Raw genomic sequence first — 61,419 nt, 5'->3', positions numbered from 1 at the left:
TCAAGCCGGCCCATTTGGACCAGGACCTCCCTGTGTCGGTGGCCCAGCCGCCGTAGCCTATGGCCGCCCCCCTGGTGCCGCCAGCGGCGCCTTGTTTGCCACCCCTCAGCCCCCCGCCGCCTATGGTTGGGCCCGGGCCCCCGTTCCCGATCAAGCGCTCTCCGTCGCCTATGCCCTCCGCTTCCGGGGCCCCTCCGGCGGCGGCGACCTCCCCGCCTCCCGTCACATTGGCGGTGTCGGTTTCCCCCCTCCGTTCGCGTTCCGGGAGGGAGGTCCGGGCACCCGTGAGGTACGGTTTCGAGGGTTCTGGGGGGGGTCATGTAGGGACATACGGATTAGCGGGGGGGTCTTGAACCCTCGGTTGGGCTAACGAGTCACGAGATGCGGGAGCGCAGGGTATAGTTGTGTCTGGCGACCAGCTGGAGAGATGAGATTAGATTGTATTGGCTAGTTAAGTAGTGTGTGTCCAAAGTAAGCAGTTGCAGTTTTGTTACGGTTACCTACGAATAAAGACCTTTGAACAATAACGCTCGTTTTGGACTCACTACAACATCGTATAACTTCTCATCCATTTCTCCTGGAAACCAAATTAATGGAACAGGAAGGTAGTATCATATTGAGCTTACTGATAAAATATTTAAAACATGTTTAAAAGCAAGATTTTATTATTATTGACAATAATTCTGGTTGTCTTGGATGCCATGTATATAACTATGAAGGCATAAGTTGTGAAATGTTTTGTTAGTACAGATCTAATAGCTATGCATCCTTTATTATCCATGTATATTACAGATTTAGATGCAATTGATATGTGAAATGCCTCTAATTGATCAAATATTTTGACAAACAGACAGCAGTATTTTGCCTATAATTGATTTGGCAGCCTAAATTCAGAAGATTTTACAGTTAGCTGATTGATTAGATTACTTAAATGGATTATATTGAAGTATGTTTTAAATTATTTTTTGGTTTCTTGCTCTTAAAATTATAAATGTCTTTTGCAGCCAAAATGGTCATATATGAAATGCCATGGATTATGAACGGTAAGAATCTTAACACAAATTGAATGATTAACTTTGTACAGATGGACACTGATCATTGCATAAAGAAAATTATTTTTTCTGCAGCTGCTTGGAAAATTGTGAAAACGTGGTTAGGACCGGATGCCTTAAACCTACTGAAATTTGCCAACAAAACTGATGTGCAGGAATATATAAACGTTGAATATTTGCCGGCGCACATGGGAGGAATTGTAAGTTGTAACTACAAATATACATCAATGTTCGTGGTAATGAGACCATATTCTGGAATTTCAGTATTTCAAAGTGGATTGAAGATTTTTTTTTTTAAAGCTCATCTAAGAGGATTTGATGGAGCTGATAATCTTGTGTGAAGTAGATCTGAATTACAAGTGCACTGAATTCTTCGCAAGTTAAGGTGACCAGAGTTGAGTGCGTTCCAATAGTCAACCGAGGTTGGGGCTAGCAGTGTATTCAAAATCCATGTATCCAGTGTAGCAAAATCCATGTATCCTGTAAAATCCTCTCCATTAGCTTCCCAGCCACTGATGTGAGGCTCGCCAGCCTTTTATTTCACCGGATTCTTTCTGTAAGCAGTTGTTAGTCTGTTTACAGAATATTGCATTTTACAGGATACATGGATTTTTGTCAGGCAAGTGATTAAACGGTAGGATGATTCAGTAGATTAAAATGCATGGGAACATTGGTCGTTTGGATTCAGAACTGGCTTACTCATAGAACACATGGATGTCGTGGAGGGGTATTATTCTGGGTGGAGATATACAGAACACTACAGAACATGAATGGGCCCTTCGGCCCACTATCTGTGAACGTGATGCCGACCATTTCTTGTATGCCTTCACATTATCCTTATCCCTTCATACCCTGCATTTGCCTATCCAAAAGTCTTTTAAATGCTATATCATATCTGCCTCAACATTGCGTGCACTCACTAAACTCAGTGTATTAAAAAAAATCATTCCAAAAAAAAAGATCAGTCTGAAGAAGGGTCTCGACCCGAAACATCACCTATTCCTTCTCTCCAGAGATGCTGCCTGTTCCGCTGAGTTACTCCAGCATTTTGTGTCTACCTTCAAAACAAAACATGTCTCGCGCATCTCCTTGAAATTTTGCCCCTCTCGACTTAAAGATATGCCCTCGATTATTTGATTTTTTCCATCCTGGGAAAGAAGGTTCTGACTGTTTACCCTATCTATGTCTCTCGTAATATCACATACTTCTATCAAGTCTCCCCGTAACCTCTGGTAGTCCAAATAAAACATTCCAAGTCTGTCCAACCACTCTATGTAGCTAGTATTCCCTAATCCAGGCACATTGTGGTAAACTGCCTATGGACCCTTTCCAAAACCTCCACATCCTTCTCGTAATGAGGCCACCAGTACTGCACACAATACCCCAGATTTGGCCCAACTGAAGTCCAAAAAGCTGCATCATGACTTCCTGGCTCTTATACTCTGTGCCCTGACCAATGAAAGCAAGCATACCATTTGCTTCTTGATCACTCTATCGTCCTGTGTTGTTACTCTCATGCTCTTAAGGGTCATGCCATTAATTGTATATTTTCTCCATTAGTGCAACATCTCACACTTGCTTGGATTATACTCCATCTAACATTTCTCCACCCATTTCTGTAGCTGATCCATATCCCGCTGTGCTCTTTATCAGCCTTCCTCTCAGTCTGCGAACACAGCAATCTTAGTATCATCAGCAAACTTACTAACCAACCTGTCAATGTTTACATCCAAGTAACGGAGGTCCCACCACAGATCTGTGCAGAACTTCATTCCGACATGAATATTGTCCTTCCACCACAATCTTCTGTCCTCTCAGTAAACCAGTTCTGAATCCATATGAACAAGTCACTGTTAATCCCATGCATCTTAATCTGCTCGATAAACCTACCATGGAGAACTTTATCAAAAGCTTTACTAAAATCCATTTAGACAACAACCACATCCCTCGTCGATCATTCTTGTCGCCACCACAAAAAGCTCGATCAAATTAAAAATAGATGACCTGCCGCATACAAAGCCATTGTATGACTGTCCCTAAATAACCTATTCTCTTCAAAATGGGAGTAAATCCTATCCTGGAATCCTCGCCACTCCCCTACCTGATGTGAAGGTCGGTGGCCGAGAATTCTCTGGATTCTTTCTACTTAAACAAGGGAACAATATTAGCTACGCTCAACGACTTCGCTGGTGTCTGGAGAAAACGCAAAGATCTTTGTCAAGTCTCCGGCTATCTCCGGATCGCTTCTCTCAATAACCTGGGATAGATCCTATCAGCCCTGGGGATGAATCCACTTTAATGCTCTTCAAGAACCCAAAAACCACCACCTTCATAATTTCAAATTATCCTTGCACATTAGTATTCTCCCCACTGATCCTATTGTCCTCCTTGTCCTTCTCCAAGGTGAAAACTGATGCAAAATTCTAATTTAATAGCGCACCTAAATCCCTGACTCCAAGCACAAATTTCACTTTTGTACTTGAGCTGTTCTACCTTCTCCCTGGTTAGCCTCTTTCTTTTAATGTAGGTATAAAAAGCTTTAATCTGATCCCCAAAGCCATGTTGTGGCCCCTTTTGGCCCTTCAAATACTTGATTTATTTCCTCCTTGCTTTATATTCCTCAAAAACCCTGTCTGAGTTCATAAACCTTAAACCTTACATGGGCTTCTTTTTCCATTTTGACCAAATTTATTACCTCTGGTCATTCAGGGTTCCCTTAATTTGTCATCCTCTTCCCTCCTCCTTGCTGAAACATGCTGATCCTAAACTTTGATCAACTAGACTTTAAACGACTGCCACATGCCAAAGACCACTGTTCCTAATGTACTCTCCTAATCTCCTGCTGGACTCTACATTTATGATGGTTACATGATCTTGTGTTGCCTGCAAATGGGCAAGTCAAATTATTTCCCAATTTTGCACTTTAAAACTAAAATTAAATTGGGATATCTTAATTATTGATTTAGCAGATATTCTGGGTATCATTGGCCTATTTAGTAAAAATTCAATGTATTTTAATGGCAAGCTTATTCATGGAGTGTATTTCTTTTTCTCTACCAGTTATGAGCTGGATTTGTTTTTAGCTATCATCTAGTTCGAAGCGTGTACTTTCAAAATATGAGCACTAGCTGTTTTATCTGTTTCGTGTTTTAAAGTTTAAACTGCACTGATAATCGTTGAATTTTTAGAGATGGCTAACTCTATTACTCTGTTTATTCTTAGCAATTGAAGTCTGCAAATCTGATAAACATTTAACGACGTTATTACGATTAAATTTATTTTTAACAATAATAATTAACTATTTGGCACAGTAAATAGTGTTCTGCTTGTAATTGGAAGTCTGACGTACATGGTGTTATGACCTTACAAACACCAATTAAAAGAATAGTTTCAAGATCACATCACGCGTTAATAAGTTTAAAAAGATCGATGGAAAAATTGAGACATCAGTATCGTCTTGGCAGTTCGCAACAAATAGATTTTGAGGTGGTTAGAAGTCAGAAAATGTAGTCCAATTGGATTGGGAATTTATGAGATGGGAGGCCTGATGTAATGGGTTGGGGTAGGGACTTCAGTGAAGGCAGCAAAAAAGAGTTTGAAGTCATGTCGGTTTCGGAAGCCTTTAAGATTCAAATCCAGAGAGATAAAGCCTTTGAGAATAGATCGTTTGGAATCAAAGATGAAATGATCAGAACGGGTTGGGGCTGGGAGGAGAATGGACTTGGAGGAAAGTGATGAAAGAAAAGGTAGAGGGGTATTAGAATTTACGAACTGTGAAGTTTGCAATATTTGATGTGTCAAAAAAGGATTTTTTTTTTGTTGATGTATCAAAACAACAAAGAATGGTGGCACTGCAGACCTGGATAATTTTAAAGTAGAAAACTAGTGGTGTGGCGAGTAGAGCTCAAGAATGTGCACGTGTTGTCACTTTGCACTAAACCTCAGGATGTGACAAGTGACGCCAGAAACACTGGATATTTTGAACATGCCTACTTTCATGGGTGGTTTTGAACTATCCCATTTCACAATTTAACATGTAATACAGTCTTATCTCTGGTTAATTAATGTCATACAGCATGGAAACAGGCCCTTTCGTCCAACTTGCCCATGCCTTACAAGATTCCCCATCTACACTAGTCCCACCTATCGGCATTTGGCCCAGATACTTCTAAACCTTTCCAAACCATGTAGCTTTCCAAATGTCTTTTAAATTTGTTACAGTACCTGGCTCAACTACCCCTTCTGGCAACTCGTTCTATTTAACCGCCACACTCTGTGTGGAAAAAGTTGCCCCTCCTGTTCCTATCAAATCTTCCTCTTCTCACCATAGTCCTATGTCTGTTTCCTGATTCCCCTATTCTGAGTAAAAGACTGGGCATCTACTCTATCTATTCCCTTCATGATCTTGTACACTACGCACTCTACCACTACCACTACGCACTCTACCCTGACAAACTGCATCACTGAAATAAAATCTTGGCTTCAATTTAATTTTCTCAAACTCAATTGCGACAAATCTGAAATCATCATCTTTGGACCAAAAACCCTCACCAAATCCACCCACAACTTCACCCTCAATATTGATGGTTTCCCAGTATCCACCTCCCCTCACATCCGGAATCTTGGAATCATCCTTGATCAAACCCTCTCCTTCGACAAACACATCAAACACATCACCAAGACAGCCTTCTTCCACCTCAAAAACATCGCCCGTCTTCGTCCATCCCTCTCCTCCACAGCTGCTGAAACCCTCATCCATGCCTTCATCACCTTCCGTCTGGACTACTGCAAAAGCCTCCTCTATGGTTCACCCTCAAAAATCATCAACAAACTCCAACACATCCAGAACTCCGCTGCCCGTCTACTCACCCACTCCCCGATCCGTGACCATATCACCCCCGTCCTTTACAAGCTCCACTGGCTCCCCATCCCCCAGAGAATCCAGTACAAAATCCTCCTCATGACATACAAAGCCCTCCATAACCTGGCCCCATCCTACCTGACTGACCTCCTCCACAGACACAATCCCACCCGTACCCTCTGCTCTGCTGCTGCTAACCTCCTGTCCCCCCCCCCATCCGGACCAAACTCAGATCCTGGGGGGACAGAGCTTTCTCCATCGCTGCTCCCACCCTCTGGAACTCACTACCCCAAACCGTCAGAGACTCCTCCTCACTCAAAACATCACTGAAGTCTCATCTGTTCAACACTGCTTTCAATCACTGACCGTTACGTCACCTTCTTTTTCCTTTTCTCTTCGTTTACTCATTTATCTATTTATTTTCTTTTATGTTTTAGTAAACCTTGTAAAGCGTCTTTGAGTGTTAGAAAAGCGCTATATAAATGTAATGCATTATTATTATTATTATTACACCTCTACAAGATCATCCCTCATCCTCCTGCACTCAAGGAATAAAGTCCTAGCCTTCCCAACCTCTCCCAGTAGCTCAGGCCCTCAGTTCCTGGCAACATCCTCGTAAATCTTCTATGCACCCTTTCCAGCTGAACAACATCTTTCCTATGGCAGGGTTACCAAAACTGAATGCAATACTCCAAATGTGACTTCACCACCATCTTGTACAAATGTAACATAACATCAACTAAACTCAATACTCTGATGATGGACAATGTGCTGAAATCCTTCCTGACCACCCTACCTTCCTGTGATGTCACTTTGAAGTAACCATATACCTGCACTCCTAGATCCGTCTGCTCTAAGACACTCCACCTACTACAACACTAGTGACTTCCCAAACAGGCCCTTCGACCCACCAAATCCATGCCGACAAGCAATTCCCAGACACTAGCACTGTCCTCACACTAGGGACAATTTATAATTTTTGTTTACCAAAGCCAAATAACCTACAAGCCTGTACGTATTTGGAGATTGGGAAGAAACTGGAGCACCTTGGGCAAACTCATGCGGTCACAGGGAAAACAAACTTCGTATAGATAGCACCCGTGGTCAGGATTGAACCCGGGTCTCTGGTCTTGCAAGGCAGCATCTCAACTGCAGTGTCACTGTGCAGCCCATTTTTTACCAAATGATTTGAATACAATGTAGTTATTAACTGAGTGGTAATTACCACCTCTAACAACATTTATACATTGTCCAATTATATCAGTCCATGGCGAGATCACCACTGGAACATTATGTACAGGTTTGTTCTTCCTAAGTAAGACTTGTAATAGAGGAAGTTCTGCAAGTTCCTCCAGCACTTTGTGTTTTGCTGACAAATAAATTTGTTTTCTATCCAAATATTTTAACCTGTATTTCTCCAGGAGTTTGATTCTCCATTACAGGTAGTTCTGCTATAATGGGTGTTTCCTTACTGTGATTTGGATATAATGTGAATGATGAATTGGGGAACACAATATGTATTTGAGCGTAAAATGGGCGTATAATGTAATTTAGATTGGGAAATAGAGAACTACAAAGGTAACTAGAAATTGGCAAGTAGGGGGAAAAGCTGTCTTGCAATAAAAAACCTGTTTCCATGTAACCTTCCAGCAGTAATTATATGCCATTTTCTTTTAGGAGCACCTGTTAACCATTGAAATTGACCAGCGATTGCTTCTATTGACAGGTGCAATGATACTTGCAGTAACAAAAATTAATCTGTAGCTATTAAAAAGACCTTTATTTTTTAAAACCCTGCAGGGAAAAATGCTTTGTAATAACAAGTTTAGGTTTAGGTCAAGCTCGCTTGCTCCTTACCCCATTGACACAATTGATTTTATATATCACGGAGTTTCTTAGGAACGCAACTATCGCACTCTAGCAGAACTACCTGTACTGTGTGTATTACTAGTTCAAATTGGTTTATGGAAGAAAACTATTTCCTTTTGGGTGTTTAATTTGCAGGAAATTTGCTTTTCCAAAAAAAAAAATCTTTCCTTTGCCACATGCTGCACATTGATATAGTGGGTAGATCTACTGCCACACAGCTTTGGTGACCCCGGTTTGGTGCTGTCTGTGTGACACTTGAGCATTTCGATGCCAACCTCAGTTTCCACCCAGTGCTTGGGTTAAGATGTGCTGATTTTTTTTTTCTTTAGGTTAATTCACTACTGTAAATCAACCCCGGTTTGCAGTTGGAATAGACTCAATTGGCCTAATGGCCTCCAATGTCATCAGAAAATATGAGATGTATAAATATGGGAGCATGGTGCTTTTTGATTTTTTTTTCATCTAAATGGATCCTCATGTAGCCATTCCTCTTTTAGGATCCTTTTAAATATAGCTATCCGCCATTACCAGATGATGATTTTCAAACGCCCCTATGTGAAAATGGCCCAATCCTAGGTGAAGATGAATTGGATGATAAAGAAAAAGGAAACGGAAACTGCAAAGAAACTGTTGATGCCAACCACAGTGAAGAATCTTTGCAGAAACCTAAAAAGGTAGAACGTTACATTTTGCTTCAATTGTTGCTTGGCTAAACCAGATAATTTCAAATCAGTGATTATTGATATTACAGGACTGTGGTCCTTTTCCCACCAATCTGAGATTTGTTTATTGCATCATTTTGTACACTTTACGATGCTTATCTTTGGGTCGATATAGTAATAATAGGTTGCTGTTAGTTAGGAAGCCAAATTGAGAACAAGCATGTGAGAAGAAATGGATGGATGAAAGTCTTCAGCATTCAGCAGTATTGGATTGTGTGACATTGGCCTCCCCAATAATTGGAAAAACTAATCCATGAATTAAATAAAAAGTGTAATTCTCTAAGACTTCTGCTTTTCAATAGCCCAAATCAAAAGGTTATCCATTAACACTTATAAACAATATATTTTCTTGTATCAATAGTTTTTCCAGAGAGATTTGGAGATTCAGAAAGATTTGAGGTCTGGTGTATAACTAGCATGTGTTGCCCCTTTTTGTTTGAAAAGGTAAGATATGGTTGAGCAGCAGTGGCCAAAAAACAAGGTCAGAGCTGAAATATTAAAAAATTGCACATGCATGGACAAATTTACATAATGAGAAGTTATGAAAACAGCAAATGATTTCATAAAGATTTATGGAGATGAAATGGTCCATATGGTCAATATGGAGAACCTTTCAGTGACTCAGACTAAAACCAAATATTTTTATAAATGTACTAAGAAAATGAATGAATGAGGATTGTGGACCTGTTAAAAGCAGTAAGATCACAACAGGGGGTAGCGAAGTGCCTGACTTAGAAGCACACTGTTCCATTTCATCTTTTAAAAACTGGTATAAAGTTCCAGCTGCAGGGAACAATGAGACAAGTCAAAAGTGGAATGTGGTGAATTTAATACACCAGAAAATGATGTTTCTAACAGCCTATATTATTTCAAGTAGACAAATCTCCCATATCGCTTCTTAATTGCAATGCCCCCAAATACATTTTGGGTCTTCCAATTTGATTCTGAGCTGAAGAAAACAGAATATTTTCTGAGCATCTCGACCTCAAAAGAAAGAAAGATTTAAATTTTAACATTTATATATTATTAAAACTTGTGTGTAGATTTAATTTTTAAAAAACACAGTGGAATGGCAGCCTTTGTTAAAGCATCTGACCTGGTGGCTTTTATTCAGTATTCAAGGTATTCAAACAATAGATTTTTTTATGATGTGTTTAATTTAACCCCACTTGCTGTAAGTAAAAATCATTTGAGCACTAATGGTTTAAAAAGTGCAATGTTCATGCATATTTGCCCAAATGGAAGACTTCTATTTTAATGTTGTTGCATTGAAATGGGGGAGGGGAGGATGAAACCATAGTAGTAGGTCAGAAATTGGAAGGAGAGATGGGAATATGGAGGTCAAGACCAATAAGTCTCAAAGGAAGGACAGGTAGGGACAGGTGAAGGAATATGATGACATTGATGGGCTGAAGTGTGTTTATCTCATTGCAAAGCGTATTGAGGAGAAAGCAGATGAACTTGGAGCCTGGATTGATGCTTGGGGCTATGATGGTGTGACCATTGTGGAAAAGTAGTTGCAGGTGGGACATGACTGGCAGCTCAATGTTTCAGGGTATCGATGTTTTGCACATTATCGAGAGGGAAGGAAAAGAGGTGGAGGAGTTGTTCTACTGGTCAACGACACTCTCACATTGGCACTCGGAGAGGATCGTCCACTGAGGAGGTATGTGTGGAGCTTGGAACTAAGAAAGGTACAAGCACTCTAGTGGGATTGTACTATAGGTCCCCCAATAGCAGGCAAGAGATAGAGGAACAGATATGTAGACAGATTATCAAAGGATGCTGAATCAAGAACCAGAGGACATAGGCTTAAGTTGAGGGAGAAAAGATTTAATAGAAACCTGAAGGGTAACTTTTTCACAAAGAGAGTGGTGGATGTATGGAACAAGCTGCCGGAGGAGGTAATTGAGGCAGGTAGTAACACAATGTTTAAGAAACATTTGGACAGGTACATGGATAGGACAGGTTTAGAGAGAGATGGTCCAAATGCAGGCAGGTAGAACTAGACACCTGAGTATCTCCGTGACCATCTCAGTTTCCACCTGGTGCTTGGGTTAAGATATGCTGATTCCTGTTCTGACTTTTATTGCTGTAAAATCATCTGAGTACATATTCATCTTGTAATGCTGTATAATTTCACCTTTTCAAAATCATTTGAATGTTGCTTCAATTGTGATATTTTTTCACTACGGTTAATTTTCTCTTAATTTGTTTTAACATTTGTCTAGAATTTTTGCATATTTATTTGTTTATGTACAGAAATAGAGCACAATTGAATGAAATGAATGACTTTGTCTTCAATTAAGGTCTGTTTGTTTTATATGCAGGTTTCCGTGGATAGTGACTGGCCAGATTTGAAGATAAAATCGCTAAAGAAACCACAAACTGTCTTTAGAGGATCATTGTTGCATATAAGGTATTTTTGCTATATTTATAGAAACATAGAAAACATAGAAAATAGGTGCAGGAGTAGGCCATTCGGCCCTTCGAGCCTGCACCGCCATTCAATATGATAATGGCTGATCATCCAGCTTAGTAACCTGTACCTGCCTTCTCTCCATACCCTCTGATCCCTTTAGACAATAGACAATAGACAATAGGTGCAGGAGTAGGCCATTCAGCCCTTCGAGCCAGCACCACCATTCAATGCGATCATGGCTGATCACTCTCAATCAGTACCCCGTTCCTGCCTTCTCCCCATACCCGCTCACTCCGCTATCCTTAAGAGCTCTATCCAGCTCTCTCTTGAAAGCATCCAACGAACTGGCCTCCACTGCCTTCTGAGGCAGAGAATTCCACACCTTCACCACTCTCTGACTGAAAAAGTTCTTCCTCATCTCCGTTCTAAATGGCCTACCCCTTATTCTTAAACTGTGGCCCCTTGTTCTGGACTCCCCCAACATTGGGAACATGTTTCCTGCCTCTAATGTGTCCAATCCCCTAATTATCTTATATGTTTCAATAAGATCCCCCCTCATCCTTCTAAATTCCAGTGTATACAAGCCTAATTGCTCCAGCCTTTCAACATACGACAGTCCCGCCATTCCGGGAATTAACCTAGTGAACCTACGCTGCACGCCCTCAATAGCAAGAATATCCTTCCTCTGTCATAACTGTATAAAAATTAAAAAATTCTGGGTAAATATTTTTAGCATAATATCTAAAGTAACCAGCACACAATTGGACCCAGATCCAAAATTAATTATACTCGGAATATTAGAATTAAATCAAACATTTAGAACAACACAAAGAAACTTTATTGATTATAGTTTAATAACAGGAAAAAAATTAATTCTAAAATTTTGGAAAGGCACTACGGCCCCCACAATCAAAATGTGGATTATAGAAATGACGGAGACCTTAAACGTGGAAAGAATCAGATTTTCCCTGTTGGACAAACAGGAATTATTCATTGGAACATGGTCTCCTTTTATTGATTACTTAAAGGGTCAGAATAGTTCAGCACAGGAACCTGACTAGCACTCGGACTAAAGAATGGATGAAATGCTATACTTTGAAATGTATGAATATATCTCGAATGAAGTTTTTGTTATTTTAATAAATTTTTCCATTCTTCTTTAACTAACTTTTTCCTTATCTTTTTTTTTTTTTTTAAATTTGTTTTTGTTTTTATTTTTCTTCTCTCTCTTCTTTCTTTACTTCATCTATTTCTTTAGCTCTATCTAGTTTAAAAAATAAAAAAAAAGGGGCAAAAGGTATTGGAGACAATATAATAATAATTGACAATATTATCAATTTAAAAATGTATGACTGTAAAGATGTAAACAGGTTATGTACCAATAAAAATTTATCTTTCAAAAAAAAAAGAATATCCTTCCTCAAATTTGGAGACCAAAACTGCACACAGTACTCCAGGTGCGGTCTCACCAGGGCCCGGTACAACTGTAGAAGGACCTCTTTGCTCCTATACTCAACTCCTCTTGTTACGAAGGCCAACATTCCATTGGCTTTCTTCACTGCCTGCTGTACCTGCATGCTTCCTTTCAGTGACTGATGCACTAGGACACCCAGATCTCGTTGAACATCCCCTCTTCCTAACTTGACACCATTCAGATAATAATCTGCCTTTCTATTCTTACTTCCAAATAGATCCTTTGATAACAAAATTAATCGACATATTGTACCATGAAGCCAGTAATTTATAGTGATTAGATCATTTTGATTGCTTGAATTAATGTATTTGGATTTGGAATTGGGTTGTCATGCAGCATGAAAATAGGCCCTTCAGCCTAACCGGCCTGTGCCGACCAAGATGCCCATCTACACACAGTCTCACCTGCCTGTGTTTGGCCCTTATCCCTCTAAACCTTTTCTTTGGGTGGTACAGTGGCATAGTGTAGAGGTGCTGCCTCACAGAGCCGGGTACGATCCTGACCATGGGGGGGCTGTGTGTGTGGATTTTGTACATTCTGGATTCCTCCCACAACCCAAAGACGTGCAGGTATGAAGGTTAGTTGGCTGTTGTAAATTGCCCCTAGTGTGTAGGATGCGGAAGTGGGATAACATAAAACTGCTGATCAATCGTTGGCATGGACTCGATGGGCCGAAGACCTTGTTTCCACGGCCTATTTCTAAACTATAAAACTAAACTCTATCCATGTCAGTGGATTACTGGCAATTGAGCATCTGTATCCTTAACTAATTTTGTTTGCTTTTAAAGTAAATTTAGAACTTAATTAAAAGAAGTGAAGGAAAAAGGCAGAGAAAATTGTGCAGTTTATAATTATAGGCATCGATGAGCAGGAAGAAAGGGACTTATGTCAGGTCTACCCTTAACCTCTGGCATTCCAGAGAAAACAATCCAAGTTTGTACAACTTCTCCTTGTAGCTACGGCCACCTAATCCAGGTAGTATTCTGGTAAACCACTTCTGTTTTCTCTCCAAAGCCTCCGCATCCTTCCTGTAATGGAGTAACCAGAAATGCCTGCAGTACTCCAAATGCTGCCTAACCAAAGTCGTAGAGCTGCATCATGACTTCCTAACTGAAGTCCCAATGCCCCAACCATTGAAGGCAGGCATACCATACACCTTCTTCGCCACTCTTTGTTTGTTCCCACTTTCAAGGAATTTTGGATATAGACCTCAAGAGTCCTCTGCATATCAATGCTGTTAAAGGGTCTTGCCATCTACCATATATATATCTCCCTTACATTCGACCTCGCAGAGCAACAACTCACACATTTTTGGGTTAAGCTCCATCAGTCATTTCTCCACCATTTCTCTAGCTGATCTATATCCCTCTGAATTTTTTGACAGCCACCTTTGCTGTCCACAAACTCAGCAATCTTGGTGTCTTCTGCAATCTTACTAACCAGCCCATCTACCTCCTTATACCTACCCCTTGACCATGACTGCTCAGTTAATCACCAAGCCATCATCTCCCAAACAGTTTCCGATCTCAGCACCTTTGACCTACCACAGCCTCCAAACTTATTGCTCGACAGACCTGCTCTGCCCACTTCTATCTCCTTCCCAGAATCCATTAGCAGGACTGCTTTGGCAGACCCATTGTTTTTGCCTGCTTCTACCCCACAGAACTAATCTCCAAGTACCTTGATTCCAGCATATCCACCCTTGTCCAGTCCCTTTCTACATACATCTGAGACACCTCAAATGTCCTTAACTCTTCTGTAACTTTCAATTTCTAGTTCCCCATTGATTCGTCTTTACCTTAGACGTCCAGTCCCTTTACACCTCCTCTCCCACCTGGAAGATGTTGAGGCCCTCTCTCTGTACGAGTCTGAAGAAGGGTTCCAACCCAAAGCATCATTTATCCCGTGTTCTCCAGAGAAGCCTGAGCTACTCCAACACTTTGTCTTTTCTTGTAAACCCGCATCTGCAGTTTCTTGTGTCTATTTAGTTATTAGTATCTGCTTAACATTCATGCTAGCCGCAGGAATCTTCTAACTGTTTGGAATCTGGAGCTCAGCAAGTAGGTCAGATTGGAGAATAAATTCTGTTTGAGGTCAGGTCTTTGCAATGGTCACATATACCTTTGTTGTCATGGGCAACTGCATCTACAGCAGATAGATTGGTGAGGCTGAGGTCAAGCTGAATTTTCCTTTTGTTCTATCCTGGTCGTTTTGGTGGTGGTTTCATCTTTCAGGACTTGGTTTTTAAGTTTGTTATTATGTTGACTATCAGGCGTCCTCAACTGAGAATACATTCTTTGCTCTCGTCAAACCCTTTGATAAGGTTCCTAATGGTAGGCTGCTGTGGAAGGTTAGATTGCATGTCATCCAGGGAGAACTGCCTGGATACAGAATTGGTTTCAAGGAAGGAAGCAGACAGTGTTGGTGGAAGGTTGTTTCTCAGACTGGAGGCTTGAGGCTGGAATCGGTGCTGGAGCCATTGCTGGTTGTGGCACATATCAGCAATTAATAAGTTTTAAGATGATACTAAAATAGTGGTATCATAGAAGATGGTTATCAAAAAGTACAACAGAATCTTGATCATGTGGGCTAAAGAATGGTTCATTGAGTTCAATGCAGATAAATATGAAGTGTTGTATTTTGGGGTCAAACCAGGGCAGGATCTTAACAGTGAATGTTAGGGCAGAGGGATCTAGGAGTACATGTGCACAGTTCCCTGAAAGTGGGGTTATGGGGAGATGGGATGGTAAAGAAGGCTTTTAGTATATAGGCCTTCATCAGTCAGGGTTCTTGAGTATAGATGTAGGGGTGTTATGTTACAGTTACAAAATGTTGGTGAGGCTACATTTGGAGTATTGTGTTCTGTTCTGGTCACCCTGCTGTAGGAAGGATCTCATTAAGTTGGAAAGAGTGCAGAGAGGATTTCTGATGCTGCTAGGACTTTGGCGCCGGACCTATATGGTGAGATTGACAAACAGCCTCCGTTTCCTCCAAGGAATCAAGTCCAAGGGGTTAACTTATAAAGGAGTATAAAATCATGAAGGAAATTGAATGTAGTCTTTTAACCAGTGTAGGGGAATCAAGAGGGCACAGGTTTAAGGTGTGAGAAGAAAGACTTAGCAGGAACCCGAGGGGCAACTTTTTCACTCGGAGGATAGAGGGTATATGAAATGGGCTGCCAGATTAGGTATTTGCGGCAGGCACGATAACAACATTTAAAAGACATTTGGACAGGTAGGCAGATCGGAAAGGTTTAGAAGGATATGGGCCAAATGCGGGGTAATGGGACTCGCTTAGTTGGGGAACCTTGAACGGTATGGATGGTTGTGCCAAAGGGCCTGTTTCAGTGCTCTATAGCTCTATGGTATTTAATTTTCATCCACATCTATAGCATTGACCTTAACACTATTTTCTATGAAATAAATGCTTTAGGAAAGAAAATGCATCACTGTCACCCTTTGCACAAACCGGACTGGGTAATGGTGGTGCATTTCCTTTTCAAGCGCTTTTATTTCATGGTAAATAGTATCGAGGTCAGTGTTGCAGATGCCAGCATGTGTAATCAATTTTTTGTGTCCAACATATCATACTTAGTCCCATCAGCTTGCTTTTTTTGTTTGAAATATAGTCCTGCTGAAGAAATTCACTTTGGCTCCAAAGAAAGTGGAGAAACAAAATGTTTGATAGTTCTGACCAATGTGACAAAGAGCTCTGTTGCTTTCAAGGTAAGTTCTTTTAGTTTGGCATGGAATAATGTATCATTCAGTATGATATAAAAAAAATAACTGTCTTTAAGAGATGTTTTTGCTACAGTTGCAACTAATTTCCTTAACTGTACAATAAAAGTTATTTTATTAGTTTAAAAGAATTATGGGTTCCGTTTATATACTTCCCTATATTCATTTCTAATGGACAACTATCAATTGATTCTTTAGGATAATAAGATGCCACCAGCAGGATGTTTCCTTGTCCATATCTAATCTGATGCCTTGAGATTTCAGAATCTGGAGTCAATGATGGACTCCCAGGATCAATCCCTCCTGACTTGTACCTCTTTGCCATTAACTTATGATGGACTTTTATTTGATGGTGAGGAAGGAATCTGACAAGTGGCTAGAAGAAATGATCCTGTGCAGATAACACAGATGACGATTAATATTCAACCATGTTGCATAATATGCTCCAACAGGACTTAGCCATACAAGTACTTTTAAGACAAAATACACAAGGTGCTGGACTAACTCAGCATCTCTGGAGAACATTGCTAGGTGATGTTTTGGGTCAAGATCCCTCTTCAGATTAATTGTAGTATTGTGGAGAAAGCTGGAAAAGAGGCGGGTGGCAGGAAGTCTGGAAAGTGATAGGTGACGACAGATAATGGGAGTTTTGTTGGACAGATGGGTGGACAAAGGCCAGAGATGAAAAGAAGACAAAAGGCTGTAAGATAAGGAAAGGAGTGAAATTTGAAGTCAGAAGAAGCGATAAGGGGAGGGTTGTGGGAGAAATTAGTGGAAACACGGAAGAGAGGGACGAATACAGGGGTATACACAAAATGCTGGAGTAACTCAGCAGGTCAGGCAGCATTTCTGGAGAGAAGGAATGGGTGACGTTTTGGGTTGAGACCCTTCTTCAGACTTATGTCAGGGAAGGGGGCAGGATAAAGATAGGATGTAGTCAGAGAATCACGGGGGGGAGCAGTGAGAGGATGTTGCTAAACTCTCGTCGAAGAGAGTCCTTCAAGTAGACATACCTTGAGAATTCGCAGTGGAGGGCAAGATGTGTAGGAAGAAAAACTGCAGATGCTAGTTTAAGTCGAAGGTAGACACAAAATGCTGGAGTAACTCAGCGGGTTAGGCAGCGTCTCTGGAGAGAAGGAATGGGTGATGTTTCGGGTCGAGACCCTTCTTCAGACTGATGGGGTAGGATTTGGTTGAGAGATACAGCATAGAAATAGGCCCTTCGGCCCATAGAGCACGCCGACCAATGATCACCTGCACACTAGTTATATGTTATCCCAGTTTTGCATCCAACATGCCTGGGGCAATTTACAGAAACCAATTAGCCTACATCCTGCACGTCTTTGGAATGTCGGAGGTAAGCGGAGTACCCAGAGCAAGCCCATGCGGTCACAGGGAGTCCCTGAAGACCGTGCCCATTGTCAGGATTCAACCTTGGTCTCTGGCACTGTAAGGCAGCAACTCTACCGCTGAGCCCGCTGAACAGAATTCAGTGTTCATACTGCTTGGTTGGGAGCTGCCCAAGCAGAATATGAGGTGCTGTTCCTCCAGTTTGCTCTGTCCTCAATTTGACACTACAGGCGGTGCAGGGCAGAAAGATCGGAATGGCAATGGGAGGGGAATTAAAATGATTAGATTGATTGATTGAAAGAGACAGCATGAAAACATGTCCTTCAGCCCATTGAGTCCATGTGGCTTGATGAATTACCCGTTCACATTAGTTGTATGTTACCCCATTTCTCACCCTACAGAAAAGGGGCAATTACGAAGCCCAATTAATCTACAAGCCCTATTAACCTACAAAATGTTTAGCACCTGGGAAGTCCACAGGCCTTGGCGGGCTGAACGCAGGTTCAGTGAAACAGTTACTTCGTATACACTTGGTCTAACCGATGTAAAGGAGGCTGCATCAGGAACACCAAATGAAGTAGATGAGGTTAGAGGAGGTGCACGTGAATCTCGTCTGGAATTGATGCAGGGGTCTCTGGCTGGATGCAAGGAAGAATATATAGGAGTATGTGTTACATCTGCAATTGCAGGGGAAAGTACCTGGGGAGGGGGGGGGGAAGGTTTCGGTGGGAAGGGATGAGTGAATCAATGAGTTGCAGAATGAGTGGTCTCTACAGAAAGCTGAACAGGGATGGGGATGGGAAGATATGACCAGTGGTAGGATTCTTTTGAAGGTGGCGGAAATGTTGGAGAATTATGACATCTTGGGATTTGGGTGCTGATGTGTAAAGTAAGCAGCAGGGAAACTATCCTTGTTCTGTCTGGGGGGAGTGGGAGCAAGAGCAGAACTATGGGACACTGGTGACAGATCCATCTACAACCACAGAGGAGGAACCCCATTTTGCCAACAAAAGTTATTTTCTTGGATGTCCTATAATGGAAAGCCTCGTCTTGCGCGCAGATGCTATGGGCACGGAAAAATTGAGAGTAGAAGTGGCATCTTTGCAAGAGGAGAAGTTGGACGAGGCGTAGTTCTTATAATTGTGAGGGTCGGTGGGTTTTAAATAGATGTCAGTCGATAGTCTGCCCTCTGATGGTGATAGAAATCGAGAAAGGGAGGGAGTTATCAGTGAATTTGAGGGCAGAGAGGAAGTTAGTGGTAAAGTTAATAAAATCAGCAAATTGTGCAGGAGGCAGCCCCACTGCAGTCGTCAGGGCAGCAAAGAAAGAGTTGGGGGATGGTGCCAGTGTATCCTGGGGGTAAGGACTGCTCCATGGAACCAGCAAAAAGGCAGGCTAAGCTGGGACCCATGCAAGTGTCCATGCTACTCCTTTAACTTGAAGAACTTGAAGAAAGTGAGCATATTAGAGGGGAACTGATTGGATCTCTGTTAAAGCAAGATCCAGGGGGAGGTTTAAAAAGACTGGACGTTCATGGTAAAACAAAAAGGCAGTATGGGCTTAGGAATTGAAAGTTATTGAAGTTTGATAGGTGTCTCTGATGTCGTTCAGAAGGGACTGACCGGGGGGGGGGGGGGGGGGGGGGGGATAGGAAGGAATCAAGGTATTTAGAGATGTGTTTTGTGGGACAGGTGCTGGCAGAAACAATAAGCCTGCCAGAGCATTCATGTTTGGATTTTCAGAAGGAGATAGGAATGGGCAATAGTAGTCAGATAACATGTTCCCAATGTTAGGGGAGTCCAGAACAAGGGGCCACAGTTTGAGAATAAGGGGTAGGCCATTTAGAACGGAGATGAGGAAGAACTTTTTCAGTCAGAGGGTGGTGAAGGTGTGGAATTCTCTGCCTCAGAAGGCAGTGGAGGCCAGTTCGTTGGATGCTTTCAAGAGAGAGCTGGATAGAGCTCTTGAGGATAGCGGAGTGAGGGGGTATGGGGAGAAGGCAGGAACGGGGTACTGATTGAGTGATCAGCCATGATCGCATTGAATGGCGGTGCTGGCTCGAAGGGCTGAATGGCCTACTCCTGCACCTATTGTCTATTGTCTATTGTCTATTGTCTAGTCCAGAGAATTGTAACGTTGAAGGCTGTGAGAAGGGAGATCACCAGAGGTAATGAGATCAGTATGGGAGGGAGACAGTGGAAGTGAATGTTGTTCTAAGTATTCTTAAATCTTTGGAATGGAAATGAATCTGTTTCATTTACAATTGTTTGATCTAAGATGTATTCAAATTACTCCGAGCTCAATATTCTGTAAGTTAAAATTTAATTCAAATAACTGCATTGATTTTTTTTTAAATTGCAGCAAATTCATAGTTCTATTTTTAATTATTTTCTAACCTCCAAATCAAATGTTGAATCTGTTTTATTTTAAATTTCTTTCATTAATTATTTTTAGATAGGATGATGACATATTTTGTGATTCCCAAAGTGGAACAAAATTGGGGTAATGTTTATATCCTCATCCTTGTTTTTTTCTAATCCAGGTTAGAACAACAGCCCCTGATAAATACAGAGTGAAACCCAGTAATGGCAGCTTTGAACCTGGTGCCTCAATGGATATTCTGGTATCACTTCATGGAGGTATAAAATTTCAGGTCTTGCGGTTTAAATGATACTAGGCCAAGTGGACCCGTTGGGCCCAAACCTCTCCTGCATTGGTGTAGCACCTTCTCCTCCTTCTCCTACTCCTACTCCTCTCCCCATTTCCCCTTCCCCCTCAACCCCCCTTATGCCCCCTCCCTCCCACCCCCCCCACCTCCCTCCCCCTCCCTCCCTCCCTAGGAGATAGATTTAAACTTTAAAATTTGAATAACTTTAAAAATATAACACTGATTTCAATAAAACTACTTGCTTTACCATTAGATGGGCCTAAAATTGTCGCACTATCGTCTACCGTTTTGGCTGTAGTTCGATCACAAATAAACAAACAAACGAGAGTTTTAGTATATAGATTGTTGAATCATGAACTTTGCTATTCTCTATCAAGCATATTGCTAGATGTAAAAAATAAAAAGTGAATATGTTTAGTAATGCAAGGAATTTAAGTAATGAATGTATTTTGCTATCAGTATATCATCTGGCTGAAGCTTTCATCGCAGCATTCCCAACTAATTGCAGCTATGCATATAATGCTCAGTTCAGCTAGCTTTTAAAATGACAACAATACAATACAATACAATATATTTTTATTGTCATTGTACAGGGGTACAACGAGATTAGGAATGCACCTCCCATACGATGCAATAAATTAATTAGCTAGTCAGTGTTAATTTAAACAACCCAATGAAACAAATTAGAACAGTTATAAAACAGAATAAAGTGCAAGTAGATCTGTGCCGGTTCACTGCGATGTGACCATCCAGCTCAGCAGGACCGGTTCATAGCAGCTATGGCCCTGGGGTTGAAGCTGTTCCTGAGTCTGGAGGTGCGGGCGTAGAAGGCCTTGCATCGTCTGCCCAATGGTAGAAGTTCGAACAGACTGTTGCAGTGGTGTGAAGAGTCTTTACGGATGCTGGTGGCTTTTCTGAGGCACCGTGTTTTGTAGATGCCCTCCAAGGCTGGTAGCTGTGTTCCGATGGTCCTCTGAGCTCTATGGACTACCCGTTGAAGAGCTTTCCTCTCTGCCTCCGTGCAGCTGAGGTACCACACAGGGATGCCATGTGTTAGGATGCTCTCTATGGTGCAGCGGTAGAAGGTCGTCAGCAGCTGTTGGGGTAGACCAGACTTTTTCAGTGTTCTTAGGTAGAACAGTCATTGCTGTGCCTTCTTGACCAGCGCAGCAGTGTTATTGGACCATGTTAGGTCCTCCGAAATGTGAGTGCCCAGAAACTTGAAGCAGGACACTCTCTCCACACTGTCCCCGTTGATAAAGATCGAGGCGTATTCCCCGTTGTGTGACCTTCGGAAGTTGATGATCAGCTCCTTGGTCTTGGTGGTATTTAGGGACAGGTTGTTATCAGAGCACCAGTCCGCCAGGTTCTGCACCTCCGCTCTGTATTTTGTTTCATCACCGTTGGTGATCAGCCCGATCACCGTTGTGTCGTCTGCAAACTTGACAATGGTGTTGGTGTCGAATGCAGGAACACAGTCGTGTGTGAATAGGGAGTAGAGCATGGGGCTCAGAACACAGCCCTGTGGTGTGCCGGTACTCAGGGTGATAATGCGTAGTGAAAGTTTATCTTGAGGGGAAAGGGTGTTTTGCTGAATTGCTGAACAGGTTCTCCTCAACTTGGGTAATAGATGAGTTGCTAAGCTCGCACTTATATGATCAATTCTTTAAGCCAACTGACAACCCGTATTGGAGCTCCAGCCATGCCCTCGGGCAACAGAGCACACTCTGCATTGAATTCCTGGAATTTTTTGAGGATGTAACTAGGAAAATGGACATGGGAGAGCCAGTGATGTAGTGTACCTGGACTTGCAGAAAGCCTTTAAGGTCCCACACAGGAGATTAGTGGGCAAAGTTAGAGCACATGGTATTGGGGATAGGGTGCTGACATGGTTAGAAAATTGGTTGGCGGACAGGAAACAAAGATTAGGGATTAATGGGTCCCTTTCAGAATGGCAGGCAGTGACTAGTGGGGTACCGCAAGGCTCGGTGCTGGGACCGTAGTTATTTACAATATACATTAATGATTTAGATGAAGGGATTAAAAGTACCATTAGCAAATTTGCAGCAAAAAGCTGGGTGGTAGTGTGAACTATGAGGAAGATGCTATGAGGTTGCAGGGTGATTTGGACAAATGTGAGTGCATGGCAGATGCAGTTTAATGAGGTTACCCACTTAGGTGGCAAGAACAGAAAAGCAGATTATTATCTGAATGGTGTCAAGTTAAGAAAAGGGGAAGTACAACGAGATCTGGGTGTCCTTGTTCTTCAGTCACTGAAAGTAAGCATGCAGATACAGCAGGCAATGAAGAAAGCTAATGGCATGTTGGCCTTCATAACAAGAGGTGTTGAGCATAGGAGCAAAGAGGTCCTTCTGCAGTTGTACAGGGCCCTAGTGAGACCACACCTGGAGTATTGTGTGCAGTTTTGGTCTCCAAATTTGAGGAAGGATATTCTTGCTATTGAGGGAGTGCAGCGTAAGTTCATGAGGTTAATTCCCGGGATGGTGGGACTGTCATATGTTGAAAGAATAGAGTGACTGAGCTTGTACACACTGGAATTTAGAATGATGAGAGGGGATCTAATTGAAACATATAAGATTATTAAGGGATTGGACACGCTGGAGGCAGGAAACATGTTCCCGATGTTGGGGGCGTCCAGAACCAGGGGCCACAGTGTAAGAATAAGGGGTAGGCCATTTAGAACAGAGATGAGGAAAAACTTTTTCACCCAGAGATTTGTGAATTTGTGGAATTCTCTGCCTCAGAAGGCAGTGGAGGCCACTTCTCTGTGTCCTTTCAAGAGAGAGTTGGATAGAGCTCTTAAAGATAGCGGATTCAAGAGATATGGGGACCTTTTTATCTCAGTCTGAAGAGGGGTCCTGAACCAAAAAGTTACCCATCTTTTTTCTCCAGAGATGCTGAGGACTGACCCACTGAGTTACTCCAGTACTTTGTGTCTATCTTTGCCATGTGAAAGCCTTTTTAAAACAAAAACTGGGATTTGGTTAAGAATAACCTTAAGATTCAGTTACATTTTTTTGCTACTTGATCATATTTTGCTTGTGTCAAACAAAACACGCACCTAACTACTAATGTTTGATCGGAAGATATTAAGATCAGACATCTCCCGAATGTGTTTACGTTGTAGTTTACAGGAACAAGGCCTTCAGCCTACCATGTCTGTGTAAAACATGATGCCAGGTTAAACTAATCTGCACTGCCTGCATGTAATCTATATCCATCCATTCCCAGAATATTCACAAGTCTGTCTAAAAGATCTTTTGTGATGCAGTTGCAAGTGCCCACAGAGCATAATATTTATCACCACATATCCTTAAAATGGCTTGGTTAAATATCAGAATATGTTGGTCCATGGAATCCAACAATATTGATGGCATCATGCTAATTGATGAGCCTATCATACTAACGAATTCTTAGCTAGCAAACCAGGCATGAAAAGGGATTTTGAGTATTTTAGAGCATGAAGCAATACTTAGAATGTGTGCATTATATTTAGATCATTTTTAAATGTGAAAAAATTCAACAAATTTTGAGATGCCCGGCACAATTAATAACAAGCCATGACAAATGGATTTTGACCATGATTATGACTGTTTGCATTTTTAATACACAAAACAATAGCACCATTTCTGTTCCTCCCTTAAGGAACAATTTTAGGAAGGATCTTTTAGGGGGGTTTATTAGTAACTAGACAAAGTGGACCCACTGGGCCCAAAGCCCTCCTGCATTGGTGCAGCACCCTGTCCTCTCCTCCCTCCTCAACCCCCCTCCCTTCTCCCTCACTCCCCCCTCCCCTCCTTTTAAACTTAAAAATGTGAATAACTTTAAAAATATAACACCGATTTCAATAAAACTACTTGCATTATCACTAAATACAATACAATACAATACAATATATCTTTATTGTCATTGTACCCAGGGGTACAACGAGATTGGGAATGCGCCTCCCATACGATGCAATAATTTAAGTAATTTAGACAGCAGCAACCCAACGAAATGAAACAGTTGTAACAGTTTTGGACAGGGTAAAGTGCAAGTTGATCTATGCTTTGTGGCCATCCGGCTCAGCAGGACCGGTTCATAGCAGCTATGGCCCTGGGGATGAAGCTGTTCCTGAGTCTGGAGGTGCGGGCGTAGAAGGCCTTGTATCGTCTGCCCGATGGAAGGAGTTCGAACAGACTGTTGCAGGGGTGTGAAGAGTCTTTGTGGATGCTGGTGGCTTTTCTGAGGCATTGTGTGTTGTAGATGCCCTCTAAGTCTGGTAGCTGTGTTCCGATGGCCCTCTGAGCTCTATGGACTACCCGCTGTAGAGCTTTCCTTTCTGCCTCCGTGCAGCTGAGGTACCACACAGGGATGCCATGCGTTAGGATGCTCTCTATGGTGCAGCGGTAGAAGGTCGTCAGCAGCTGTTGGGGTAGACCAGACAATGTGACAATGGTGACAATGGTAAGTGAGGTGGGCCTAAAATTGTCTCGCTATCGTGCACCGTTTTGACTGAAGTTCAGTCACAAACAAGATAACAAACCAGAGTTTTAGTATATAGATTATGGCTTGATAACCCAATGTATAACACTTCAGGATGCTTTATGGTGAGATGTTTGTAACTACCTTGAAACTTTTGTCAAATTACTCATTGACTTGATTATGCTGAAGAAGGTTGCAACAAAGTCTGTAGAAGAATACTAAATCATTAATAGTAAGTTCAGGATTTCCACGTTAAACTGCAAATTGGAGTTGCAATTCTGATTCTCTATGTCTCTAGTCTGCAAAGCTGATTTCACTCTGAGCTACGATGCAATACAACTTTATTTATCCCGGAGGGAAATTGGTCTGCCAACAGTAAAAAAAATACAGTTACAAGGCATTGAAAGTGTCATGTGCATTATAATAATAATGACATTGAAGTGACCAGGGGGGGTGGGTGGGGGGGTGAGTCAGTCTACCCCACAACTGGGGTAGAAGTGGAAGGCGTTGTACAGTTTGATTGCAGTCATAAATTTGACTTGCTTTTCAAATTCAATTTTTCAGTGTAATCCAGAGTTATCATGGTATTAGAATATTGTACATAAGATAAAAATGATAAGTATGATTAACTTCTATAACATTTTAGATTGCATAATATTTTATACTGTGTCAGTGACACAATGTACTTCTGTGATTTCAGGCTGCCCAACCATAAACTGTTTTTGTTTTTCTAGGTGTTGAGGCCTCTCCACAGGACAGGTTTTTGGTGATGGCAGCGGAGGTGAACCAAGCAGCAGGAGCTGCAGCCCCTCCTGATCTGACTCAGTTCTGGAAAGAAGTAGTGAGAGACCAAGTGATGGAACATAGGTGATAAAGAATTTGGGGTTTTTTTGGCCTGAATGATCCACTTTTATTTGTTTTTTAACACGTATTCTGGAGGTGCATTGCTTTGAGTAAATGGCAGCAGTTAGATTTTTTGGTATTCTAAATGTGAAGAACCAATGAGCAATGAGTTCTGATTCATAATAGAATGTTGAATATTGTAACTAGTTCATTGTTGGTAATGTCAAAAGGAAATACTTAATATTTTGCCTTGAGTCAGACATTGTTGTACATAGAACAGTGCAGCACAAGAGCGGCCCTTCAGCCCACAATGTCTGCCGAATATGATGCCAGGACCAGCATTTATCTGCTCGCACATAAACCATATCTTTCCATTCCCTAATGTATCTGCTTCAACCACTATCCCCGGCAGTGCATTTCACACACTCGTCACCTTCTCTGTGTAAAAAAAAAACGTGCTCCACACATCTCCTTTAAACTTTGCCCCACCCACCTTTAAGCTCTGCCCTCTAATCTTTGAATTTTTTTTTTCATCCTGGAAAACAGATTCTAACTGTATAGCTTATACAATACAATACAATACAATATATCTTTATTGTCATTGTACCCAGGGGTACAACGAGATTGGGAATGCGCCTCCCATACGATGCACTAATTTAGGTAATTTAGACAGCAGCAACCCAACGAAACGAACAGTTGTAACAGTTTTGGACAGGGTAAAGTGCAAGTTGATCTATGCGTTGTGGCCATCCGGCTCAGCAGGACCGGTTCATAGCAGCTATGGCCCTGGGGATGAAGCTGTTCCTGAGTCTGGAGGTGCAGGCATAGAAGGCCTTGTATCGTCTGCCCGATGGAAGGAGTTCGAACAGACTGTTGCAGGGGTGTGAAGAGTCTTTGTGGATGCTGGTGGCTTTTCTGAGGCATCGTGTGTTGTAGATGCCCTCCAAGTCTGGTAGCTGTGTTCCGATGGCCCTCTGAGCTCTATGGACTACCCGCTGTAGAGCTTTCCTTTCTGCCTCCGTGCAGCTGAGGTACCACACAGGGATTCCATGCGTTAGGATGCTCTCTATGGTGCAGCGGTAGAAGGTCTTCAGCAGCTGTTGGGGTAGACCAGACTTTTTCAGTGTTCTTAAGTAGAACAGTCTTTGTTGTGCCTTCTTGACCAGCGCAGCAGTGTTATTGGACCATGTTAGGTCCTCCGAAATGTGAGTGCCCAGAAACTTGAAGCTGGACACTCTCTCCACACTGACCCCATTGATAGAGATCGGGGCATATTCCCCGTTATGTGACCTACGGAAGTTGATGATCAGCTCCTTGGTCTTGGTGGTATTTAGGGACAGGTTGTTATCCGAGCACCAGTCCGCCAGGTTCTGCACCTCCGCTCTATAGTTTGTTTCATCCCCGTTGGTGATCAGCCCGATCACCGTTGTGTCATCTGCAAACTTGACAATGGTGTTGGTGTCGAATGCAGGAACACAGTCGTGTGTGAAGAGGGAGTAGAGCATGGGGCTCAGAACACAGCCCTGTGGTGTGCCGGTACTCAGGGTGATAGTGGAGGACAGGTGCGGGCCCATTCTCACTGCCTGCGGTCGTTCCAGCAGGAAGTCCAGGATCCAGTCACATAATGACGAGCTAAGGCCTAGCTGGTGGAGTTTGGTGATGAGCTTGGTGGGGATGACCGTGTTGAAGGCGGAGCTATAGTCTATGAATAGCATCCTCACGTACGTGCCCTGTCTCTCTAGGTGAGTCAGGACAGTGTGAAGAGCCAGAGAGATGGCGTCCTCTGTAGATCTATTTGCCCTGTATGCAAATTGATGTGGGTCCAGTGAGTCAGGGATGCTGGATTTGATGTGTGAGAGGACTAGCCTCTCAAAGCACTTCATGACAATCGGCGTTAGGGCAACCGGGCGGTAGTCGTTCAGGTTGGAGATCTTTGCTTTTTTCGGCACCGGAACTATGATAGCCGACTTCAGGCACTTGGGGACCGTAGCCAGAGATAATGACAGGTTAAAGATCTTGGTGAATACCTCAGCCAGCTGTTCAGCACAGTCCTTCAGTACCCTTCCTTGAACACCATCCGGTCCTGCAGCCTTGCGTGGGTTGACCCTTTGCAGAGCGCGTTGTTCCTCCTGTGTGCTCAGTTGCAAGACCTGTCCCACCGCCTCGGCTGGGGTTCTTTCACTCAAGGTGGTTTTGCCAGTTTCAAAGCGGGCAAAGAAGGTGTTAAGCTCGTTGGTCAATGCCATATCGCTGTGGGGGCAGGCAGGGCTGCTCTTGTAGCCAGTGATGTCCCTGACACCCTGCCACATGCTTCTGGTGTCCGTGGTGTTGAAGTGGTCTTCCACCCGTTGCCTATGGGTGTCTTTGGCCCTTTTAATACCTTTGCTTAGGTGTGATCTGGCAACACTGTATGCTGAAGTGTCACCAGATTTAAAGGCATTGTTGCGTGCCCTCAGCAGGTTCTGTACCTCCTTGTTCATCCAGGGTTTCCGGTTTGGGAACATCTTTATCACCTTGTCCTCCGTGACATTTTCCACACAGCAGTTGATGTAGGAGAGCACAGTGGATGCGTATTCCTCCAAGTCTACCTCTATCTCTGAACCGTAGGTGGCCTGTTGTGCAAACAGGTCCCAGTCGGTGCGATCAAAGCAGTCCTGGAGTTGTAGGGTGGCATTCTCGGGCCATATTTTGACCGTCTTTATTGTGGGTTTGGTCTTGCGGATGAGGGGTTTGTATGCGGGCAGTAGAAACAGTGAGAGGTGATCGGATTGTCCCAGGGGTGGGCAGGGGAGAGCTCTGTAGGCGTCCTTTACATTGGTGTACACCTTGTCCAGTGTGTTTGAGCCCCTGGTAGGGCACTGCACATGCTGATGGAATTTGTGGAGCGAGGCTCGTAGGTCCTTATCTATGCCTTGTGCAGATCTCCCTGCAACCTCCCTGCAAAATAATCGAAGTCTGTCCAACCTCTGATACCCTAATCCAGGCAACACCCTCGTAAACCTTCCCAGCACCCTTTCCATATCCGTCCTGTAATGGGGTGACCAGAACTGCACACAATACTCCAAATGTGGCTTAATCTATAAGTCTGCATCATGACTTCCACCCTTGTACACTCAATGCCGAGACCTATTTTTGAAACCAAGCAAACTATATGCCTTCTTTACCACACTATCTACTCGTGTTGCCACTTTTCAGGCAGTTTTGTACTCTTACCCATGATCACGCTACATCAGTGACATCCCAAAGTGCAACAAATCAAACTCCATCTGCCATTTTTCCATCCATTTCTGCAGCTAGTCTGCATCTCACTGTTTACTTTAATAGCCTTCATCACAGTCCATTACTCCAGTAATCTTGGTGTCATTTGCAAACTTCCTAACCAACCCATCTACCTTTACTCCCTGTTATTTATATATATATCACAAACGACACTGTTCCACACATATCCCCGATCACAGACCTCCAGCCTGAGCCTTTTCAGTGTACGTTTGTGAGATACAGTGGGGAAAGGGGCCCTTTGGCCCATTGATTCCTACCGACCAGCGATCCCCGCACACTAGCCTATACACCGTGGATAATTTACAATTTTACCAAAGCTATTAACCTACAAATCTGTGTTTTTGGAGTTTGGGAGGATACCGGAGCACCCGGAGAAAACCCACCCGGTCACGGGGAGAATGTAAAAACTCTGTACAGTCAGCACCCATAGTCAGAATCGAACCCGGGTCTCTGGCACTGTAATGCAGCCACAGTACTGCTTCACCACTGCCATTGCTTTTATGCTATGAGTTCACTGGATTTATATCTTTTGATATATTGAAAATGAACTGATACCATTTAGGTGCAAGAAATTGCAGATACTAGTGTACAAAAAACAAAGTGCTGGAGTAACTCAGCAGGCCAGGCAGCATCCCTGGAGGACATGGATAGGTGACGTTTCAGGCCAGGATCCATCCTCAGACTGAGTGTAGTGAAGGGGAAAGAAAGCTGGAAGAGATGGGGCAGGACAAAGTAATAGATGAACACAGGTGAGTATGGTTTTTGCTAGGTAGATGGTTGGATGAATTCCCAGAATTTTTTTTAAAAAAAGGTGTGAGACAAAAGGGTTCAAGAGTTGTGCATTGTGAAGTCAGTGGAAGGAATAGTAGATTGAAGGGAAATGGCAGGGAGGGTGGTGTAAGAAAGGGGCTGTCATGGAGAAAAGTGGGGGGAGGGGGGGTGTTAGAGGTTGCCGAAAATTGGAGAATTCAGTGTTCATACTGTTGGGTTGTAAGTTATGAAAGCAGAATATGAGGTACTGGTCTCATCTGCTGCATCATGTTCTTGATGTGACCTCCTGTACTTGATGTGACCTGTACATCGGCGAGACTAAGCTTAGACTCCGTGACGGTTTTGCCAAACCCTGGATATCCCTGGTGCTGACCCTTTTAACTCCCCTCCCATGCCCATATAGACCTTTCTGACCTGGGTCGCCTCCCATTGCCAGTGAGGCTACAATCATACTGGAGGAACAGCTCCTCATGTTCTACTTAGGTGGCGTAAAACACAATGGTATTAAATTTGAATTCTCCAATAGAGGTAACCTCTAACTGTCCCCCTCCCCCTCCATTGTGCCCCAGCTGGACTCTTTCCTATTTCACCCATCCATCTACATCTACATTCTTTCATCTGGCTTCATAATTTGCAACTCTTCAATCCTTTTGTTTTGCACCTGTTTTTTTTAATCTGTGGCTTTTATCCAACAATAGAGTCATACAGCCTGGAAATGGGCCCTTCAGCGCAACTTGCCCACGGCGACCATTTACACTAGTCCCTCCTGCCTATGTTTGGACCATACCTTTCTAAACCTTTCCTATTCATGTTCCTGCCCAAGTGCCTTTTAATTGCTGTAATAGTACCTGCGTCAACTACCTCTTCTGGTATCACAAAATGCTGGAGTAACTCAGCGGGTCAGGCAGCCTTCTCTCCAGAGATGCTGCCCGACCCACTGAGTTACTCCAGCATTTTGTGATACCTTCGATTTGTACCAGCATCTGCAGTTATTTTCCTACACCTCTTCCGGCAGCTCGTTCCGCCTCCCTTTGTGTGAAAGAAAACGCTTTGCCTTTCACTCTGACAGGAACAAGCATACCCTGAGGCCTTGTTGCCACACTTAAAAACATTCCACTTTCTGGACATTCCTTGGTCTGCAAACAACCTACTCCAATTAACTTGAGCAACTTCCTGTTGAATACCATCAAAGTTGGCCTTGCCCCCAATTCACAATTGGGCCCATCCTATCTTTATCCATAACTATCTTAAAGTTAATAGAACAGCAATCGTTGATTCTAAAAGGTTTGCCCACCAACATTTCAGTGATTTGTTCTTCCCAATTTCATAAGAATCATCTGCCCATCAACCACACCCCCCCCGCCCCCTCGCTTGTTTGTTTGATTGGCTGATTTCATGTGACTGTATCAGACGTTGAGAACATTTATTCATTGAGTTTATTTAAGGTTTTTATCAAATCAATGGATGAAGAGCAGTGAAGTATGATCCAATTATCCATGTGTGGTCAAGCTTTTTGCGATTATTCACATGAATGAACAAACTGACTAGGTTTCTACCTACTTTGGTTGTCAAATCATGCAGGGGTTGATTATTTGTTTTGAAGTGGAACACTTAGTACAAAATGTAATCAAAAGTGGCAATGGTCAGAGATATCTTTTTATTTCATGAAAACTGGGTTACTAACAGATAATCTGATGATGCACAGGCAGGTTGGCTGCTTTCTGGATGCTCATTGTTTCAGAATTGTTTTTGTATTATGCAGGGGTACATAAACTTCTAAGTCGGGTGCATTCGTACCATGAAACTGCTGATGGTTTGGTCCAAAGCATGTTTTTGTCAAAACATTCACGATTGCTAATCTCTTTTGGGCAGCAGAAGCACATGGTTGATATTGAGTTGCAATGGAATTCCAAATTTGAGTGATCCATTTCAGTTCGAGGAATTGCAAGGGTGAACTGCAATCCATTCCAATTGGTTGAAAACTATATTTTGAGTTGATCTCTGCAAAGAATATTGGTGAAAGGAAATATTTCATGATAGAAACAGAGAAAGATCTTCCTCTATTTCCTAGACAAAACAGTTTTGTGGATCCACTTAATAGTGGGAAATGATTTTGAATCTTGAGTGCAGTACATTCTACTAGGAATTGAGTCTTGGCTGCTGCCTTTATGTTGTTTTAACCATCTTGCTACGTCCTGGCCATCACTGCTTACAAAAAAACCATGGTACTCTGGTAGAGCACCAGAACTTGCGGCAGCACTTTTACTTTTCTGACACAAGACACGGCAGATGCTGAAATCCTGAGCAAAGGGGATGGATGAAGTTAAAGTGTAGGAGAGGTTACGGAAATCTCCAGAAGTAATAGGACAGGAAGTTCAAGAAAGAATTAAAAAACTCTGGTCAGGTAAAGTTAGGGCAAATGTAAGAAGAGGGGTGGTGAATACCAAATTAAAGGAGTTATATTTGAATAGTGCAGTTAGAAATTGGTAGGTGTGATGTTGTGGGCATTAAGGAGACGTGGCTGAGAGAGGATCTGAGCTGGGAGCTGAATATCCGAGGTTGCACATCCTATCGAAACAACACATGCAGGAGGGTAGAGGGGATGGGGTAGCTCTTCTGGTAAGGAATGAAATTCAGTCCTTGAAATTCAAGGGCTGACATAGGATCAGAAGATGTAGAATTATTGTGAGTAGAGCAGAGGAATTGCAAGGGTAAAAGGACCCTGATGTGAGTTATTTACAGGCCTCTGAACAGTAGCCGGGAAGTAGGGTGCAAGTTACATCAGGAGATACAATCAGCATGTAAGAGTTTGAAGAACGGTCTCGAACTGAAATGTCACCCATTCCTTCTAAGCAGAGATGCTGCCTGTCTGCAGGTAAGAAACAGTGGTCATGGAGGATTTCAATATGCAGGTGGACTGGGAAAATCAGATTGGTACTGGACCCCAAGAGAGGGAATTTGCTGAGTGCCTATGAGATAGTTTCTTAGAGCAGCTTGTAGTTGAGCCTACTGGGGGAAAGGCAATTCTGTATTTGGAATTGTGTAATGGACTAGGGAGGGAGGGAGCTTACGGTAAAGGAACCACTGGGAGATAGTGACTAATATAAAATTCAACCTGCAATTTGAAAGGGAGAAAATAAAATCGGATATGGCCGTATTTCTGTTGAGCAAAGGTGACTACAGGGGTATAAGGGAGCAGCTGGCTAAAGATGATTGGAAAGGGACCCAAGCAGGAATGACCAGAACAGCAATGGCAGGAATTTCTGGGAACTATTTGGAAGATGCAGGATCTTTTCATTCCAAAGAGGAAGAAAGATTCTAAAGGCAGAATAAGGCGACCATGGCTGACAAGGGATGTCAAAGAAGGCATAAAACTAAAAAGTGAAGGTATATAACATTGTGAAGATTAGTGGGAAGCTGGAGGATTAGGAAGCTTTTAAAAAACGACAGAAGGTAACAAAAAAGGCAATATGCAGAGAAAAGATGAAATATGAAGGTAAGCTAGCCAATAATATAAAAGAGGATAACAAAAAATTCTTCAAATATTATAAAGAGTAAGAAAGAGGCAAGAGTGGACATTGGACTGCTGGAAATTAGGAAATTGGGTGGAAGTTAGTGGAATGACTATCATTAAAGAGAAGGTACTTGGGAAGCTGAAAGGTCTGAAAGTAGATAACTCAACTGGATCAGATGGACTACACCCCAGGGCTCTGAAAGAGGAGGCTTTAGAGATTGTGGAGGCATTAGTTGTGATCGTTCAAGGATCACTAGAGACGGGTTGTTCCAGATGATTGGAAAATTGCAAATATTACTCGGTTGCTCAAGAAGAGAGTGGGGCAGAAGACTAGTAGAAACTATAGGCTGGTTAGCCTGACTTCAGTGGTTGATAATAATAATAATAATAATCCATTTATTTTATATAGCGCCTTATCACATGCTCAAAGCGCTTTACAAAAACAATTAATATAGAAACAAACAGACAAACTATCCTGACGGAAAAGCGGCGAATACTCAACGCCAGCGTCCTCTCACGTCAGTAGACATTAAAAAGCACAAGACACACAGATATAATTTTTTACACAAAACAGCCATCACAGTGATTGCTCTAGGCATACCCTCACTGATGGAAGGCAAAGTCTTATCTCCTCCTCATTCTTCTCCCGTGGTGCCACGAGGTGATCGAGGCTCCCAACTTTTTGAAGCCCCCACCAGGCGATGGAAAGTCCCAGGGCCGAGCCGAGCAGGCCGATGAAAGTCCTGAGCCCCCACCGGGCGATGGAAAGTGCTGCGGCCGGGCCACGCAGGGCGATGAAAGTCCTGAGCCCCCACCGGGCGATGGAAAGTGCTGCGGCCGAGCCACGCAGGGCGATGAAGGGCCTGCGGGCGGGTTGATCGTACCTCGCGCTTCGGGGCGGTCGAAGCTGCTACGGCTGGAGCTCCCAAAAGCCGGTCGCCAGCCAGGGACCTGCGAACTCCCGACGTTGCGGTCTGCAGGGCCCACGGCCGAAGCCTCCGAGATGGTAAGTCCAGGCCCTGCGACCGGAGTCTTTGAGGTCGATCCCAGCTGGAGGCCGCCGACTCCACGATGTTAGGCCGTAGCGCGAACGGAAATACGACACGGTAAAGGTCGCATCTCCGTTGAGGAGGAGATTTGAAAAAAAGGTTTCCCCCAACCCCCCCACCACCCCCCTACATACACAGAATTAAAAATAAAACAAAACGTACATTTAACAACGACAATGACAAAAAAAACCAACAAAAAAACGGAGAGACTGCCGGTGAGCCGCAGCTGCAGAACACAGCCACGCCCCCACTCTATAAGGTATTATAGATAAGGTATTAGAGTGCATTATAAAAGATGAGGTTACGGAGTACTTAGAAGTACATGATAAAATAGGCCGAAGTCAACATGGTTTTGTGAAGGAGAGATCTTGTCTGATGAATCTGTTGGAATTCTTTGAGGAAATAGCAGGATAGACAAAGGAGAGTCAGTGGATGTGGTTTACCTGGATTTTCAGAAGGCCTTTGATAAGGTGCTGTATGTGAGGCTGCTGAAGAAGATGAGAGCCCATGGTATCAGAGGGAAGTTACTAGCATGGATAGCAGGTTGGCTGGATGGCAGAGGCATAGAGCGGCAATAAAGGGGGCTTTTATTGGTTGGCTGTTAGTGACAAGAGGTGTTCTGCAGGGGTTGGTGCTGAGGTCGTTATTCTTCACAGTGTACATAATTGATTTGGATGAAGGAATTGAAGGCTTTGTGATCAAGTTTGCAGATGATACGTAGACAGGTGGAAGGGCAGGTAGTGTAGAGAAAGCAGGGAACTTGCAAAAACTTGCAAAATCCCCCTCGTTCTCACCTTCCACCCCACCAGCCAGCAGATCCAACATAAGGGGCTTCCCCTCCTCCATTATAGATGAGGCTCTCACTAGGGTCTCTTCTACATCCCGCAGCTCCGCTCTTGCTCCCCCTCCCCCCACTCGCAACAAGGACAGAATCCCTCTCGTTCTCACCTTCCACCCCACCAGCCAGCGGATCCAACATCATCCACCAACATTTCCGTCACCTACAACGGGACCCCACCACTGGCCATATCTTCCCATCCCCTCCCCTCTCTGCGTTCCACAGAGACCGTTCCCTCCGTAACTCCCTGGTCCACTCGTTCCTTCCTACCCAAACCACCCCAACCCCTGGCACTTTCCCCTGCAACCGCACGAGATGCAACACCTGTCCCTTTACCTCCCCCCTCAACTCCATCCAAGGACCCAAACAGTCTTTCCAGGTGAGACAAAGGTTCACCTGCACCTCCTCCAACCTCATCTATTGCATCCGCTGCTCTAGATGTCAACTTATTTATATCGGCGAAACCAAGCGCAGGCTCGGCGATCGCTTCGCTGAACACCTGCGCTCGGTCCGCATTAACAAAACTGATCTCCCGGTGGCCGAGCACTTTAACTCCCCCTCCCATTCCCAGTCTGACCTTTCTGTCATGGGCCTCCTCCAGTGCCATAGTGAGGCCCGCTGGAAATTGGAGGAGCAGCACCTCATATTTCGCCTGGGCAGTTTGCAGCCCGGTGGTATGAACGTCGACTTCTCCAACTTCAGATAGCTCCTCTGTCCCTCACTTCCCCTCCTCCTTCCCAGATCTCCCTCTTTCTTCCTGTCTCCACCTATATCCTTCCTTTGTCCCGCTGCCCTGACATCAGTCTGAAGAAGGGTCTCGACCCGAAACGTCACCCATTCCTTCTCTCCCGAGATGCTGCCTGACCTGCTGAGTTACTCCAGCATTTTGAGAATAAATCGATTTGTACCAGCATCTGCAGTTATTTTCTTATATTGCAAAAACTTTAATTGTCTGATTCCTTCAGCAGCTGTCCTTGTCAGCTGTCCTGATGCAGCTGACAGTAAACGTGCAGAAAAAACTGACTGGTTATTTTTTGTAGTCGGTTACATTAGCAGGCATCATGGTAAAATCAGAAATGCATACTGATCTGAGATACTGGTTGGTTTGATATATGTATATTTGGAATTCTATTAATGACCAACTTTAAGATCCTTTCAAAATGTGATGTATATTAACTCCAGTTGCAAAGCTGTCATGAACTGAATGCCTTTGGACTATTTGTGATGTCATCAACTCTGAGGTTCCTTGGTGTCAATAACTTAAGGAAGTTCAGCCTATCCTTAATTTTTCATTAACTTCACCTTTTAGAACAAAAGGCCAATTTAAATGATCAGGAAAGAATGAGTATGAAACTGTGAGTGATTGACATATTAAATGAGGAATATGCTTGAGCAAACACCTGTGTGGGGAGTGCAATTAAAAACAAAGGTATATTTATAGAGAGATGAAATTCAATACTGTAATGTAATGAGCATAACTAAATCTGTTGGATTGAAATCATTTTGTTTATTCCCATTTTAAAATAATCATTATATTAGAATTTTAAAAAGCAGTCACACACACTGACTTTCATAGAATGATGCGGCATTAAAGCCTTCAGTCCATCAAGTCTTTGGCTCATTTGAAGACCTGCCCATTTAAGCCCACTTCAATCCCCCCCACCATCAACCCCACAAAAAATAACTGTTGACATTCAGATGATGCATTCAAAATCTTGGCTGCCCATTGTATGTAACCATGAAGATGTGAAAATTGTAGTTCAAATTGTAACAACATCCATAATGCTGCAGAATTAGCATCTTACTATTTGCCTCCTTATTTAAATGTGTTGGACATCTTTGGATTTCAAAATATCAATACTGATATTAACATTACATTCGCTGTGCTTCAAGACGTACTGACTAGACACTGGTGATTGTTGAGATGTGCCAATTTCAAAGTGACAATTTTTGGTGTGATCATTTGTTAATAGAAAAAATGCTCTAACCAACTGCAGTGGCACGTTTCTTTCATATTTTATTCATTCGCAACTTTAACATGTGACCTGCACATTTTTTTCAATAACCCACTGTATCTTTTCACACCTTGCCCTTCCTTATCTTTGTGTCTCCCTCTTCCCTGACTCAGTCCAAAGAAGGGTCTCGACCCAAAAAGTCACCCATTCCTTCCATCCAGAGATGTTGCCCGTCCTGCTGAGTTACTCCAGAATTTTGTCTATCTTCGGTGTAACCCAGTATCTGCAGTTTTTTCCTACATAACTAAATTTTTGAAGTTATTTTAAATTACATTTTGCAGATTAAGGTGCCATGTTATTGAAAGCTCCAGGCCTGTTGCTGTAGCCAAAGAGAATCTCGGTAAAGGACACACAGTTTTTTCCAACCAAGAAGATTTGCATTCAAAGGTAGGTAAGCAATCATTTTGAACTAATTGTTTTGTGTTGCATGTGTAGATGATATGTTAATCTAATTCTGATCTATTTAGATTTTGAAACCTAACCTTGATAAAACCATGATTAGTACTCCATGATGCATTGTGCCTCTTGCTGCTCAATGCTATACTGACATTTTATTGACAAGCAAGTTCCAGTTGTCTGGCAGTCATAGTATTCTTAGCAACTTAAAACTTTAAATGATCAATACATCTGATCAATACATCTGGTCCAGTGCCAGATGAAGATATTGTGAAATGTGTTGGAGTGTTGTAAGAATCTATTGCATTCAGAATGAATTGGCCTCGTTTTTTATTAGCCTCCTTGTAACTCCTTTCCCATTGTGGGATGATACTGGATTACTGAAAAGCAATGGGTGAAGTTTTGAGTATGGTCTGGCCCAGACCCAAAACCATAATTGTTTTCAAAGTAATGTGTGGTTCCAAGGTGTATATGAACTAAAATGTTTGATGGCAGCTAATTTCTTTGATACGCTCAGGGCCTCACTACCACTATCATATCCTACAAAAGGGAATGGTCCAACTGCTCTGGTCTCAGAAGGCTGGTCCCAAGGCCCAGCCTGCAGACTGACTGCCCTTGTGACCTTTGACACTTTACTGACAAGAAATGTCTTTGAGCAAAGCTATTGTGCGATTTTAGAATTTTTATCTAATTTTGCACAGAAGTTATATAGTTATCCTGTAAATACATGGACAGTGTTAAAACCAGAGATTTTCTTTTAAATTGTTAGATTCTGGCTGCAGGTATCCAAAATGATGCATTCCCCTTTTTAATGTGTTGCCCATAAAGGAGACAGGAACTATTTTATTGCCCACTGGACAATTTCTTTTTACCTGACCTGGTGTTTGAATTTAAAGCCTGGTTCGTGGAACTAAATTAAAGAAAGCATAATGGCCTAATGCTACTCCTATCAATTATGACCATATAATCAAGCTCGGACAAAATTTAAAAAAGATCAAACCTACATCTTTAAGCAGAGGCCTTTATTTTCTCAGAGAATTAGCGTTAGAGCGAAACTTGATTATCTCATGGCTGCTCATTATTGAACAACCCAGGGCAATGTGCACCAAATTGAGAAACCTTTAAGTCAGTAACTTACTTGCCAGGTATTTCCCAACAGTTTCCTGCCCCTCTTCCACTCCTACCTCCCACCTAAGAGCTTTGGTTCCCTTCTCAAACCTGCAGAGTTGCTTCCTTTGTCAAATTCTCCACCCTCAAAATGTCAGTCCCATACTCTCAACCCTAACATAATTCTCAACCCCACCATAAAATGCTGGGGTCTGTTGCACCACCTCCTGACCACATGCAGGACTGTAGTTCTGTGGCCTCTGGTAACTTGAGTCACCCTCTGGAAAGGGAGCTTATATGGTACATTCAGCTCAAGTTGTGTAGCAGCTAAAATGTATAAACAAGGAACTGAAGATGCTGAGGTTTACAAAAAAAGATAAAGTGCTGCAGTAACTCAGCAGATCAGGCAGCACCTCTGGACAACATGAATAGGTGACATTTCGGGTTGGGACCTAACTTCAGGCCGATTGTGGGGTGGAGGAAGAAAGCTGAGGAGAGGATCCTACCTAGGACCAAGCCTGGCAGGTAATAGGTTTCAAGGTCAGTTTATTGTCACATGTACCAATTAAGGTACAGTGAAACTCGAATTACCATACAGCCATACTAAAAAGAAAGCAACAAGACACACCACTACATAGAAGTTAACATAAACATCCACCACAATGGATTCCCCACATTCCTCACTGTGATGGAACACAAAAGAATCCAACTTCCTCTTTTATTCTCCTGCGGTCGGGGCGGTCGAAGTCCCCGCGTCGGGGCTTGGAGTTCCCGAAGTCGGTCTCTAACCAGAGACCGCACGCTCCGCGATGCTAAAGTCCGCAGGCTCCCGCGGTTGGAGCCCCAAGGTCGATCCCCGACAGGGATCGCGGGCTCCACGATGGTAAGTCCGAAGGCTCCTGCAGTTGTACTCTCGAAGTTGGTCTCCAGCAAAGGCTGCCAACTCTTCGATGTTAGGCCGCAATGCGGACGGAGATAGGATACGGGAAAAAAGCGCATCTCCGTCGAGGTAAGAGATTAGAGAAAGTTTCCCCGACTCCCCCTGCCACCCCCCACATAAAACAAGCTAAAGAACACTTAAAAACATACATTTAACGCATACAAACAACAAAGGAAGGGACAGACAGACTGTTGGCGAGGCAGCCATTGCTGGCGCCACCTGGTGGTCAAAAAATAGGTGGATAAAGGTGAGCGGGTAGGGGTTTGATGGGTATATGTTTGGGCAAAGGCCACCTATTGCTCTCACATGTATCTTCCTATTACCTGCCAGTCCTAGTCTTGCCCCTCCCCTACCTCGTCTAGATTTCATCTTCCTGCTCCCCCACACACACACAATCGGTCTGAAGAAGTATCCTCACCTGAAATGTCACCTATCCATGTTCTACAGGGATGCTGCCTGACCTGTTGTGTAGCATCTAGTCCATTGTGTCCAAACAGCTAGTCTACTGTTGCCACCCTACTATTATACGGTGTCACATAATGATTATATGAGAATCTTTTGGCAAATATCTTCCTGAAACACTAACCAGGAACATTATCAAAGTAAAATATGGTACTGAGGAAAAAGGATGTATCCTTTTTCTAATCAGCCCTCCCAATTCAGCCCTCTCTGCAACTTAAAGCTAACTTATTGTTTCTCCTTCCCAATTATGACAAAGTGTCTTTGACCTGAAACCCTAACTCCATTTCTCTCTTCACAGTTGTTGTTTAGTTCTTCCCATTATTTTAGACATGCTGGAAATTTAAAATTGAATGTTCTTTAATTTCTACAAATTAGGACAGTATAGCAGTAGCATGATAAGAGGTTTTAATAGCTATGAGTGATATTGAGATGTACAAGGAGGAAATATTCGAGTTTTGGCCATGGACATCTGTAAGCATAGTCAAACTACCGAGAAAGTAGTGCAAAAGCTTGGTGATCTGAACATTGTACGACTACAGATTATAGTCTGCAAGTTAAAACCGCAGAAGGGTTTCAAAAGGAAGACGAGAATTTTAATGTCAAGGTGGTCTGGATAGTCAACATTAGCCATTTGGCATTTCGACAAATGATCCTGTATGTATGTTACTGCTCAAGACCGATCACTGACCTTTCTCCTTTTTTCCCCAATTTCCCCTTCACCATCAGTGTGGTTTTCTTATGCCCTTTTTGTTGAGATAATGGTTTACATTTTGTATACACCATAAATATCAATGCAGATGTTGCAAATTTGTAAGAAAAATGTCTACTTCAAAGAAGTATTAATTCCTACTTCAGCAATAAATCAGTTGTGTCCATTGTAGGTTTCTACATTTTCTAGCAACACAATGCGAAGGGTCTTTACCCGAACCGTCACCTATTCCTTTTCTCCAGAGATGCTGCCTGACCCGCTGAGTTACTCCAGCTTTTTGTGTCTGTCACAATGAGAAAGTCTGTTACCAAAGTGAAATGGGTTAGTGCAGTGACCTTGAGGTGCTAGAATTTAGGTTTACTAGTTTCATATATTCTACTGAGCCATGCATTTATTGTGGTGGCAATTTGCACTCTACTGCTATTATTATTTTTTTAAATGTTGATTTTTTTGTTCGCTAGTTGAAGCAGGATGTCATTTGTGTAGTTTCTTCTGTCATAGCCTCAGTTATATGACCATTTGTATTTAAAATGTTTAGCCAATTATTTCAACTTGTCTACATTGTGCATGACTATATTCATAATGATGAAGAGAATACAGTAATACAAAATGGATGGATTAAATTTTGGTCTTTATATTGCATTCTGTTAACAGATCACTAAAATAATGGTGTCCAACAGACGGCTAGAGGAGCAGATTGATCGTTGTCTCTCACTTCTGCAGCTATTAACTGGCGTGGTTGCACTGTTAGTGGCCATTACCATTCCATCCTTGTATCTCCAATCCTCAGACTCGCGGTAACAGACAACTTTTTGATCCAGTCAAGATCATGTATGAAAGTCACTGTTTCTGTTTCAGTTCATCTTCAAAAGTTACTAATAATATGCTATAGGCTGAAAGTTACGGGATGACCAATTTTGTTTTGTACTCTGCCATTTTTTTGAAACTCTAAGTTTTGTAATATAGGAAAATAACATCCATGTTTAAAAAAAGCTGTTGAGTCATGATCATGATTTGACATTCAGTCAATAATATATCTTGGTGCTACGAACAACACAGAGCAAAAATGCTTCTCACTGTTCTCCCCAGAAGTAATGTGGGTAGAACTCTGAAAGCTGTCATACTTATAAAAACAGGTCATCATTCACTTTGATCTCTTGATACTTAAATGTGACAAAGCAAAATCTGTATCTGATTGTCCATTAAATTATGTGGTTTGTCCTGAGGTTCCTCAAACACGTTGCAGGATCCTGGGGGAATTGCTAGCCATTCATTATCCTTTTGTAAGTGCTATAGTCATGACTATCGAATGTACCTTTTTTATAATTGGAAAGAATAGGTTGGAAAAGAATGTCATTTACCCGAGAACCAAGATAGAGACTATTTTCTATTCTGATGAGTTTGGTTAATGTGAATATAGTTATTAAAAGAAATTACGATTACTGATTTGTACTGAGTATACAATGTTTTGGATAAATCTTGTTAAATATAAACATAGCACAAAAAGTGAAGAAATTTGTGTTTGGTAATTTATTTCTTTGTTGTAACAATGCTTCTTGGCAATAAATCCTATACCGTTGGAAAGCCTGTTTATTTCCCTTTTAAATGGTGCCACATTTGTAAGGAACATGCATTTGTGGGATGAGCAGCAGTGCTGAGTATATGGGTTGCGCCCATGAAAAATTTGCCAAATCTTCTCTGCCAATGCCAAACAGCTTATTCTGCCATTGACTCTTGTCCGGTGTTGTTTGGTGGATTGGATGATTGAAGTCTGAAAAAACAAGACATATTGGCAATTTAACAATTTATTCATTTAATAAACAGGAGCCACAGTAACGTGTGGAAGGACCATACACAGCCATAACAGCCTGGCACCTCCTCCTCATGCTGGTCACCAGCCTGGTCACACACTGTTGTGGGATGGCATCCCATTTTTGTCAGCACCTGGGGGTACCAGAAGCTCAAAACAAGAGTCAATAGCAACAGCAGAATAAGCTGTTTGGCATTGGCAGAGAAGATTTGGCAAATTTTTCATGGGCGCAACCCATATACTCAGCCCTGCTGCTCATCCCACAAATGCATGTTCCTTACAAATGTGGCACCATTTAAAAGGGAAATAAACAGGCTTTCCAACGGTATAAGATTTATTGCCAAGAAGCATTGTTACAACAAAGAAATAATCTACCAAACACAAATTTCCTTACTTTTTGTGCTATGTTTAGTTAAATTAGTACTTGGACATTAATTTTCAAACTTATTGCCTAATATGTTGAATGACTTACATTGCTGCAAATGATCATCTTTTCAGTTGCATTTTGGAAGATAATTTTCCTTTTTTATTTAAATTTTCTTTTCTTTTTTAATTAGTATTTTTTACAAAATGGAAAATGTTGTGCCCAGATCCTCAATAACATGAACAAAAGCACAATGATGGAAACCAATGTAGTGTTGCCCATGAATCTCATGGTAACTGCAGTTGCTTATGTTTAAAATTATTTGCCTTTTGGAATGGTTGATGTTTTCCAAATCCCATTTTGTCAGTGGTGCTGCCTCACTGGAGAAATTCTAATATCTCTTCACTTCTTAAAAACAAGACAAATGTTAGATTTAATGAAAATTTAGGTTTAACCCTTAATTGCTGAGGCTCTTTTGGGAACAATACAATTACCCAGAGCTATGACATTCAAGACGAAACAAGTACCCTGTTTTTTGTTATCTACAATCTGATTACGTAGTCTTGCATTCAATAGAGACGAGTAAATTGTGTTTTTTTTTAAGAGAAAATGTTAAGGTATTTAGTGCCAATGCAACTGATATTTATGCATTAACTTGCCTAAGCTGCAGGAATTTGATCACTTTAGGAATGTCTAATAACTTTAGAGAAGCAGCGCCCAAATTGTTCAGTGACATTCTGATTGAATTTGATTCATTAAAATGTTGAAGAGTAGCATCAGAAAATAAAAATCAAACAAAATATAGATCTGGCAACAGAAGTATGAAGCTAAATCTCTTCAGTAAGTGTATAAGAGTTTTGCAGGTTTGTGGCCATCCCATTATGGCAGTATTTACTGCAATTTTTCCAGATCTTTAAAAGCAAATATTGTAATATCACTGAAGCTGATTGTTATTTGGGACTTTAAGGACAAAAATAAAGTATGAATCATTTATAAAGTTGTACCTTAAGGTTTTCATGGTAAGAGTTGTGCTATAATGCATGGTATATTAATGTACTGATTATCACTGCAGAGCTAGAAATTTAAATGCACTTTATGGTATAATAAAACTGCTGATCATGTCTTAACACTGCAAAATGATTGTTTGCAGATGTTTTATTTGAAAATAAACATTTTGTTTATAACCACATTTCAAGAACAAATGTCTATTTATTATAAAATTTGATTACTGAACTACAAATTGTGAATAAAATGCATGGCAAATTGCAAAAGTCTTGTGCATTATTTTACATTAGGTTCCAGATGGTAGGCTGCTCTGGGAGGTTTGATTGCCTGGGAGCCAAGGAGAGCTAGCTGACTAGAGAGAGAATTGGCTTCATGGAAGGAAGCAGAGAGTGACGGTGGGTTTCTTTTTGGACTCGAGGCCTGTGGTGTGTCTTGGGGATAGTGCTGTGCGGTTTGTGGTTTATAGCGACGATTTGCTTGAGAATGTACATAGCATGATTAGCAAATTTCCAGGTGCCACGTTGGTAGCATCATAGATAGCAAAGATGACTATTAAAAAATTGCAGCGGGATATTGATCAGTTGGGCATGTGGACTGGGGAATCGTTAATGGAGTTTAATATAGATAAGTACAAGGTGCTTCATTTTGGGTAGTCAAACCTTGGCAGGCCCATCACGGTGAATGGTTGGGTTCTGGGGAGTGTTGTAGACCAGAGAGATCTAGGATTGCAGGTACATAGTTCCATGAAAGTTGTGTCACAGTTAGATAGGGTGGTCAAGAAGGCTTTTGGCATTTCAGTTCATCAGTCAGTGTATTTAGTTCAGTAGTTGGGTGGTTGTAGGACAGTTATACAAGACATTAGTGAGGCCATTGGAGTATTGTGTTCAGTTTTGGTCAGCCTGTTGTAGGAATGATGTTCTTAAGCTGGAAAGGGTGCAGAAAAGAGTTATGAGGATGTTGCCAAGACTTGAGGGCCTGAGCTCAGAGAGAGGTTAACTAGGCTCAGACTTTATTCCTTGGAGCACGGGATGAGGGATGATCCTATAGAGGTGTATGTCATGGGGGCAATAGATAAGGTAAAGGCACAGTTTTACTCCGAGTAGGGGAATAAAGAACCAGAGGACATCGGTTTAAGCTGAGGTGGTGGAAAGATTAAATAGGAACCCGAGGGGTCAACGTTTCTTACACAAACCGTGGTAGGTATATGGAATGAGCAGCCAGAGGAGGTAATTGAGGCAGGTATTATCACAATGTTTAAAAGCCATTTGGACAGCTAGATGGATAGGACAGGTTTGGAAGGATATGGGCCAAACACAGACATGTGGGAATAGTGTAGAGAGGGCATGATGATCATCGTAGGTCCTCTCCCTGTAGCTCAGGTCCTTGAGTCTTGGCAACATACTCAAATCTTCTTTGCACTCTTTCCAGCTTAACAACGTTCCTATAGCAATGACTAAAGCTGAACACATACTCCAAACGCAGCTGAAACAACGTTTTGTACAACTAATGTATTATTCCAACTCAAGTCTGAAAAAGGGTCCCAACCTGAAATGACATCCATTTTTCTCCAGAGCTGCTGCCTGACCCACTGAGTTACTCCAGCACTTTGTGTCTATCCTAATCCAATACCCTGAACTGATGATGGCCAATGTAACAAAAGCCATCTTGATCACCCTAAAGTGATGCCACGTTCATAGTCGCACCGCTTGAAGGGGGGAAATGGCTAACCTAGGAAACTTAAGAATGTTAGTGAGGCAATTAATAGATTTATCATGTTTAGGTTCACACAGCACAGTTAAAGTGAGCATTGGACTCATCAGCTAGGGCTGCATTATCACCAGCAACGTTTCCTGACTTCGCTTTCCAACCAGTTACAGATCTTGCCACAGTCTGCAGGTGTCCAAGTGATTAGACTGGTACTCAAGTTTGTCCCGGTATTGTCTCTCGGCATTCTTGATGGTTTTGCAGTGGGCTTCTTGTACCACTCCAGATCGTTTGACGTATGCAGCGGTCTTGGCCTTCACCTGGGAATGTACCACACAGTTCATCCTTGGTTTCCGGTTGGGAAAACACTCGGATTGTCTTCGTCAGCACACGGTCGTCCATGCACTTGCTGGTGAAGTCAGTCACGGCAGTGGCACACTCATTCAGGTTGTCTGCAGAATCCCTGAATATGGACCAGTCCACTGACTCAAAGCAGTCGGGTAGGAAGTCATCTGTGTCCGCTGTCTAACATAGATATAGAAAATAGGTGCAGAAGGAGGCCATTTGGCCCTTCGAGCCAGCACCGCCATTCATTGTGATCATGGCTGATCATCCACAATCAGTAACCTGTGCCTGCTTTCTCTCCATATCCCTTGATTCGCTAGCCCCTAGAGCTCTATCCAACTCTCTTTTGAATTCATCCAGCGAATTGGCCTCTACTGCCTTCTGTGTCAGAGAATTCCACAAATTCACAACTGGGTGAAAATGTTTCTTCTCATCTCAGTGTTAAATGGCCTCCCTTTATTCTTAGACTGTGGCCCCTGGTTCTGGATTCCCCCAACATTGGGAACATTTTTCCTGCATCTAGCCTGTCCAGTCCTTTTATAATTTTATATGTTTCTATAAGATCCCCTCTCATCCTTCTAAACTCCAGTGAATACAAGCCCAGCCTTTCCAATCTTTCCTCATATGACAGTCCCGCCATCCCGAGATTAACCTTGTGAACCTACGCTGCACTCCCTCAATAGCAACATCGGACAACTTTCTGTACTTGGGCTAAAAGAGGAAGGGAAGATGCTGTATTGATTCGACATAGGATTTACTCTCATTTGGATGGGCTAATTAGGGAGAGCCAGCTTGGTTTGTCCATGGCAGGTTGTGTCTTACACGATTCAGCTTTTTGAGGAGAGAATGAAGATGATTGATGAAGGCAGGGTGGTGGATGTTGTACACATGAATATTAGTAAGGCTTTTGATGAGAACCATCAACGTAGGCTGATCCAGAAGATTACGATGCATGGGATTCATGATGGACTTGGTCGTATGGATTCAGAACTGGCTTATTCATAGAAGACAGATGGTGATAATGAAAGGTAGATACCCTGGCTGGACAGAACTGAACTAGTGGATTTCAGCAGGGATCCGTGCTGGGACCTCTACAGTGTGTAAAATATGTTCATGTCTTGAGCGTAAATGTAGATGGGTTAAAAAGCCAAAGAGTCATACAGCAAGGAAACAGACCCAATGGCCACATTGACCAACATGGTCGATCTACGCAAGTCCCACTTGCCTCCGTTTGGCCCATATCCTTTTAAACCCATCCTATTCATGTACATGTCCAAATGTCTTTTAAATGCTGGGATAATACCTGCCTCATGATTTTAATGATGAGTATATCTCAGTCAGGGTGCCTGCAATTTCTTCTCTAGTGTCCACGAATATATGATCAGGCCCAGAAGATTTATCCACCTTCAAACACCTCAAGACGTTCAGCACCTCCTCGACTGCTATATTGACCGTCCTCAAGCCACTTCCATTAACTCTTCCACGTTTCCCAGTTCTTTCCCTGCAGTAAACACAGAGGAGAATTATTCATTAAGAGTTGGTGAGTATGTTTGCTGACCACACCAAAATTGGAGGAGTTGCAGACAGTGAGGAAGGCTGTCAGAGGATACGGCGGGATATAGATCAGTGGCAGAAATGGGCAGAGAAACAGCAGATGGAGATTAACCCGAGCAAGTGTGAGGTGTTGTGCTTTGGGACGTTGAATGTAAAGGGAGAGTGTACAGATAATGGCAAGACCATGAACAGCATTGATGTGCAGAGGGATCTTGGACTCATTGAAGGTGGCAGCACCCAGTAGATAGGGTGGTAAAGCAGTCGAATGATATGCTTGACTTCATAGCTAAAGGTAGCAAATATAATAGACAATAGGTGCAGGAGTAGGCCATTCAGCCCTTCGAGCCAGCACCGCCATTCAATGCGATCATGGCTGATCACTCTCAATCAGTACCCCGTTCCTGCCTTCTCCCCATACCCCCTCACTCTGCTATCCTTAAGAGCTCTATCCAGCTCTCTCTTGAAAGCATCCAACGAACTGGCCTCCACTGCCTTCTGAGGCAGAGAATTCCACACCTTCACCACTCTCTGACTGAAAAAGTTCTTCCTCATCTCCGTTCTAAATGGCCTACCCCTTATTCTTAAACTGTGGCCCCTTGTTCTGGACTCCCCCAACATTGGGAACATGTTTCCTGCCTCTAATGTGTCCAATCCCCTAATTATCTTATATGTTTCAATAAGATCCCCCCGTGGACAATAAGATTCAATAAGTTCAATAAGACTTAGGAAGTCATGATGCAGCTTTATTGGACATTGGTTAGGCTTCATTTGGAATATTGGATGGTCATCCCATTACAAGAAATATGTAGAAGCTTTGCAGAGAGTGTGGGGGAGGTTTATCAAAATGCTGCCTGGGTTAAAAGGTTTCATCTGCAGGGAGAGGTTGGATAGACTTGGATTGTTTTCTCTGGAATGTCAGAGGTTGAGGAGAGAGTTGACAGAAGTATACAAAATTATGAGAGGCATAGATTGGGTAGACAGTCAAAACCTTTTCCCCAGGGAGGAAATGCCCAACACTATAAGGCATAGTCATGAGGTTCCTCAGACTTGATCTGCAAAAGGGTGTCGACCCAAAACATCACCCATTCCTTCTCTCCAGAGATGCTGCCTGTCCCACTGAGTTACTCCAACATTTTGTGTCTGTCTTCTAGCATGTTAGTATTCCCCACACTGATCTCACTGTTCTGCATCTCCTCTTTGGTGAATGCAGATGCAAAGTATTCATGTGGTACCTTGCTTACATCCTCCAACTCCAAGCACAACTTCCCTCCTTTATACTTGAGTGGTCCTACCTTCTCTCCTGGTTGCCTTTAGTATTTAATGCATGTATGAAAAGCCTTAGGATTTATTTTAATTTGGCTTATCAATGACATTTCATTGACCCTTTTGGCCCTTCTAATTGCCCGCTTGAGTTCCATCGACCATCACACAAACCAACCTCCCTTCCATTGACTCCATTTATACCTCACGCTGCCTCGGCAAGGCCAGCAACATAATAAAGGATGAGTCGCACCCTGGCCATTCCCTCTTCTCCCCTCTCCCATCAGAAAAAAGGTATCAAAGTGTGAAAACGCACACCTCCAGATTCAGGGACAGTTTCTTCCCAGCTGTTATCAGGCAACTGAATCATCCTACCACAACCAGAGATCAGTGCTGAACTACTATCTACCTCTTTGATGACCCTCGGACTATTCTTGATCAGACTTTGCTGGCATTACCTCGCATTAAACATTATTCCCTTATCATGTATCTATACACTGTAAATTGATTGATTGTAATCATGCATTGTCTTTCCGCTGACTGGATAGCATGCAACAAAAGCGTTTCACTGTACCTTGGCACACATGCTAATAGACTAAACTAAACTTTATATTCCTGAATATCATTATATCATAAAAGCCTACAGCTAAGGAGATTGTTTTAGATGAATTCAGTGTTCAAACAAACAAAAAATCACATTCTGCAATTAATATTACAGTTATCAATCTCTGTCTAGAACTTCATAGTGTTAAGGGAAGTCTGGTAGTTATTCAGTGCAAACCTAAAGGGCTTACAAGACCTTTTATAGTCTCTGCAGTAATGTCAAAGAGTGAGGAATGAAATGCTGCTGATGTGCAGAGAATTAATGTAGTGTGGCATAGGATGGGGCACATGGTACAGGGAGAAGCCACAGGCAGAAGCATATGTAATTACTCTGAAAACCCACCTCAGTGACGTACAAGGAGGATCGTGGAGCCGGTCAGGGAATGCAATGCAATAAATGCACCATTCAAATGCTATTCATTCAGGAGATTTTTTTTTCAAGTAACCCTTGCTTTCCTTCTCTCTCCACCCCATTCCCAGTTCTCCGACCAGCCTTACTGTCTCCGACTACATTTTATCTCTGTTTGCTTTGTCGTTAACTTCTCCCAACTAATAATGATCTCTACATTTTCCTTGATCTCCATTCCCTTGCTCTGAAATTACTCTGAAAACCCACTTTTTAAGAAAGGAGGGAGAGAGAAAACGGGGAATTATAGACCAGTTAGTCTGACATCAGTGGTGGGGAAGATGCTGGAGTCAATTATAAAAGACGAAATTGCTGAGCATTTGGATAGCAGTAACGGGATCATTCCGAGTCAGCATGGATTTACGAAGGGGAAATCATGCTTGACAAATCTACTGGAATTTTTTGAGGATGTAACTAGGAAAATTGACAAGGGAGAGTCAGTGGATGTGGTGTACCTCGACTTTCAGAAAGCCTTCGACAAGGTCCCACATAGGAGATTAGTGGGCAAAATTAGGGCACATGGTATTGGGGGTAGGGTACTGACATGGATAGAAAATTGGTTGACAGACAGAAAGCAAAGAGTGGGGATAAATGGGTCCCTTTCGGAATGGCAGGCAGTGACCAGTGGGGTACCGCAAGGTTCGGTGCTGGGACCCCAGCTATTTACGATATACATTAATGACTTAGACGAAGGGATTAAAAGTACCATTAGCAAATTTGCAGATGATACTAAGTTGGGGGGTAGTGTGAATTGTGAGGAAGATGCAATAAGGCTGCAGGGTGACTTGGACAGGTTGTGTGAGTGGGCGGATACATGGCAGATGCAGTTTAATGTAGATAAGTGTGAGGTTATTCACTTTGGAAGTAAGAATAGAAAGGCAGATTATTATCTGAATGGTGTCAAGTTAGGAGGAGGGGGAGTTCAACGAGATCTGGGTGTCCTAGTGCATCAGTCAATGAAAGGAAGCATGCAGGTACAGCAGGCAGTGAAGAAAGCCAATGGAATGTTGGCCTTCGTAACAAGAGGAGTTGAGTATAGGAGCAAAGAGGTCCTTCTACAGTTGTACCGGGCCCTGGTGAGACCGCACCTGGAGTACTGTGTGCAGTTTTGGTCTCCAAATTTGAGGAAGGATATTCTTGCTATGGAGGGCGTGCAGCGTAGGTTCACTAGGTTAATTCCCGGAATGGCGGGACTGTCGTATGTTGAAAGGCTGGAGCGATTGGGCTTGTATACACTGGAATTTAGAAGGATGAGGGGGGATCTTATTGAAACATATAAGATAATTAGGGGATTGGACACATTAGAGGCAGATAACATGTTCCCAATGTTAGGGGAGTCCAGAACAAGGGGCCACAGTTTGAGAATAAGGGGTAGGCCATTTAGAACGGAGATGAGGAAGAACTTTTTCAGTCAGAGGGTGGTGAAGGTGTGGAATTCTCTGCCTCAGAAGGCAGTGGAGGCCAGTTCGTTGGATGCTTTCAAGAGAGAGCTGGATAGAGCTCTTGAGGATAGCGGAGTGAGGGGGTATGGGGAGAAGGCAGGAACGGGGTACTGATTGAGTGATCAGCCATGATCGCATTGAATGGCGGTGCTGGCTCGAAGGGCTGAATGGCCTACTCCTGCACCTATTGTCTATTGTCTAGAAGGCAGTGGAGGCCAGTTCGTTGGATGCTTTCAAGAGAGAGCTGGATAGAGCTCTTAAAGATAGCGGAGTGAGGGGGTATGGGGAGAAGGCAGGAACGGGGTACTGATTGAGAGTGATCAGCCATGATCGCATTGAATGGCGGTGCTGGCTCGAAGGGCTGAATGGCCTCCTCCTGCACCTATTGTCTATTGTCTATTGTCTATTGTCTATTGCTCCTGTTTTCACACCTTATCTATGCACTTCCTTATCAATGTTCCGCCCATCCCCCTGACGTCAGTCTGAAGAACGGTCTCGACCTGGAAACGTCACCCATTCCATCCCTGCAGAGATGCTGCCTATCCCGTTGAGTTACTCCAGCTTTTTGTGTCTATCTTCAATTTTTTTTTAATTTGTTCAAAAGATTGTGAAGAATTCCGCTTTCCAAGAGAACACAGAGGGACCATTAGGGACTAAATGGAATGGACCCGTCTGAGGAAGAGTCTCGACCCAAAACATCACCTATTCCTTTTCTCCAGAGATGCTGCCTGTCCCACTGGGTTACCCAGCATCTTGTGTCTACCTTGGGATTAAACCAGCATCTGCAGTTCCTTCCTACACAAATGGAATATTTTGTAACTATGTCAGCACCCTTTATGTGGCGACTCTTTGCATACTTGTGTGTGCAGAACAAAGAATCTCACTGTGACATATCACACGCGATAATAAGTGAATACGTTCATTCATTAATTTAAAATTCTCGGTTAAGAATCATGCAATATTATCTGTGAACCTTGAGGGACGATGGGATTCCAGGTAACACCCAGAAATCTCACTCAGTGTAATCCTGGAAACCCAGGCAAAGATTGAAATAATCCCATGGCCCCCAGCCAATATCTAGGAAGCCATCAAAATACTATAACACTGCTGAAGCCTTTGATAAAAGTCATATTTCAATTGTCCCTGGGAATGCATTTACATTCCAGTGATCCCGCGGTATACAGTCACACTCTGGAACTTCGTCAAGAGTATTTTATTGTCATATGTCCCAGATAGAACAATTAAATTCTTACTTGCAGCAGCATAACAGAATATGTAAACACAGTACACTGTATACAATATAATAAACAAGAAAAAAAAGTTCAGTGTGGGTATACACACAAACACACACACACGTGCACATATCATATCATATATATACAGCCGGAAACAGGCCTTTTCGGCCCACCAAGTCCGTGCCGCCCAGCGATCCCCGTACATTAACACTATCCTACACCCACTAGGGACAATTTTTACATTTACCCAGCCAATTAACTTACATACCTGTACGTCTTTGGAGTGTGGGAGGAAACCGAAGATCTCGGAGAAAACCCACGCAGGTCACGGGGAGAACGTACAAACTCCTTACAGTGCAGCAGCCGTAGTCAGGATCGAACCTGAGTCTCCGGCGCTGCATTCGCTGTAAAGCAGCAACTCTACCGCTGCACTACCGTGCCGCCGGTACAAAAAACAAACAAACACTAATAGTGCAATAATAGTCTATGTAGTTCAGAGTTTATTGGAGGTTGTCGTGTTTTATAGCCCAATGGCTGTAGGGAAGAAGCTGTTCCTGAACCTGGATGTTACATTTTTCAGGCTCCTGTACCTTCTTACAGCAACACTGTTGCACAAGGAGTAAAGGCACACTCCAGGTTTACAAGAGAATACAGCCATACTGTGGGATACCCTGAGAATACAGTCACATTCCAGATCTCTGAGAATAGGTAAACTGTGTTAACAGTCATAGAAATATTAGCAAACCCTAAAAAATACCAACTGACACTCTTGTGAATGCCTGAAAATATTAACACATGCATCAAGATATTTGCACACTTCTCAACTCCCCACAAATATTGAATAAAGATCTTTTAAGGGCCCATTGGAAAAACAGACTATTTTCAATTTATCCAAACAATCTAAAGAACCATTATAGATGTTATTGTTGAGAATAACAAATGATGTACTGAAAAACATAACACAGAAAACTGTAGAAATTTGATGTAACATGAACAAAGAGTCATACAGCATGCAAACAAACCATTTGGCCCAACCTGTCCACACCGTCCCAGATTCTTGATATTGAGGACGTGCAGCGTATGTTTACTGGGTTAATTCCCGGAATGGCGGGACTGTCATATGTTGAAAGACTGGAGCGACTCGGCTTGTATACACTGGAATTTAGAAGGATGAGAGGGGATCTTATCGAAACGTATAAGATTATTAAGGGGTTGGACATGTTAGAGGCAGGAAACATGTTCCCAATGTTGGGTGAGTCCAGAACCAGGGGCCACAGTTTAAGAATAAGGGGTAAGCCATTTAGAACAGAGATGAGGAAAAACTTTTTCAGTCACAGAGTTGTGAATCTGTGGAATTCCATGCCCTCAGAGGGCAGTGGAGGCCAATTCACTGAATACATTCAAGAGAGAGCTAGATAGAGCTCTTAAGGATAGCGGAGTCAGGGGGTCTGGGGTGAAAGCAGGAACGGGGTACTGATTGAGAATGATCAGCCATGATCACATTGAATGGCGGTGCTAGCTCGAAGGGCCGAATGGCCTACTCCTGCACCTATTGTCTATCTCATCTACACTGGTCCCACCTGCCCTATTTCCCTCTAAATCTTTCCTATCCATAAACTTGTCCAAGAGCTGTTTGAAAATTAGGCTGGTAATTATTTTAAGTAGCACAGAGTCAGCTTGATATTAGGAAGCAGAGGATATTGTGGAAAGTTGTTACCCGAACTGGAGGCCTGTGGGTTAGTGGTGTGCCTCAGGGATCGGTGTGGGCCCATTGCATTTTGTCATCTATATCAAGGATTTGGATGAGAATAGACATGGCTTAGTCACAGAATCATACAGCACGGAAACAGGCCCTTCGGCCCATCAGACAGTGGATGAACGGGGAAAGTGTATGAAAGAGGTTTCGCTGGAGGGACCTGTGGAGGCGGGTCGTGTAAGTTTCCTTTTCAGGGCTATTTATGATGTGCTGCCATCACCGCTGAAGCTCAAACAATGGGTAGGTGGAGACCCGGCATGTCCCTTGTGTTCGGAGGTGGCAACATTGAGGCATATTTTGTCAGGATGTAGGACGAGTCTTCCTCAGGGTCCGTATACTTGGCGGCATAACCAGGTCTTGAAATGCATAGCTGCAGCAATCGAGAGGAGGAGAGCACAAGTGAATTCAGTAGGCATCAGGACTGAGAGGCTTGTGATTCATTTTATCTGAGGGAGAGAAAGGTAAAAGAGGGAAATGTGCACACAGACATGAGTCAGGCCAGTTACGGCGAGCCAATGATTGGGAGATGCAGGAAGATTTGGGGGGAAAGCTTCTTGTTCCGCAGGAAATAATTAGTACTAGTTTGAGGCCTGATATAGTGTTATGGTCAGTTAGTCAGCGGATAGTGTATTTTATACAACTGACGGTGCCTTGGGAGAACAGTGGATGAGGCTTATGAGAGGAAAAGGCTTAGATATGTAGAGTTGGCAGCAGAAGTTGAGCAGCGAGGATGGAGAACAAGAGTACGTACTCGAAGAGTACGTTCGTAGCGAGATTGGCCACGTCGCTATTTGGAGAGCTAGGAATTTGCGGACAGATTTGCGCCAGGCCGTAAAGTAGATGTCAGAGGCAGCAGAGCAAGGCAGTATGTGGATTTGGTGGAGAAGAAATTGTGTCAGTTGGGGGCAGAAAGGAAACGTATGACATACAGTATGTGTATTTCTTTGTAATTGTAGTCTGTGTAAGTGTATCACGGTTTTATACAAGGGTGATATTTGTGGCGTTACAAGTTTAATGATGGGCTGGGATAAGTTGGAGATAGGATCCAGGTGTTAAAGTGAGCTAATTGGCTGCAGCTTCCTTTATTTAGTAGATAGTGGAGAGAGCAGGTATTGAGGTAGCGCAAGTATTTTGTGTTTAATTTGTAATTCATCTGCCATTTCTCCACCCATTTCTGGGCTGATCCATATCCTGCTGAATACTTTGTCAGTCTTCCTCACAGTCCACAATCCCAGCAATCTTGGTGTCATCTGCAAACTTACTAACCAACTTGTGAATGTTTATATCAGTCATTTATATATATCTCAGTATCCCAGCACAGATCCCTGCGGAACGCCACTGGTCACAAACTTCCAGCCTGAATATTGCTGTTCCACTACAACCCTCGGCTTCCATCAGTAAGTCAACTATGAGTCCTTGCAACCTAGTCACAAGTAATTCTGTGCACCTTAAACTTCTGGATCAGCCTACCATGGGGGACTTTATGAAATGCCTTACTGAAACCCATACTGAAAACAACATCCACAACCCTATCCTCATTGATCACCTTTGTCACCTCCATCAAGTTAGTAAGACATGACCAGCTGTGTATAAAGTCATGCTGACAGTTCCTAATTAACCAATTATTTTCTAAATGGGAGTAAATTCTATACTGAAGAAACCTCTCCAGTAGCTTCCCTCCCACTGCATGTGGCTCACTGGCTTATAATTTTCTGGATTCTCTCCACTTCCCTTAAGCAAAGGAACAACATTAGCTATTCTCCAGTCACCCGGGGCCTCACCTGGGGCTAGAGAAGATGCAAAGATATTTGTTAAGCTTCCACAATCTCCTCTCTTGCCTTTCTTCACAACCTACGATAAATCACATTCACAAGTTATAGGAGTAGAATTAGGCCATTCGGCCCATCGAGTCCACTCTGCCATCCAATCATGGCTGATCTCTGCCTCCTCATCCCATTTTCCTGCCTTCTCCTTATAACCCTTGACACCCATTCTAATCAAGAATTTGTCTATCTGTGCCTTTAAAATATCCACTGACTTGGCCTCCACAGCCCTCAGTAGCAATGAGTTCCACAGATTAACCACCCTCTCTCTGCCTCAGCCAAAAACAGTTACTCCTCACCTCCTTTTTAAAAGAGCGCCCTATAAGTCTGAAGCTATGACCTCTGGTCCTAGACTCTCCCACCAGTGGAAACATCCTTTCCACATCCACTCAATCTGTGCCTTTCATTATTCTGTAAGTTTCAATATGGTCCCCCCTCAAACCCCAGTGAGTAGAGGCCCAGTGCTGTCAAACGCTCATCATATGCTAACCCATTCATTCCTGGAATCATTCTTGTAAACCTCATCTGGACCCTCTCCAGAGCCAGCACGTCCTTCCTCAGATATGGGGCCCCAAATTTGCTCACAGTACTCCAAATGCTGCCTGACCAGCTCTTTGTAGAGCCTCAGCATTACATCTCCGTTTTTGTATAGAGATATAAATGAAGGCATTGAATTTGCCTTCCTTATTACTGATTTGACTTGCAAATTAACTTTTTGGGAGTTCTGCACCAGCACTCCCAGGTCCTTTTGCACTTCCGATTTCTAGATTCTCTCTCCATTTAGAAAATAATCTACGCTTTTATTCTTATTACCAAAATGCATGACTCCGCACTTTGGTGTACTGAATTTCTCTGCCCACTCTCCTAACTTGTCCATGTCCTTCTGCAGAGTCCTTGCTTCCTCCACACTGCCTACCCCTCAAACTATCTTGGCATCATCTGCAAACTTGGGCACACGCCTTCAATCCTCTTATCCAAATCATTAATGTACAACGTGAAGAGAAGCGGCCCCAGCACCGAGCCTTGCAGAGCTCCACTAGTCACTGGCAGCCAACCTGAAAAAGCGCCTTTTAATGCAACTCTTTCCCTTCTGCCATCCAGCCAACCTGTTATCCATGCCTCATAAATCTTCACGACACTCTCTCCAGCTTAATGACATCCTTCCGATAGCTGGGTTACCAAGACTGAACTCCAAATGCGACCTCACCAACTTTTTGTACACCCGTCCGTAGTCTCAGAGTTCTGCATCAGTGATAAGCTAACCACTATTCAATTACTTGAAATAACTGACTGGATTAATGTTTGGTGATAAACAACCTCTGTGGTGCGATATGGTAGCTCTGAGATGCGACTTCAAACAATCTTCAGCTTGCATCTGCAAGAGCAGGGACAAAATGATTTTTTCAGAGGTTTGAACAGAAAATGCCACATGATCCTTCATGACATATAGAGTTTTACTTGCCGGCGAAAATCATAATATCTTTATAGTTGGTAAAAGAAACGAAAAGGGCACTGTGTGGAATGTTAGTGTTCTGCTCACTGGATTCCTGAGCAGTGCCGTGAATTGACATGAAGCATTCGATTTTTATGAGCACTACTTGAAATTCTGCTCTGTATTCATTGGGCAAGATGTGGATTCAAATGCCTCTTGATGTATTAAGGTAACATTTCAGATCTAACAGGGTAAGGTCATAGACCATCTGAAATGTCACTAACTTGCTGGTTGTTGAGACCAGCTTGATAAAGGTCGTGCCTCCTCAGCAATACAGAAAGCTACATCAAGCCCCTGTGCACCTCCGTAATGTGTGATGTTCATTTCTGAGTTCAAACAATTCATTTAAAATGTAGGTGTAGGCCTGCTTCGAAGGCAAACTTGGCTGGCTTGATAAAATAAATTCTAGCCATCAATCCATGCGTGCAGAACCCGTGAAATTGGTTAGTCGTACGTAGGATTACTGTGGGGAAATACAGAGTTTGCAGTAATGGGGACGGATTAGCCACCACTGAGGTTTGGCTGGGTCACTTGATGGCCACAGTAGATTGAACTCCATCATTGGTCTCAAGCAGGGATTATTTCCAGGGCATCCAACCTGGTGTCCCATGTATCACCGTCAACCTAAGAATCGAAAGCTGGGCTAGCTCACTTTTCAACCTGCAGTATATTTCCTGTTTTTACCTTGGCACGGTGGCTCAGCGGTGAGACCCATGTTCAATCCTGACTACAGGTGCTTGGGTGAACGGAGTTTGTACGTTCTCCCCGTGACCTGCAATAGTTTTCTCAGGGAGCTCCAGTTTCCTCCCACACTCCAAAGACGTTTGTAGGTTAATTGGCTCGGTATAATTATAAATTGTCCCTGGTGTGTGTAGGATGGTGTTAATGTGTGGGGATCGCTAGTCGGCGAAGACTCGGTGGGCCGAAAGGCCTGTTTCCGCACTGTATTAAACTAAACTAAACTAAACTGATTGAATGCTATGTGCCAGGGAGTTTAAAGGACCCATTTTGGGTTATTGCTTTGAGATCCTAATTCAGATTTGTTATCACCTGCTACATAATAGAAATCAATGGGAAGATGTATTGAAACTTTTGAGTAGATTTTAAATTCACATTTTCAATAGCTTCTAAAATGAAAACCTAGAAATCTCTGTTAGTAAATAACAACAAAGAGAATATGCTTATGGCATCTTCTGCTGTTGATTGAACATCCCCAGGCCAGGTTGGAATAGTTCCAGATAGACAGGCATGTGTACATTAGTACACTGAAGCATTGAGGCCTAGATACAGAAGCCAACAATACGATGCGATACGATACGATAGAACTTTAGTTATGCCAGGAGAGAAATTGATCTGCCGCAGTCATAAAACACAAAATACATGAAACATGAAATGAAAGTGACGAATGGAAAGACTTAGAGGATGTGCAAAGATTGGGGAGATTGGTGAGGAGTCAGTCTCAGCCAAAGATACTAGAGGAGCAAGATGAACCCCTCCGTCGAAATCGCCTATACTGAAGTGTAGTACGCAAAGGAGCGTAACGTCTGCCATTTTAGTAGGCAAAACACGACGTCCGTTATGCCTCTCGTAGTGTAATCAGTGTTTCGGGGGTACAGTATGTGTGATGATACCATAAAAATGCAGAATATATCTCTTATCAATTCACAGATTTTCGTTATTTTTCTTTTTAAATGTTTCTGCAAGTTTCTGCCTACTAAAATGGCGCCATGCCATACTACGGTTTTTAGGGTCGAGTGGCCTATCTTGCTCTGCTCTATTATCTTTGGTCTCAGCCTACCTCATGACAGAAGGGGGAGGAGTTATAAAGTTCGATAGCCACAGGGAAGAAAGATCTCCTGTGGCATTCTGTCCTGCAATGGACTACAAGTAGGCTTGGATGCATTAAAAGCCTGAATTGAATTGTCAGGTTAGAAGAGGATGGGGTGGTTAGCGGCAGTGCAGGAATGCGAATCCAATGTTCACAATTTAAAATCTTGGGATGCAGCCAAATCAGGAAACAAAGTTGCTCAACAAGGACAGGTGTGACAGGCAGATGGGTTGGTAGGACTTAGGATATGTGTGGTAGAGGTTTTGATGAGTTCACATTTGACCCTTCCATTGGGTTGGCATCCGTCCATCTGTGAGGGGTGATGGTGCAGCTTTGATGTTGTCCTACTTGGAGAGGGGAATGTTTCACCTGTGGTTGCATTCACTGCTGCGGCTGACTAGGCCCGTCCTTGACAGGCCGACCCTCCCACAGCTGCCACAGGTGAAGATGTCTCTGGCTGTTGGAGTGGGGAGCGTGTTGCTGTTAGCATTGACCATATTGTGACGTTGGCAGCTGGCCTCCAGGGTCTTGTTCCATCTGCTGTTGTGGTGCTTCATACCTGCCCGGAGGTCCTTTCTCCACCTCCCTCGGTCCTCAGCAGCTGCTTCCCTGTTGCCAGTGCCAATGTTAACATTCGTCATATCCCTATTTATTGTATCCCTGTAGTGAAACTTTGGTCTTCCTCTTGGCCTCCGTGTATTGACGACCTCCCTGTGTAGCTTATCTTTGGGCTTCCATTTTCCATCCTGTGTTCATGCCCAAGCCAGCGGAGATACTTCATCTTGATGATGGCAGGGATGCCAGGCATGTTGGTCATGGAGAGGACAGATTTAGTTCAGTTCAGTTTTGTTTAGTTTATTTTCACATGTACCAAGGTACAGCAAAAAGCTTTTGTTGCGTGCAATCAGAGAGTTGTAAATCTGTGGAATTCTCTGCCTCAGAAAGCAGTGGAGGCCAATTCTCTGGATGCTTTCAAGAGAGAGCTAGATAGAGCTCTTAAAGATAGCGGAGTCAGGGGATATGGGGAGAAGGCAGGAACGGGGTACTGATTGAGGATGATCAGCCATGATCACATTGAATGGTGGTGCTGGCTCGAAGGGCCGAATGGCCTCCTCCTGCACCTATTGTATATTGTCTATCCCCATCGGAGATTTTGTCCTGCCAAGAAACACCCAGAATGCAATGAAGACAGCAGAAATGAACATTATTCAATTTCCGTTCTTGATGTGGGTAAGGCGTCCAATGCTTCACTGCTGTACAGCAACATGCTCAAGACACACACTTTGCAGACAGTTATCTTGGTCTTTATTGTGAGTTTCCTGTTCTTACGGTGCCCACTTCAACATTCTCCTGAAAGTGGTTGCTTCCTTTCCTAGACTTGAGTTGATTTCCACATCCAGAGTGAGGCTCTCAGTCACCATAGATCCTAGGCAGGTAATTTGTCAACAGAGTTGTAGAGTGGCCTGATCCGTGACAATAGTCTTCTTTACACTTGTTGGTCGGTATTTGTTGCCAGTATGAGACAATCTGCCCATCAGTCCCTGATGTCCTTCTTCCATTGGGGTGATGAGTGCAGTATAATCAGCGTGCAGGAGTTCCCTTATAACCACAGTTCTCACCTCTGCTAGGTTGAAGAGCTTCTCATTGCCTCTGGTGTTAAGATACGGGACCTTCCCATTAACCGAGCTCAAACTGAAGGCCTTTCCTCAATCTCCTTCAATTGCTTGACAAAATTATAACCGATTCATCCAAGCCACAATGGACTGGTCCCTTATTTCCATAATAATTTGAAGACATCTTTCAACAGGTAATAAAAACAGATGATATAAAAGGACAGAAAAATCAGAAGTGAGAAAAGGTCATTTGAAATTTCTCTCTACCATTCTAAATCTCACGTAGTGTAAGAAAATAACTGCAGATGCTGGCACAAATCGAAGGTATTTATTCACAAAATGCTGGAGTAACTCAGCAGGTCAGGCAGCATCTCTGGAGAGAAGGAATGGGTGACGTTTCGGGTCGAGACCCTTCTTCAGACTAAATCTCACGATGTATCATTTGGTTACACTTTGAATAGTGCTATTTTTTTCTAACTCTAGCTCTTTCTGCAGACTGTTGAAAGCAAGTCATATTTAGAATATGGAGATTTTGTTTATTAACTGTTGTAAAATTACTTACTCATATTTTAATAGAACAGCACAGAAACGGGCCTTTCGACCCACAATGATTGTG

At 42.9% G+C, this 61,419-nt stretch overlaps 1 protein-coding gene across 1 annotated transcript; it reads left to right on the top strand.

Moving 5' to 3' along the window:
- The first annotated feature begins 1,009 nt into the window (after window positions 1-1,009).
- Window positions 1,010-43,992, top strand: mospd2 (motile sperm domain containing 2). The gene is made up of 10 exons (XM_078408997.1): window positions 1,010-1,043; window positions 1,128-1,252; window positions 8,280-8,456; window positions 10,835-10,923; window positions 16,029-16,125; window positions 20,030-20,126; window positions 25,375-25,507; window positions 37,231-37,336; window positions 41,218-41,360; window positions 42,931-43,992. The coding sequence occupies exons 1-10, from the start codon at window positions 1,010-1,012 to the stop codon at window positions 42,977-42,979; spliced, it is 1,050 nt and encodes a 349-aa protein (XP_078265123.1). The 3' UTR covers window positions 42,980-43,992.
- The last annotated feature ends 17,427 nt before the right edge of the window (window positions 43,993-61,419 follow it).

The sequence above is a fragment of the Rhinoraja longicauda genome, chromosome 12 (genome assembly GCF_053455715.1).
Source record: "Rhinoraja longicauda isolate Sanriku21f chromosome 12, sRhiLon1.1, whole genome shotgun sequence".
Classification (NCBI taxonomy): domain Eukaryota; kingdom Metazoa; phylum Chordata; class Chondrichthyes; order Rajiformes; family Arhynchobatidae; genus Rhinoraja; species Rhinoraja longicauda.
Note: the sequence above shows the minus strand (reverse complement) of the source record. Positions and strands in the feature narration are given on the sequence as shown.

Coding starts and splice junctions, on each gene's coding strand:
- mospd2 (XM_078408997.1), top strand. CDS start 1,010: ATGGTCATATATGAAATGCCATGGATTATGAACG. Junction 1,253..8,279: donor CGGCGCACATGGGAGGAATT/GTAAGTTGTAAC, acceptor TTCCTCTTTTAG/GATCCTTTTAAATATAGCTA. Junction 10,924..16,028: donor GGATCATTGTTGCATATAAG/GTATTTTTGCTA, acceptor TTTGAAATATAG/TCCTGCTGAAGAAATTCACT.